At 33.1% G+C, this 72,089-nt stretch overlaps 2 protein-coding genes across 5 annotated transcripts; one reads left to right on the top strand and one right to left on the bottom strand.

Annotated features, from left to right (window-relative positions):
• The first annotated feature begins 11,970 nt into the window (after positions 1-11,970).
• Positions 11,971-44,496, top strand: LOC143246623 (uncharacterized). Of its 4 annotated transcripts, none has more exons than XM_076493657.1 (5): positions 11,971-12,104; positions 26,649-27,291; positions 29,823-30,625; positions 32,312-32,446; positions 34,069-44,496. In XM_076493657.1, the coding sequence occupies exons 2-5, from the start codon at positions 26,893-26,895 to the stop codon at positions 34,415-34,417; spliced, it is 1,686 nt and encodes a 561-aa protein (XP_076349772.1). In that variant the 5' UTR covers positions 11,971-12,104; positions 26,649-26,892; the 3' UTR covers positions 34,418-44,496. The 4 variants fall into 4 exon arrangements, with proteins under 4 accessions (XP_076349772.1, XP_076349776.1, XP_076349774.1 ...); XM_076493661.1 differs by lacking the exon at positions 11,971-12,104 and adding an exon at positions 19,042-19,225; XM_076493659.1 differs by lacking the exon at positions 11,971-12,104 and adding an exon at positions 23,933-25,245.
• A 1,031-nt stretch (positions 44,497-45,527) lies between these two features.
• On the bottom strand, positions 45,528-58,038 carry LOC143246624 (large ribosomal subunit protein P1-like). The gene is made up of 5 exons (XM_076493662.1): positions 57,432-58,038; positions 54,443-54,503; positions 52,988-53,116; positions 46,706-46,765; positions 45,528-45,711 (listed from the first exon to the last, which is right to left on the bottom strand). The coding sequence occupies exons 1-5, from the start codon at positions 57,501-57,503 to the stop codon at positions 45,698-45,700; spliced, it is 336 nt and encodes a 111-aa protein (XP_076349777.1). The 5' UTR covers positions 57,504-58,038; the 3' UTR covers positions 45,528-45,697.
• Positions 58,039-72,089: the final 14,051 nt, after the last annotated feature.

Here is a 72,089-nt window from a genome sequence, read left to right as displayed (position 1 = left end):
CTGAAAGTACTTATATATTGTAAGATAGTAGTTTTGCCAATATGTCAGTAATTTTTCAATGTTTTCTCTTTTATCTTCGGAAATTATTTTCTAAGACACCTTAGACTTCTATAGATTTTGTTGAAAAGGCCTCAGGAAAACTATGCCTAAAGTTTCATGTTCAGTTGGTGTAAATTAAAGGTAACTAATTACAGTTTTCTGACCAAAAAATGTATCGAGAAGAGTACTGTTAGGGTTAAAAAAATTATAACTTAGTGTGTTTTTTTTAAAAACTAAAATTGCTTTAATGTAGAAAATTATGAAACTTTTATGTTCATTTTTGGACATCGTGAAAGATTTCGTGTAGAAAATATAAAATATACTTACAAAAAGTAGTTGATTTAAATTTATAATAAGTTTTTTTTATTAAGATTGAACAGTTTCATTAATTTAAGACAAATTCTTACGAACCTGACAAGTTAGAATATATTTAATAAAACAACATATATCCCCCTTAACTCACACATTATTGGCGAAACAAAACAATAATTTGTTGGAAATATTATTTATACTTGAAAGAATAACCAACAGGATGGATAAATTATTTTATCATACAAAGCGCCCTCCAGTGGACGTATACCTTCAGAACCCGTGGTTGGCAGAGCACCGATGACTGATTGTGCTCAATAACAAACAAGCAAGGTTCCTGCAAAGTTGGCGTTGTTTTATGTTCTGATGAAAACTGAATCTAATAATAACATAAACATTCTGACCGATATTCAAATTAAACAATTTCTATCACTGTTCGTTGGTAATAGAGTAGCCCAAGCGTTGGCGGTAGGTGGTGTTGACTGGCTGCCTTCCCTCTAGTTTTACACTGGTAAATTAAGGACGGCTGGCGCAGATAGCCCTCGTGTAGCTTTGCGTGAAAATCAAACCATTCCTACAAACTGGCACAAGCTTATCCTTATTTAAAAGTGTAAATATGTATATTAGAAGAACGTATTTAATGAGATCTTATACGACTGACTTCTCAAGAAAAGAAATAGAATTTTTTCTAATATAGAACAAATGAACAACTAGTTTTAACCATTTTAATGGAACGATATATATACACACAGTAAATATAATAAAAGCTTTTAAAAATACACTTCAAATGATAAAGAAATAGTATTAGTGTTGATCATTATTTTCATTAATTTAATTAATTTCTATGTTTTATTGAGTTTATATAACATAACAGGATATTTAGAATACACTTAGCTTGAATAACAATCTATAAAAAGATCTACATGCGTGATAAATATTCTCTCTATTGAGTTATCATAATACTAAATATAAATATTTTATTGAAAGTTAATAATCCGAGCCTAATTTATGTCGGATCATTCCAAACCTCTGCTCCGGAACCTGACTGTAAATTTATTTATTTATAATTAAAGGCGGAAGCCCTATTATTAGCTTTAAGACTGCTTTTGTTTGCGATGCTAATTGGTGTTTTACTCAGCCTTTAAAAAGTAGACTGTTAAACTTAATGGTGTTTATACTTGTTATATTCTAAAACTGAAAATTATTCATGCACATGTCAACAGAATTTCGCAACCATTTCTCTGGAAATTAAACACTGATAAAATATATTAAACAACAGAAACTTCAAACATAAAATTTCAAGTCTTTTAAGTTTTAACGAAGTTTGTAATTACAAAAAATATATATTGGGTTGAGGAATAATTCGTGAGCGTTTTTTCAAGTTAAAAAAATATATTCATAAATAAAACGCTTTCGCAAAATATTTCATGTCATTTGTTGGATAATTTTTTGCTCTAATAGATGGTGTGTTTGATTTTCATATGTCTTTAATTTTTGCTTTCATTTTCAGCTCATTAAATGGAATGTCAAGTGGACAAAATCGAGCATTTTCGACACCATCTGCTTTTCGCATTTAATTTCTTGCAATTTCGTTTAAAACAATGCATACTATATACCTAGGTATTACATGAAATAAAGTATCATAATAAATGTTTTGGGTGTAATGTGTTCATGCATTGAAGTATTGTATAGTCTTGCATGTAATGCTTGAATGAAATTCTTTAAAAACGATCACGAATTATTCCTCAACCTAATATATAAAACTAATAAACAAACAAATCATGCGAGAATAGTTCTTGAAAGTAAAACTGTTAGTTTTTTTAAATTAATAAAACGAATAAAGCAAAAAAGTAAATTAACAGAATGATGTGAATGCGACGCGAAGTGAATATTAAAACAATTATTGAAGTAGATGCAAATGATGAAAATACATTTCATATCTCGAGTTGTCTGGGATAAAAAAATGAAATGTTAAAAGCTTTATACTGTAAAAACACTTTGTTGGTAGGAGGTGTTGTTATGGTAGTCTAAATCTACAGAAGAAATAAAACCTATCGCTTTTTTCAAAATGTATGTTACGAGTACAAAATAAGGCCTATCGCTTCTTTTAAAATGTATGTTACGAGTACAAAATAAGGCCTATCGCTTCTTTTAAAATGTATGTTACGAGGGCAAATGCTGTACAGAAAGTAAGGGAAAATCGATAATTCCTAAAAATTGCAAGAGGTGTAACTAATTGCTGTCGGCGTTGGCCATTTGTCAACTCGTGTAGCTTAACAACAAACTAGTTCGAAATATTTTATATTTAGCAATGATTTAATTAATTAAATTTGAGTCTGAATAAATGTTCTGTTATATTATCTCTGCTCATTCTTAGTTAATAGTATAAGTAATTTGTGAATAAATAATTATTGAATAAAATTAACGAACGTAGAGAAGCGCTCACTGAAGTTGAATACTATTGTGAGCTATGTTTATAGTGCTGTAGTTTGCTTAATTTAGATTTTAGCTAAATAGCGCATGACGTTAAGATTAAACAAATTTTCGGCAAGATTAGAATATAAATAATACTTTCCATGCAATATTAAGAAGTTAATTAGAGAGTGAGTTGAAGAATAATTAAGAATATAATAATTTGGATCTGTGTTTTCTATCGCGTTTCTTGAATTACTATGTAGCATAGGCCTACAACAAATTACGACAGTGTGCAATTGTTCAAGAGCTTGTAGAAGCGTTAAAGAAGGAAATAGTCATTTGTTCTAGTAACGTGGACTATAATTGACTATATGATTTAAAAAGACCAGCTAACGAAAGAATAACTTTGCAGCAATGAAAATATTCCAGTTGAGTACAAGAAAGCCGAAAAATAGATAATTATAAAGAATTAAAATAATTAAAAATTAAAAATAATTAATTAAATAATTTAAAATAGATATTTATAAGGACAAAAAAATTGATATAAGAATCCTAAACATTTCTATGTTTGTACTGAAAATCATTTTATGTAAATTAGAATAATCTATAATGTAGTATTTTTTTTATAAAAATGAGAAGCCGAAATTTGTATATATATTTCTTAAATATCTGAAAATTAAATTGTTAACGCTCTGGGTCCATTGCTTTTGCATGCTATGTCTTTCCAATATACCACAAAATGTACTTACCATATTTCCCCTCTGTGATAGACGTAGTTATTTGTAGTTTAATTCTAGTCCTAAAAAACTGTTCACCAAGAATAATTGGTTAACTTTTGATCAGAAGTTATGAATGACGTGTGACTATGGGATTTATATGTAAATCACATGAAATAGTGGAATTAATCAACCCAAAGCACAAGAGAATTAAATATATCCTAATAAAACAAATACTTGTATATTAAAGTTATACGTATGCTTATATATTCCAACTCATAACTTTAAATCAGTAAGTTAAAAACAACAAAAAACATAAAAGACAGACAAATAAAATTAGGGCACAAAACACGTTGCAAGAAGGGTAGTTTGGTTTTGGTTTGTTTTGTTTTGAATTTCGCGCAAAGCTACACGAGGGCTATCTGCGCCAACCGTCCCTAATTTAGCAGTGTAAGACTAGAGGGAAGGCAGCTAGTCATCACCACCCACCGACAACTCTTGGGCTACTCTTTTACCAACGAATAGTGGGATTGACCGTACATTATAACGCCCCCACGGCTGGGAGGGCGAGCATGTTTAGTGTGACGGGGATTCGAATCCGCGACCCTCAGAATGCGAGTCAAGAAACCTAAAGCTCAATTTCTTCAAAGAATATAGTGTAGATAGCTCATCGTGTAGGGGTTCGCGCTAGCCAAGGTTTGATACTGTCGAACGCGGCCTAAATGTACTTTGAGCGAAAGGTAAAATTATCCTAGAAAGATTGTATACGTACTGAAAGGATCAACACAGCGGTGGAGATACGCCATCTATTAGAGTTAACCTATATATTCGCAAGTCGTATATGTAAAATAAACAACTAGTTATGGTAATGACAAATTATTTAACAATGTTTTATGTCGTAAACAATCATTCTCTATCTGTAGGCAGTTGTTGGAATATAATTGCACAGTAATATAAAAATAAAATGATGTTGTTTGCTGTTTTGAATTAAACACAAAGCTACATAATGGGCTATCTATGCTCTGCCCACCACGGGTATCGAAATCCGGTTTTAACGTTTTAAGTCTGCAGATATACCGCTGAGCCACTGAAGGGGGGGGTAAATAAAATGATAACATATTGCTAAATTTCAGCCAGTTAGAGCGTTGAAAATAATTTACTTTCTAAAGTTGGCTTTGATTTGATTGTTGTTATAAACACAAAGCTATATAATGAGCTATCTATTTTTTACTCACCCTCAAATATCTAAATTCGCTTTTTTAGCATCAATGGCCCTCAGACTTACTGCTGACCAAAAAAGATATGCAGTAACATATTTAAGAATTTGAACTACAGCAACCTGTTGAATGTATTTTAGTGTTTTAAACAAGTGAATTTGTTATTATTATGTATTTAAAAAACCCAATACGAATCATTTAGTATCAGTAAAAAATATTATTACAGTTTTTATACACTAATAAAGTTGGCTTTGTAAATACGTCATCTATTAACTTGTTCAGTATTATTTTAAATTTGTTTTAAAAAATATAAATGTTCAATAGATAAATAATCTTAGAGCACCGTTGATAACACAGACATTTAATTTACTTATTTCTTTTCGGTTAACTCTTGTCATGGTATTGAAGGAGTTTAATTTTATCTTTATTTATGTCGCCCCCTAGAGTTATAGCGGCATTTCTGCAGACTTAAAACGCTAGAAACCACATTTTCGATACCCTTGGTAGGCAGAGCACAGATAGCCTATTGTGTAATTTTGTACTTAATAAAAAACAAACAAAATTAATTTGTATCTCGAGTTTATTCTTAAGCCTATTTGACAAAACTGTTAAACTTTATGGCTTAAGCCTAGTTTATTAACTAAGAGCACGAGTACACCTCGTATCTTACATTGTTCATGTTAATATTTAGTCTGAAAAACTTCTCAGTCTATGATGAATTTACATAGAAAGCAATCGAAACTCGTTAGAAATGTTTTCAAAGACTGTTTCAGGTAATAATAACCTATTCAATTTTTATTGGCTTCACCAACGCTTTTACATCTTGTACCAATACAAGGTGAAGAAATGACTATTAAATAGTAATCGGAAGAAAAAAAGAAACAATAGTAACTAGAGCTTGGAGGAAAAGAAACAAAAATAATATAGTAAAGAAATTGAACCGAAGAATTATTTCATTCTATGTTAATTCAACTTGTAGCTTTGTATGCATGTATATTCAGCCAATTCATCCCACAGTCCTGCTAACTTCGGAACTAAACTTAGCAGGTGGACTCGGAATGACCCAAGGACTGTTCTTATCTTCCTGGCGTTGCTCCATAACCAAAGAAGGAAAAACATACCCCTGGAAGTTCACCCAAAATGTTGGAGTTTAAGAGTAGGTTTTCGGGATCGCTGATTCCAAATCTGTCATCAGATTCCGTGTCTCTCTCACTCCTCTACACACAACCTGGTGATACCAAACGTGGCATACTAACTCAGGTGCCACGTGATCATCTTTAAGGTGCCGCCCGAATTTTAGTTTACTAAGTAATTTAAACTTAGAAACACCCTAACTACAGTCTAGGCTTTTCCAGAACTTACATGAATATGCTACTTAAACTTATAAACGATAAAATTTACAGTAAGTTTTAGAAGTGATTCACTGATATTATATATAGTTAACCCTAACAAAAACTGTCGTGTGGTGTCCATGATTTTTTAAGCAATCCGTAAACGTAAAACAGGCCTCGTTTCTTATCGTGCGAATAAGATGCCATATATAGTTAAAAAGATAGCTTCATACAGAGTAGTCGAAAGGGTAGCTTTAAATATATATATATATATACCAAAAGAAAATAAAATGTTTCTCTGCTCTATCATTTCGGATTTTGGTGAGTGTTCTGACATTTCAATAGAGTGTGGACAACCCTTGGTGTTGCCATAAATGTAATTGGGGATAATTGAGGAACTTGTTTGGTAGAGTGGATGCTCAGTGTTTATGGGGACACTTTCTGAATATCGCAGCTGAAAGTGGGTATTTTGTGCAGCTATATACAGAGCAACTACATTATATGTAATACCGTAATTGATCAAAAATGTAAAATGTACACCCATAAGCAAACATTACGCAGGTAGACTTAAAATAAGCGAATCGATAGGACAACAACAACAAAAATCAAGAATAACATTAAATAATCTCACCTCAATTAACTTGTGGCTCAGCAGTACGCCTTCAAAGTGATACCGCTAAAAATCGGGTTTCAATATCTGTGGTGGGCTGAGCACAGATAACTCATTGGATAACTTTGTGCTTAACAATAGCCAAACAACTTAACATATCTTCCATTTACCATAGCCCATTTGTCTTACCTTTCTTCGCGTATGATAATGCATTATCTATTTAAGTCCAGTGATAGACTCTTGATGGCCCAAGTTCTGGTGTTAAAATGTTTTGTAGCAACGTTTGATTTAATTAAGTTGTAGGTTATTCGGTGACACAAATATTCTTGTCAACTCTTCCATTGTTTATGAAATATTTCATTTTGTTTTTAAAAATAGAAAATGTAGACTTATTGAGATTCACGTTTTCAGTAACGTGTGATTTATGGATCCTATGGCTGGTTGTTTTGGTTCTGAATCAGTAATTTAAATGTATATATATATTTATGAAACATACCTTATGCTCAAATTATAGGCAGAGAGGCCTATAATTTAATCTGTGTAGATTTCGCTAGATAGAAGCATATTAATTTTATATTTTTATACAGAATGTCACGTTATTGGAAACATGAAGTTTAATTTAGCAGTACATTATTATTGCCAGTTTAAATGAATTAAACACACACAAAAAACACTTTGATCTCGGATAACGAACATGAAGCTTTCGATATTTATGTGTTTTTTTCTTTTTATTCGTTTTAGTTCGAAGTTAAACACAAAGCTACACAGTAGGTTATCTGTGTTCTGCTCACCATGGGTATCGAATTCCAATTTCTAGCGTTGTAAGTTTGCAGGCACACCACTGTACTGTTTGAGAGTTCCTAATCATTACCCCCAGCCAATGGCTGTATGTCTCTGGACTTATAACACTAGAAATCTGATTTAGATATCCGTGTTGGGCAGTGCGCAGGTTTGCCCTTGTGCAGATTTATGCTTAATATCAAACAACAACAACTTGATCATTTGTTACTACATACAGTGAGTTGGAAAGTAATTGTGGCTTTAATTTGTTTTTAAGTGTAGACAATTATGACCATTTTTGTTAGTTAACGCTATAATACGATGAAATCAGAGTGAGGTCTCGCTTAGTATCGTAAGGTACGAGACTGATATTGCCATAGTTTAACGGAATGACCTAAATTAACATGGAGAAAGAAATTAACAATTAATATCACGCAATATACTATTCACTATTTTTATTTTTTATTTCCAACTTAGAAAAGATCATATATTTCGCTTATAAATATTTAAAACACAGTTAACTTGTAAAACTGGTTTATGCAATAACAGCTTGGCTAATCACTAGGCCACATCTGGCCCATTTAAATTTCGAACTAATTCAAAGTTTATAATTTGAATACTTCCTGAAGAGAAACTATTTCGCTCGAAATAAAAGTACCCATTCGCCTGGTATAATTTATCTTTTTTGTCTATTTGTTTGTTGAATTTCATGCAAAATTACTCGAGGGTTATCTGAGCTAGCCGTCCCAATTTTGAAACGATAAAGGGAAGGCAGCTAGTAAAAACCACCCACCGCCAACTGTTGAGCTACTCTCTATCAAAGAATATTGAGATTTGCTGTTACATTATAACGACCCTAAGACTGAAAAAAAACCACGAAATATCGGGTGAAGAGGTTGGATCTCGCAATATGTAAAAACTAAATCGTGAACCTCAAAAAAAGGCAATATCAAACGCCTCCTTTTAATTTTATTTGAAACAAATAATTTCCTTATTTGTTTGTACCTTTAAATGGAAGAAAATGTATTATTTTTATGTTAACTTCCAACAGTACAGAAGCTTTTATTATGAGGAAACAAGTTTTCATAAAAACTGCTTTTGAATAAATGTTTTATATGGTCATAAATTGCGGGTGTGTTTGTGTGTTTTTCGTATAGCAAAGCCACAAAGGACAATCTGCTCAGCCCACCGAGGGGAATCGAAGCCCTGATTTTAGCGTTGTAAATCCGGAGACATACCGCTGTACTAGCGGGGGGCCGTAAATTGCGACCAATCCTATTAGAATTATATTCTGGTTCATGTTAAAATTCTAAGTTCTGATAACATAAAATCGTAAATAATTTAGATAACATTATGAAGCATAAAAAGAACCTTTCAAGGGGAATTTTGGCTTTAATGAGTCTAAGTTGAATAATTCTGATATTAATTAAACAAAACTTTCCCTGGTAGTATTTTGTGGCGCGAAAAATAAAATTCTGAGATATCCATGATGAGCATAGCACAGACAGCTCCTCTTGTAGCTTTGAGGTTAATTACAAACAATAGAAACATTACAAGCGTTTTCTTTGCAAAACACAAATAAAAAACGAATAACAAAGAATCTTATTACACAACGTTTAGCTTTCAAATGAGTTTATTTATTATTTATAGATGTATTTAAAATGAAGATGAAGGTTTGATGATTTATTGGAGAAGTACAAATAGTTACTTACTGCCAAGTCCACATCTTCAGAATTGTGAAACAGTATCACGTTTTTTTCTTTTATCAGGTATTACCATATATAATTGTACCTCAAACTAATCATCATTACAACTGTGCCTAAGCCATTTCCTCACTCTGTTTAACATTCAGATAAACATGGCGATTTCTTTCGGCCACACTTCATTTGAACACTAAAGCAATAACTTACCAACTACTAAGCGTTGTTTACTTTAATTTGACTTCTAATTCCCTAATTTGGAAAGTTTTCCAAACCATCATATACTTATAATATAACCTTCCCTGCCTGAGGGCAAAAAATTAGGGTCAATATCCGAGGCGGGTAAAGTACAGGAAGGTCATTGCGTAGCTTTATGCTTAACAGCAACCAAATTTTTTCTCCGTTTTTTTTTTACAAAATTCTGAATTCAACGAAGGAAATTATTAATATTTCTATAGATGTCTCTGAAACAATTTTTCTAGTTTTCTATGATGCTTTTTTAAATTCTTTGTTTCCCTCTTTCTAAGCATTCGATAACGTCACCATATCTGAAAAATAACAGTTAATTTATATAGTTTTAAGATTAGCACTTAAAGTACGTTTAGGCCCAGGTTATTATTTCCATAGAATCTACATTCAGTAATGGAATCCTTCTGAAACTTCTGCACTAAGTAATTTTTCACAAGTAAAGTGTGGCGAATGATAGCAAAATGTCATTTTGTGCATTCGGACTTGTTTACTATGGAATATTGTCCATAATCGTCTTGGCATTTCAGTACGCCCTTTTAAAGCAATTTATAGAACAGAAATCAGGGTTCCGTTTTAATCTTTTACATGAAACTGGACTGCTTTTCTTTTCGAATTTTTAAAATTTAGACCTATTACAGTGAGAACTCCACCTGAAACGTTCTTTGTATGTTTTATAAACCGTATGATTTGTTTGTTTTTTTGAATTTTGCACAAAGCTACTCGAGGGCTATCTGTGCTAGCCGTCCCTAATTTAGCACTGTAAGACTAGAGGGAAGGCAGCTAGTCATCACCACCCACCGCCAACTCTTGGGCTACTCTTTTACCAACGAATAGTGGGATTATAACGTCCCCACAGCTGAAAGGGCGAGCATGTTTGGCGCGACGGGGATGCGAACCCGCGACCCTCGGATTACGAGTCGCTCGGCCATGCCGGCCACAATGAACTAATGAAAAGTTTGAATTGGTAAAAAATGGATTGTGATGTGTTAAAACAAGAGAATAATGATGAATATATATATTTATAGTTTTGTAAATGTAAGTAGTAAGGGCTTTTACATTTTTAAATGATATTTTTGTTGTTTATCATTGAGTTAACGATATAAATAGCTGTTTGGACCATAATTTTTTCCAAAATTCGAATTTGGGTTCTAAGATGCTTAAAATACTGAAAAAATCACGAAACGTCTTTAATTTTAATTCTTAGATAGTGTTAGAAATATTTTGGGTGTAATTATTTAGAAACTCCTTGAAACTTTGAATGAATTTTAAGTCAAAAAAACTGACAGGCTTCTGAGAAACATGATTACCAACCTAAATTTTTAAAAAAGATCGGTATTGTTATCTATATAAATAATTGTAAATAACGGGTTTGGTTTCTTATAGTAAAGCCACATTAAGCTATCTGCTGAGCCCACCGATGGGATTTGAACCTCTGATTTCAGCGTTGTAAATCCGCTTGGTATAAATAACAGAGTATATATGTTCCCTACACATTTGCACAATTCTTGATCAATCAGCACTAAATTTGACACAGTAATACACGATGATATGAGAGGAAGTGTTGAATTATTGAAAAGGTCATGTCTTTCTTTTCAGTGTTAGTATCTTTACGTATTTTATTTATGTTGTGTTAAGAAACAAAACAGACGCTCACTTTCTTATCATTTGTCACAATCGAGTTTTTAGTTCACTCGTTCAATGGACTAGTACTGTAGCTCTGATAATATTTTGTTTACAGCAGTGGTGTAGCCATACATGGGCTTTCTGTAATTCCCCTCTTCCCCGAATCTCTGTAAACCCTCTTGCCCTGCCACTGTAGCTCCAGGCTTACCCAAACTTTTCTAACTGGCTACACCAATGCGTTGCATCACGTTAATTAATTTAATGAGCTCTAATATTGCTTGAAAATCACAAACAAAATGAAGGACATCATTCACAGTATATTCAGATTACACCTAATCTAAAACTTTGAGCTATGAAGAAAATATTAAATAGTTGAAATTATCTTTTCTAAAGCGTGAGAAGAATTTCAGGTGAGTTGATCTAAATATTTAAAACTGTCATCGATTTAAATGAAGTGTTTGCCATAGATTCATGCGAATGATGCAGTAATAAGAACGTAAATGTGAACACGAGAATGAGGAATTGATTAGAGTTCTTTTAGAAAATTCAAATGAAGTAGTTTAATGACAAAATTAGTCCCCCTTTCGAGTAATGAGCTTATGTATTCGATTACCAGACTAAGTTGTATATGTGCTACTATTAATCTTTATTTGTTAAAGTATTAGTTGAATAAAGATTTGTATGTGAGCATTTATATTTTAATTAACTTAATCAGTTGCTTCAAGCAGTGGCTTTGCTCTTTAACTTATTTAGAGTATAAAGGAATTGTAGTAATACTATGGACAGTCTAGGTAATTACAGAACAGATGCTGGTGGAAAAATTGATGTTCTTCTGTTGACTGGAAAGATTCATGTGAAAAATGTGCATATTTCGTATAATTTATCTTACAATTGAAAACATTTTTATCAATTTATGATAATTTTGGTGCCAAGAGTTAGCGATGCATGTCTTTTAGCGCCATCAAGCGAGTGGGTGAACAACCTTCTTTCAAACATGACGTAAAAACAAGTTGTTGTGGCAATATGTTAGTATTGTTAATATTGAAAAACTTCAAAGTCCGAAAATTATGTTGACCCCGAGGCTTATTTTTGAGTGAAAATAGGAATAAGACAAGGTCGGTTTATCTTGTTCAAGTAAAATTTGGTAAATTATAGAAGAAGTTCTTGCTGTCTGGAAATATCTCATAATTTGTCTATTGGAAGTGCGCTTAAAATAACTATGGTTATAAAAGTTATATTTAATAACTAAGCGTTATTGTTAATAATGTTATTAATGGTGAAAACCGAAACCTGTTGAGTAGGAAATAGCTTGTTACTGTTTCTTTTGCATGGTAGAACTTTATTATTGTTCATATTATTATGTAGTAGATGCGTCAAGTAATTCTAAATTTCGTAACCCAATTATTTATGAATTAGTTTAAAGTTAGAATAAAAAATTTCGTAGCTTGAGAACCTGTTTTTCACCCTATTCATTGAATTTAGATAAATCATGAGGTTAAATAATTGTATGTTAATATATTAATGATATTATGACCCAATGTCAGTATATATGTACATGTATTAAAATATTAACCTTGGACAGGTGCAAACAGTACAATGTAAGATTACAATATGGTGTGATCACAAACACAGTTAATATGTTTTGGGAAAGAGTTGAAAGACACTGAGTAATCATAGGCCTCTAACTAGTATTAGCGTTACTGAAAAGTGTAATATAAATGATTAATTTACGACATGGTAATTAAAAATTATTCTTACTGTTTTGTGTATATATTATTTACGTTCTTATTTGATGTTTGTATCAACATAAAAGACAGTAAGGTATAGTGACTATATACACAATGATTGTGCACGTAAAATTCTGAAGCCTATTTATGGTAGAAAATCATGATTGCTCATGTGTTTGTAAGTAGCACTCAGTAGAAGTTGTTGTACAACAAGCAATGATATTTTTAAGATCTTTGAATCAAGCATTGAATTCTAACCAATAACCACTGATATTTTTACCTTTAGCAATCTCTTTTGTGTTTTTCTCATGAGATAAAATATTTTTTGAATTATTTTTCTATTACTACATTAATAATAGCACAGAAATATTGTTATTTGTCTTTCTTTATGTAAAGAACCCTGATTGGTGGAGATTGGTATGGTATATTTAACATATTTTTTTGTTTTCTAAGTTAAGATTAGGTTTGGTTATCTTAGGTTTAGAGAAGCTGGATTTGGTTACTTAGGTTTTGGTAGCATGTGTCTTACCTACTTGTAACTGTTTGTATGTCGTGTTTTAAAATGGTCGCTTAATTAAGTTCATACAGTAAAAATTGTAAATTAGTTTCATGATGGTTACTTAGTTATTTTAATTTGAACACATACATAGCAGTCGTGCAGTTATTTTTCAAAATACTATATGCATAGTGACCACATATGTACCCTCTCATAACTTGTTTCCATGATTATACGGACTACAATTGACAGTGTTTATATGTCACTAAGTTGTTCGGCTAGTGAATCTGAAATGTTTAGTATGTCGAATTACAAAACAGTTTATCAAAATTATCTGTTGTTTTCATTTGAAGTTACAACACAGTGGTCGTGTACATTGCCTCAACCAAACGAGGAACCTTCCTTCAAGACTGTCATTGCACAAATACCATTGAGAAAAATAAAAATAAAACTGACCGTTTATTTTTCAGGAAATCTCTGTTCCACTCTTAAACTCCTGTAAAGTGATGGCTTCCATTACTTGCAATGTCAGCTCTGTTGAGTTTTCATATTTATAACAGTTAATCTTGTTATTTCGGAATGCAGCACGAAGAAACCAGATGCCTTTATTCCATTGTTTCCCCATCACACATATGATCTTATATGATCACTTCTTTATTTTTCTTTCCTCAAGAGAAAATAAGAGAACTTGTTCTTGTAAGATAACCTTTCTATCTTAGGAATCATCTTAACACTGTACACAGTATTCAAAGTGAGACCTTACTTGTAATTTGTGTAACTATGTTAGAAATCATCTTAACACTGTACACAGTATTCAAAGTGAGACCTTGTAATTTCTGTAATTATGTTAGAAATCATCTTAACACTGTACACAGTATTCAAAGTGAGACCTTACTTATAATTTGTGTAATTACGTATTTTGATTTGTAATTGATAGGTCTGTAAGTACGTGCTAAAATTCTGTTATCTCTACTACTTGCAACAGAACATGCTTTGGTGGCTTGAGTGACTTATCCACTTCTACAGTAAGAACCATTTCTTTCAGTAGTTGCTTAATACAGAGTATATACAGGGAATACAGAGTACTGAAAACAGGAAGAGTGTCCAGTTAAGTGTTCAGTTTCTGTTAATGTTTGTATGGGTAGAAGGCTATGAGTTGTAACTTATTGTAGATTAGCAGATAAAAGTGATGAAAATAATGATAAACTTGACAACAGGAATAACATTTTAGTTGTTAATGATGTCATAATCCTGATGGAATTGAATTTCTGGGTAATGTTAAGTATTGAACCATGAAGGAGACAGAGACTGTCCAAGATGGCTTTCTTCATCAATTAGACAAGGAACCTATCAGGACAAATGAGACAGAGACTGTTCAAGATGGCTTTCTTCATCAATTAGACAAGGAACCTATCAGGACAAATGAGACAGAGACTGTTCAAGATGGCTTTCTTCATCAATTAGACAAGGAACCTATCAGGACAAATGAGACAGAGACTGTTCAAGATGGCTTTCTTCATCAATTAGACAAGGAACCTATCAGGACAAATGCTATTTTAGACCTGTTGTTAATTTCCCATCTAGAAATGGTTGAGAAGACAAAGGTTAAGTTAGATTTATACGTAGGTGATCATTTCATCACTGAGTTTTGATGTTTTACTTATGTAGGTGATCGTTTCATCACTGAGTTTTGATGTTTTACTTACGTAGGTATTCGTTTCATCATTGAGTTTTGATGTTTTACTTACGTAGGTGATCGTTTCATCACTGAGTTTTGATGTTTTACTTACGTAGGTGATCGTTTCATCACTGAGTTTTGATGTTTTACTTACGTAGGTGATCGTTTCATCACTGAGTTTTGATGTTTTACTTACGTAGGTGATCGTTTCATCACTGAGTTTTGATGTTTTACTTACGTGTAGGTGATCGTTTCATCACTGAGTTTTGATTTTACTTATGTAGGTGATTGTTTCATCACTGAGTTTTGATTTTTACTTATGTAGGTGATTTCATCACTGAGTTTTGATGTTTTACTTACGTAGGTGATCGTTTCATCACTGAGTTTTGATGTTTTACTTACGTAAGTATTTATATAAATACAGTAAGTGAGGATTAAAATATAGTATTATAGTCTATGAGAGATGGTAAAGGAAGACTGATTTCTGATGATTGTAAGATAGATGCAATACTAAAGTTTACTGTTTCTTCAATTTTTAATAATGAAGATTTACAAAATAACTTCCTTCTGAACAGTGTGTAAGGTGAAGAGAGAATGAATTAGATGACCACATTAATTTTGAGTGGGATAATGTTTTTCAAATGGTTTTGAATATAATTAAGATTGAGTATATGAGCCACTTGTTACTATGTTTTGTATATTCTTAAACAGTGGTTTAATCCCAGAAAATTGGAAGGTAGCTAAGGTGACAAGAATTACACAGACAGTTATAAGTTAATTAATTCTACATCACTTGTTGGAAAAGCTTTTGAATGCCTGTTAAAAATGCTTTTCAAAGTCATTTAACAAAGTTTTAAGTTTTATTGAATTAATATCTTAGAGAATTCAGGGCTTTTGTCATTTTTGATGTACATGAATGACAGATGAAGAAATGTCAATATATTTGTTGACTAATGACTTGGGTGTTGCTTTATATTATGATGCTGCATTACCAAAGGATATAGATTATTTGTTGAGTTTGAAAATAAATGTCATTTGTCTTTTGATTATAATTAATGCAGGGAAATACATAGGGAATCAAAATGTAAATCCCAAGTGGAATTTTAATGGGAATAACCTTAACCCTTTTACTGCAGCTGCAACACGCACTTCCCAATGTATGTATGTATGTTTCAGCTGCAGAAAATGAGTTAACAGTGTTATGAACAAAAGGGATCTTGATTCCTTTGTTGATCAGTACCTTCAACCATCCAAACAGTGTGCTATTGCTAGTGGTAGGACAAATAGAATTTTAAGTTTTATTGATAACAATATAGAGTAGAATTGTAAAGATGTTATAATTTCACTGTGTATGTCACTGGCTAAGTCTTGTTTGGAGTATTCAGTTTTGGGCTACTTACCTTCGAAAGGACACTGAATTGTTAGGAACAGTTCTGAAAAGGGCTACTTTGATGATACCTGATGTAACAAGGTTGTCATATGGGGTCAGATTATGATCTGAGATTATTTTTTTAAGAAGAAAAATTAGAAAGGATCTGGTAGGGTAAGATTGGTAAAGGAATTGATATTTTTTCCTACAGTACTCTCTCTCTCCACTCACAAGATTAGCTTTTCTTGTTTTGGGAACTTTTTCTGAACACATACCACAAGCCTTCAATCCTTCCTTTCTTGGAATGCAAAGTTCCAACATGTCTTTTATGTAAATCACTATGCATCACCTCTCCACCAACAGGAGAACACTACTATTACGTGGTGCACATGATTCCTTCTGAGCACCATCGCTAAACCATCACTTATTGTTTGGTAGTGCTGAAGTCTTTCTTTAGACCATTCAGTACCCAAGAAGTGGTCTAACTTTTTTCAACTTCATTCAAATTAACTTCAATTCACATTTCTTTCAGAGCTTTCAATGTACCCATATTTATCACACATTTTTCACTGGTTTCATATGATGCATGAATTTTGAACTCACCATTACCACTTTTGGTACATACTACTCCTCTGTTTCTACACTTTTGGCTACAGGTGTAATCAACCTGTTAGGGAATTTTAGAACCCTTATTTGTACATGTGGAGATGAAACACCACATGGAACATATGTTGTTTCCTGTTTGTATTGTCATTCTTCATGTATTTTTCAAATAATTTTGATTCCTTTCTTCTGAAGTTCACCATGCCTTTTTACACATTCCCGAGGATTATGTTCAACCCTCATCAGTTTCCTTGGAGCTTATATCTCAAGTATGTATTGTGTTTTGGGGCTTTTGTCATCTTGTTTAGTGATGACACTGATATACCTGTTTACCGTAAGCTTCGGATTGGTCTGCTCTTGCAAGTATTTGGGTGGGCTCCATCATTCTGGACAACCAGTTGTGGGTTCAGTTTACTTATTTTTGGAGGGAGCTCCTAAAATTTCCTGTTCATCCGACCTCTGCTCCATTTTCCAGCATTGGCCTTCTTCTTCCTATCTAAGAGTTTTGTAGGAACCGTATGGAGTTTCTGGGGATATCCCCCCCTCTTCCCTTCCATGGTCAGTTGCACTTTATCTTTAACTACAACTGTACACACATGGTTCACTTCTCTTTAAGTCTTTTATGAGCCACAATGTTATATTCTCATGGTTTTGCTATCCCTTTCCATATATTTGCTTCATTCTTGTGGCTCTATTTTTATGACATTTCAAATTTGACATGATTACTGTGTCATTTATGTCTTTGGTGGCCTCTGTCTAATGGAGCTTTGTCTTTCATTGTAAGAGACCAATGTTCTCCAGATGTAGCTCTGAGTTTCATTTCATGATCTTACCCTTTCCAACCCTGTCTGTCATAGTTTCTTGAAGTGTTGCTGTTTGTTATTTTTCATTGTAATATGTGGCTTTTCCTTCTTCCTACCCCTTAAGTGAACTTAGCAGATAGCCCAAAGTGGCTTTGCTGTAAGAAAACATACACACACACATTCCTCCTCCTCAGGATCCCTGGTCATGTTAGTAGCAGTCCTGGTCCTCTGACCTTACCATTATACCTGCTCCATGCATGTTTTGCTGCTGCTACATTGCTCATTGTAGAATAGTATACTTTTTAGGGATCTCTTTTTTTGGTCTTGATTCCACACCATCTGTTTCTGTCAAGTGTTTGTACCCTTGTTTGGCATATTCATACCCTGTGTACTGAACTTTCACATGTACATGAACAGATGGCTTCTTCTTGACATTTCTACATAGGAGTTGGCCAGTCCTAAATGTGACCTCCTTCTCAGAGCTGTGTGAGCAAGATGTTTGATTACTTTGGAGAGGTTTCTCCTTCATCCTCTCCAATACGTTATACATCTTGATGTTTTCTTTAACACCTATGTTGGTTAGGCTTTCCATTCTTCTCTCAGACTCTATTTTCTGAAGCTGGCCATTCAGATTGCCTGTCTGCCCTTTACTAACAAGGTCCTATAACTTTTGAGGTGGAGGTTGCCTCTGCCACCTGTCATGCCCTTTGGCAGGGCTCTTATGCATTTGCTTCAATGGTTCCTTCATGACCAGTAGAACCTCACATGGGAATCGTTGGATGCTTCTGTTCATCTACTTTCCCCTTTGATTTTCGATCTTCCAGGTGTTGGACAACACCCGTATATTGGTGGGAGTCCTACTTCCTCCTCCTTGGCATGACTTAATATATTTATTCCTTCAGAGCTGAGGGGTTTTGGGTCATTTGACTGTGGAGGTTTTTCTTCACATCAGTGTTCTCAGACTACTGAACCTCAGATCTAAACTAAACACCCAAAGATATCCCTTTAATTCACAAACACTCAATCATAAAAATAGGAACAAAGATTCTTAAGTTAACAAACAATAATATTATACTGCTTTTGTCTGCAGTTTGACACTTCAAGGAAGAATGTATAACATATTAAAACTGTGACAACCCTACACTCTTTTGAATGCATATATGTTAAAGGCCATTCTAATTTATGACATAATTAACATAAATAGTGATTTCTTTATCATCAGTTCAAGAATGGGACATTTAACATGCTGTAAAGCTCTAATAACTGAATTACAAATTATAGAATATATGTTGGAATATATTTGAGGAACCTAGATGCAAAATGCATCTGCAGGAAGAATGGGATAGAGAAACAGATGCTATGTGGAAAAATAGAAGAGAGGAAAAGCAGAGGGTGTCAAAGAACTAAATATATCGACAGCCTCAATAACTGTGTCACCAAGAACTCACTGAGCAACATCAAGTTGATAAGGAGGATTGACAACAGAGAAGTGTGGCATGACATGGTCGTCGATGTCTGCCGCAGATTTGACACATGAAGAAGATAAAGATGTAAAATGAGGTATACAACGTTCCCAGTGCTATTGAATTGTGTTCAGTAAAACCAAAATTCTAAAAATTATTATACTATCTCATTGGATGTGGAAGATGCAAGGAGACTGTTTAAGAAGTGCACATGGAATTTTTTTAGCATTTTGTCACATGGAAAATTTTTCTTCAAAAATTTAACACACTTGAGCTAAGAGTTGAAATTACCACTAATAGCAAGGGTACCCAGTTGATGGCTAGAACTGGACAGTTAGTGTGATTTGATAATTAACTGTTGTGCTTGTCAATTGATTAGATTTAACAATTTAATTATTCTCACATGTAGTTTGGATAGTGGAAATATTCAAAAATAATTCTATTAATGGGTCATATGAGAAATCATAAAGGAAACATTCCAGACATATTTGGATAATTGGAATAATCAAAAATAGTAATAATCAGAAACTCTGATTATGAATGGTTGTTATTTTTGCAACACTGATCAATTTAATTATAATCTTGATTAATCAATTATTTTATATGATGTTAATTGATAGTTCTCATAAGTAACTTAAGAGTTAATTATGTAGCTCTTTGGATGACCTTGGGCAGAGTGTTTTCTGAAGCCTTTTGTTTTCCCACTGTTTGTACTTGATGTTCTATTACAAACCATGTTTACCAGTAGAACCATCACCCGACAAACAGCTGTTTGTGTTAGTAGTTATTGATTATAGTATTCATACCTTATTGAAAACAAGATACATGTACCATTGTAAATAACACACTTATCAGCAATAGTGTACTGAGTGTACATTGAACCCACTTTGATCAGAAGTGTCAACCATAACTTGTTTTTTGACCTGGCTCTTTAACAAGGCTTTTCTTAACTTGAATATGACCTTGGAAGGTCGAAACGTTGTTTTCTCCTTATCGATAAAATTGTTAATGCCCATATCAGCCGTTCTGAGATGCATTTTTATTTCAAGTGGGTTTTTCGTCATCAAGAATAATAAGGGTTTTGTACTTTCCACGTTCATCCTGCATAAGGCAGCTTATTTTATCATCTACCTTTTGATACTCGAGACAACAATTATTTAAGTTAACAGTACTTTCCAGCTTACTTGCATCATTTTGGGTCCTTCGTTTAAAATGACCACTTACAGTTATTTGACTAGTATATAAAGGTGGCATTACATGCCCTTTCTGAACACTTGTTTTAGATCTCAGCCTCATGTAACATGTATCACCTTTCCCTGAAGGTTTTTTTTTTTCCTGTGCTGACCTACAGGTGTCACTGATCAAAATGGTTTGTTCTGATTTTGCACAGGATGCTTTATCATTTTCCCTACATCCTCAGATAATTCTTCTTCCTTAAAATACCCATGGCCAAGTGTGTTGAGGCATTCAACTCGTATTCCGAGGGTCGCAGGCTCGAATTCTGGTCACACCAAAAATGCTTGCCCTTTTAGCCATAGAGGCATTATAATGTGATGATTAATCCCACTATTCGTTGGTAAAAGAGTAACCCAAGAGGTGGTGGTGGATGGTGATGACTAGCTGTCTTCCGTCTTGTCTTACACTGCTAGCACAAATACCCCTCGAGTGGCTTTGCATGAAATTCAAAACAAACAAACAAATCATTAAAACACTGGTAGCGAGGTAAGGGAATAAATCATTTTCAGTGATTGATCTGATCATTGTTTCTCACTTTTAAAACTGATCAAATCTGTCATTTCTTGCATTCAGTGATGGATTTGAATGGTTTGTTGCTCACGCTAATTACTTCAGAGATACTATACAATGAATTTATTCATGAGGTTATTCAGTTTCCCAGGATTTAACCTCACTTACATTGATGAGCTTGGGTACAAAACTGATTCAGATCTCTCATTCTTGGCTCTTTTTGAAGTTGAGGAGAATTAGGCGAGTTGCATCTTATCAGATTTGTCACATTTCTATGTCCTTTCTAACCTCATTGAATTGCCCTCTGGAGGACACTGTGCTGGCTGGTATGTGGACCTCACCCAATACTTTTATCTCACATTATTTGTATGATATAGCAGTATTTTCATCTAAGATTTTTTTACTACCCTCTGTAACCTTCTTAACTACTTCTGCAGAAGGGTATTTTCATTGTTTCTCTTGTTTCTTCTCTACCCTGTCAGGGTCCCTCACCTTATTTTATAGGATTCCACTTTGTTGCAAGTGTTGCCCAGCAGGTGTTCTTTTATCAAATCAATTTCACAAAAGCAACCACTAATTCAGTATGCTCAAACTAGTTTGCAGCAGGCTCTATAGCAGTGGTTCCCAACCAGGGTGCAAAATAACATTTAAGTTTTTTTTGTTTATATTAAGGGTACTGTCCTATATATTAAAAAAATACGTTCAATTTTTATTTCTTATTTTTTTTGTTACAGACGTAGCTTTTTACCTTGTTACAGTAAACTATTGTTTCTACCGTCACTGGCACAGACCGAAATCTTAATGTACAACTGTAAACAAACAACACACGAAACATAAACGTGACCTAAATACTCAGCACAACTAATTAGGTTACATTCATGAACACCGTCTTAAAGTGTCATTTATTTATGTTATGTATTCATGTTATCATGACCCAAGAAACTTCCAGAAGTATCCAGAATTAATCGATGACATCATGTGATGTATATTCGAGAATGTTCTAGAAAGTTTCACAGAGTATATAAACCCATGCGTGATGCTATGGTAGTCAGTGCATTGTTGATTCTGTGTTCGTGCAAAAAAACTTCATTTTGCCAAAGAAAAGGAAATGGAATGATGATTATGTGAAGTTTGGTTTCACTTGCATCGAACAACTGAGGATCTGCAAAAACCCCAGTGCATGCTTTGTGACGCTGTCCTTTCAAAAGCAAATTTGAAGTCGTCTAAGCTGCAGGAACACTTCAACAACCGGCATGGTGGAGCAGCTGTTGCAGGCCATGATGTTGAATCGTTGAAAGGTAGAAGGGCCTGCTTTGATTCTTGAGCAGCCCTTCTAAAATTAGGTTTTATATCTGCTGACAAACCATTGCTGATGGCTTCATACCACATGGCGTATAAAGTAGCCAAATCAAAGAAGCCCCATACAGTTGCAGAAGAGGTGATAAAACCATGTGCATAAGAAACGGCAACAATTGTTCTGGGAAAAAAAGCCTTAAACAAGCTTAAATTAGTGCTGTTATCAAATAATGTTATTCAAAACTGAATTGGTGATTTGAGTTCGGACATTTTGGACCAAGTTATCGCAGATATCAGGGCTAGTCCCTTGAAAATCTCTCTCCAATTGGACGAAACAACTGATGTTGCAAATTGCAGTCAACTTATTGCACTACTGAGGTCTGTCCATGATGGTGTCATAATGGAAGATTTCCTGTCCTGTGAAGATCTGAAAACAACCATAAAAAGGAAAGATGACTTCCAGTGTGTGAAGGACTTCTTTGAAAAATATGATTTAGATATCCAAATTATTGGTTCTGTGTGTACTGACGGTGCCCCTGCAATGCTAGAAAATAAATCAGGATTTTTTGCACTGATAACACGAGATTCTGCACTTGCAAGGTACTCACTGTTTTCTTCATCGACATGTTTTGGCATCAAAAACATTGCCTCCAAAGTTGAAAAAGGTCCTTGACACTTCTGTGAAGACCATCAACAGGATTAGGGGTTGTGCTCTGAACCACCACCTCTTCAAGTCGCTTTGTGAAGATTTTGGAAGTGAGCATTCAGTTTTGCTTTTCCACACAGAAGTCCGCTGGCTGTCACATGGGAGAGCTTTAACACGCTCCTTTGAACTGCGAGAAGAAGTCAAAACTTTTCTAAAGGAACGTGACTATGATGTGCCCAGAGAAATAGAATCACAAGAATTCAACCAAATACTTGCCTATTTGAGTGATATTTTCACTCATACGAATAACCTGAGTGTATCTCTTCAAGGGAAAAACATAAACATGTTAAAATGCTGCAAAAAGTTAAATGCTTTCAAAGAAATGTTACATCTTTGGTGTCAACAAGTTAAAAGAGGGAATCTTTCATTACTTGAAGGAATGGTAGGTGAGGATGAGTCCCTAATTCCATGTGTGTATGAAGAAATTGTGGATCATTTGGAAATACTATCAAAGTCATTTGATGGATATTTTGGAGGAAAACTGGAAACTTCTGAATGAATTATGAATCCATACTTCTTCAATTTGGATAATATGTCGGATGATGAAGAACTGAAGGAAGATCTTATTGAACTGCGCACAAACTGAGTTTTTGAAATGCAGTTTGAAAACAAAACTTTAGAACAATATTGGTGTTCGCCAGTAGACATGTTTCCAAGACTTTGTGAAAAAGCACTAACTGCTCATCCCATTCGTGACGACATACTTATGTGAGTTTGGATTTAGTTCTCTTTTGTCAATCAAGACAAAATCTAGAAATTGCTTGGGTGCACAGACAGACTTGTGGATTGCTATCAGCAACAAAGTGCCACACTTTGAAAAACTTGTAAGAAATAAACAGGAACAAAAGAGTCATTAAATTTAAATTGGCTTATGAACATTTGAACATTTCAAATTCAATGAAATTTCATTTCATACATGGATGAAAATTTATTTGTTTGTAGGCCATGTAGGGTTTATGCAACTTTAGGTTTGTTGTAATATTTTTTCTTTTCCAAATGTTTCATTTTTGTTTATATATCATAAAAATTTGTTTTGGCCACCTTCACCTTTATTTGTAAATAAATAATTACTGTGAGGGGTGCGAGAACATATTAAAATTTTTTAGGGCTGCAGGGCATAATAAAAGTTGGGAACCACTGCTCTATAGAAATGAGGTGTTTCATAAAACCACCTAGAGGGTAATTGGGTGGTATTACTGTACTATCCTGTACTGCCACTCGTGGACTATCGCAAGTAAAGCATAAGAGGATTCTGCTCGTTTCTGCCAATCATTGGATTGAATAAACTGGGATTACTTTGTCTATAAAAACTCAAGGAACTTGATTCACCTATTGCACTATTTCTAGAGCACTGTACTTTAGGACTCCCCAGTGTGCATTACAGATTCTATTAGTGGAGTGAGGGTGTCCTTACCACACCCAGTTTCAACTCTGAGGAGGTGGACAAAGGTTCTTCTTACACTGAACTCCTCTACTCATAGAGAAGAGGGAAAAGTTAGGAGCTCTCTTACTCAGGTCCCTGGATGTTGTTTTCAGATGCTGGTAGAAGAGGCACCAGCCTACATGGGAGCCTACTCATAATACTGGTTCAGATTTCATGCTTGGCTGTCTAGTTGGAGGGCACATGGTCCTTCTTTTTGATCAGTGTTTGGTAAATTGTTCATGGAAGATAGTCCATTGTATTTTTGTTATTCTGAACACAGAATGGTCAGATCCTGGGTTCCTGGTTTAGCTCAGTTGTTCCACACCTTCCCCATAATTCCAGGGGTAACTGGGATGTTTCTTGCTCGCATGGCTGGAGAGCGAAAATCAGTGTTCATAATTCCAAACTGAATGAGATTTGTTTCCTTTGAATGAGTAAAGCATACACAATCCCATCATTCCAAAGATGGGATGTGGAGTGTATTCTTTGGGACTTCTTCAGATTGGACAGGAGGTTTGTCTAGTTTGTGTTGCTTGCTTTTCTTTTTGTTATTCCAGTGGCTCAGAATGCATCACTCATAATTACAGGTTGAGATCCACTCATAAATGTGTGTGTATATATACATACATAAAATATTTGTTGTCCAGTTGCTCCAGCCACCAACATGAGAAATAGGGACCATGACCCCTTAATTCCAACCCCGACCAGTGAAATCTTGGCTGTCCTGTTAGGGCATGGCTTATAATGATGATAACTCATAAAATTCCACATATGATACAGGAATTAACTTCAGGATGAAAAGCACGTCTCTTCTGGATATAATGCAATTCTCCCACTAGTGTGCTAATCTTCTGTTAACACACCCATGATCTTTCTATATGGATAATGTCCTCACCAGCCCCTCCACCTTATCAATGTGGGATTCTTGCTATAAGTGAGAGTAGAGGTAAGTATGTTTTAGAAGTTAACATTTTCCTAAATTGAAAATGTATTTCCTCCTCCTCTTCCTCCTAGCTAAAAGAGCTGATGTTACAGATTGAGGTTGGGTCAGTCTCAAAAAAATGTTAACACTATCTTAATGAGATGCTTGTATGTAGTATCAGAGTAGAGTACATTGACATAGGTGGGAAGTACCACAAGACAAATATCACCAAGGGCAATCAAGCATGGTATTAACGGTTGGAGCAAGCAAGAAAAATCGGACCAATGTTTAGATGGGCAAAGGAAGAAACCCTGGCAATTGAGTAATAGGTGTAAGTGTGAGACAAGATGGATGCTATTGGTAATAATATTTTCAATGTAGGAAAATTGTTTAGTATTATGTCTCATAAATCAGTGTTTGGACTTTTGCTCCTTCTATACGTTAATGATATTCAGAGGGGTGTGGTTAGTGAATTAATTAATTTACTAAACTGGATATTTCTAATTGTACTGATATTAATGTACTACAGCATGGTTTGGATCAGTTGGCAAGTTGGAGATATGGCCCGCAAATAATATTTGTATTAAGTGAAAGTTAATGCATCCGGGTCGTCATAGTTTCAGTTACGTGCACCATATAAATGGTAGCCTACTGAATAGCACAGTTGGAGAACAGGGGTTTCGGCAAAGTGATAAGTCAATCAAGCCATATGTTGCTGTTAGTAAAGCTAATATAATATTAGAGTATATTTATAGACATATTGGTCACAAGTGGTAACTATCTCTATACAAATCAATAACTGGGCTTTTCATAAAATATTGTGAGCAGTTTTTAGTTGTGTAATAAAAAATTATTAATCTGTTGAGGGCTACTACACTATTTGAATATTTTTCTTCATGTAGTGAGTGTATATTTACAATGTAGCAAACAAACAAATAATAGTTGTCTTTACATGTAACGTTGTTGTTATTATTCTTAAACGGTTGTTTTTTTGGGAATTAATTTGAATTTTGCTTTGAAAGTTTCAGACATTTTAAATGTATTTTAATAGCTTAGTTAGCTAAAAAAGTTTAATGGTATACCTATACATTTATATTACAAGTAGATTTTTTAAGCTCAACTTCAAACTTCATATAAAATGGATTGAAGTATTTCTAATGCTAATCATGAAGTTTTATTAAATTAGAATACTTACAATATTTATATATAAATCAAGAAGGTTTTTCTGAAATTGACTTAATGGGTAGAAGCGTTATTTTGTGATCTATTTCTCCCCATCTAAGCTAAAGTACATGAACATACAAGATTTCTTTGTATTCGTACAAATTGTTGGTGCAAGTCTTGTGAAATAACTTTATTTTTTTCATTTTGAGTCTTTACAAGTCCTAATACCTGTATGAAGAACTTATCATGTTTTATGAAATTAGGAAGAAAATGGAGCAACATGGATAGCCTGAAAGATCAACAACTGTTGAGGTCCTCATCCAACACACCAACAAGCTTGATTCCTCGTTTACAACGATCTCAGTCTCTTAGGGAAAATGGAGAATGTCCTGTTTTGGTCCCATTAAATGAGGATTTAAAAATATTAAGTTAAATATACCTTTCAGGCGTCATTCCGTCACATCGAGAGTTCCTGTACCCAAAGCTCATCATGGGCGTTATGGCTCCATGGAGCTACAAGTGAGAAGTTGTAGCTCGAGCATTGGAGATCCAAGGAATGGTCATGAATATCCTATCCCATTAACTCCGGATGAAGAAAATAGTTCAGTAAAAAGTTTTGGGAGCTGTGCCACCTTCATGTCTTGTGATGTCATCCCTAGAGCACCTTCAAGCAAGTCCTCATTATATGGAGTCAACTGTACACACCCTCAAAAGAAGTATGTCCTACACTGTCAGAGGAAATACGAGTCTCCCGAAGAATACCTTACACCAACACAAAGAAAAAACAGACAGATTCGCCAGCTCAAGGCTGCATTGGTTAGGGCTACAAGAGCTTGTGAAGTCAAAGATGTCGAAATTGAACGTCTTTACGCAGAGATTGAACGACTACGTAGGACCCAACTGCAGGTCGGTATCAACATACTATTAAGTAAGGTTTTGTTTTTTTAAACTTATGTAGCATAATTTGTACTGTCATGTTCTTTTTAGTGTATTCTCCTCAGATATTCAGTTAAAATTTGATTACATAGTATTAGACTGTTATTAGTCTTTGTCTTGTAATATATATAAAAAGATTTAAATAAGCAGTTTATTCAGCATTTTTTGTGTTCAATCAATCTTACCCTAGTAATATTTACTTCTTGTAACATGTACTAAGTAATATATTAGATTAAGCTACACTTTTTTTTTAGACATTTACGCATCACTATGTTATCTAATCAATAAATCTATTCATATAGTTGATCACATTCATAGATCAATCACGTGGACAGTTGGAATGATCAGAAACACCAGTTTTGATGAGTTGAGTATCCTTGTTAGTCATGGCTGAAGTCACGTAAACTGGATAACCCTAAAATAATAATTAGTAATAACAAGAAAAAATAATAGCAACTTTTTGAAGACTAGTTTCAAACTGTTGGTTATTTTCTTGACATAAATTAATTTAATTATAATGTTTTTAAATAATTATTTTACTTGACACTGGTCATGTAACTGATGCTCATAATTATAATGTTTTTAAATAATTATTTTACTTGACACTGGCCATGTAACTGATGCTCATAAGTAATCTGGGTAATTGTCCAGTTTTTCTTCTTCCTCTTATGTATCATCATCTGTTTGAAAATTTTATCAGTGACGAACCCGATGTTTGAATTAAATTTCAACTTTGTTTTCAAATTAATGTTTGTCCCATTGGGAATTTTAGCCACTATCTTGTGAGTAAAACATCCAAGGATTTTTATTTTCTTTCTATTTTGGAAAACTGACCCGTACCTTACGAGATGAATTCTTATTTTCTTGTAATGAAGTGCTTTTCTCGCGTCTTTTGACAAGTCCTGTTTTTCACTATCTTAGAGTTTTCGACTGTTTATCGTGAACTCTCCTTGACTAATTATCATTTTGTGGCTTTTCTTCTTTGTTGATCTTGTGTGGGTTTACACCCGTATCCCAACTTTATACTCGCTCATTTTGAAAATTCTTATTCTACCTTGTGTGTTTTTCATCATGTTTACATCATATGCTGCGTTTGCTTCATCAGATATTTTGCAGTTCTGCTATTCCACAGACTGTTTGCATTTCAAATTTTGTTATTCATCTAATGGAATCTCTCAAATGTTCTTACCTGTGTACACTTTCCTGTTTAGATGTCTGCTTTAAAAACATGTGGCACTGCTACTTTTAATGAACTTCTTAGGTTACCATGTAGGTAGATTATACATATTAGGCTTACAACAGCAGTACACGTGTACCTTAGAAATTAAATCACTGAGTCAATATCATTGATTACCTCTGAACATTGATTAATTTACCCAAAATAATCATTTAAAATAATTATTTTTGTTTCCAGCTAATTATCAAGCAATCAAAATACTGCCATTATGATTTCTCATTATCCAAGTGTCCTGTATCCAGTTAATTGAATGTAAGTTGCTACGGGGCCCAAAATGTAACTGGTTAACAAATTCCAATAAATATCTAGCCCTAGTACCTGAATGTAATAACTCCTTTTTTTTTTATTTAGTCGAGACTGCCTCATTCTTTTCAGTTTCATAACTCTCTTCCTTTGAGTATTAAGATAATTCATAGTCACATATTTTCTTCATAAAGACCTTAATCCTGGCTATCTTGGGGCTGGGCAGTAACGGAAGCTAATAATTTTTTGTACACCCAGGTGTCTGGCTCGGACTGCGAACATATAGGATGAGTGTGTTGAATAACAGCATATAGAACTTGTGACCCTCAGATTAGAAGTTGAGCATCCTAACCACAAGGCCACGCATGCCAGGTGTTATACAGTTCTTTATGTGTATGTCCACACTTACACACACATACACAGCATCTCATTCATTTTGAAAGCAGTTATTAGCTTTATTTCATTACTTAGGTGGATGATATTAGATGTTGTTACTTAATAAACAAAATGCATTATCTCAGCTGTGACCAGGTCACAAGTACTCTTTGTGATAGGTCATGCTAACAAAGAACACTGAAGTATTAACAAATATCTTTTTTCACCTGAGAAGAAACTTGTAAGCTATAATTATACATACACTGTAAAACTGTGATGTAAAATAACTTTCAAGGTATCCATTTGGAAAATTTGTTAGCAGTTTAATTCTCTTTACATTCTTGTTACAAATGAGTTTACTGTGAACTTTATTTGTCCATTTTCAAGTAATGCACCTTTGTATTACTTTGTATATTCTCAAAACTATACGTCACCTGTTTTATTTAAATTATTTACAAACCACTGTATAGTCATATACGAAATATTTTACACTCTGTCTGTTGTGTACTGCTGGAGCAAAAGAGCATTCTTGGCTACCTGTAATTATAACATTTAATCTAAAGTGGAAGCCTAATTGTTTTCATTTCTTTAGTTTGAATATGTGTTTGAGACCAAGGTTGAACTCTCTGTGATATATGTTTTGCAGAAATCAGTCACAGGATTTGAAAACATCTCTATGCCAACAGAAACTTCAGTTCCTTCTGTCAATGAAGACATCAAGGAAAGTGAGATAGTAATTCAAATAAACTCAAGTAATAGGAAGTCACCCCCTTTTGAAGACAGTGGTGTAATCTCTGTAGGATCCTCATCTCCTCCTGTTATTTCCTCATGTAGCTCTCATCAGACGTCATTTGAGTCTGGTACTGATTGCAATGCTTGTAAATATTCAGGAGATGAAGACAAAATCAAAGTAACGCACGTGCACTTCAATACGGGAAACAAAGAGCCACACCATTCCGTTGCTGGTTCCTCTTTATCGGATTCTTCAAGTGAGATTTCTGATCTCTCTGGACGAAACAGTAACATGGAGAATGAAGTGTTAAGCCATGACGTTTGTTTGACACAAGATATTTGCAAGACGAAGGAAGAACTCGAGAATTCACCTGTGGCAAGTGGTAATGACAACTTGGATGTGCTTCAATGTACAAAAATGTTAAACTCTTCGAACCAAAATACTGAATTGGATAGAAGCCTTCAGGAAGCAGCAGTGCAAAATATGCATTTAAAAATCAGCAAAATGAATCAGAATAACTCGCTTTCCAATGGAACAACTTCACTTTGTTCCCGAAACAGAAATCTGGTCATATTTGAAGAAGACGCGTTTGATGACTATCAGAAAGAGATGGAAGAATTGAAAGCTCAACATTCAGTTGAACGACAAGAATTGAGAGAGAAGTACAATGATCGAATTGAAAATCTTCTACACAATCTGAGTGAGATAAATGCAAGGTGACAAATTTTCTTTATTTTTAGAAAACAATTGTGTGTAATAAAGGAAAATCAGATCTAGTCTTGCATTTTGTGTTTATCTCTGGATAGTATACTCCAAGCTGCATACATCTACACTTTTAATGTATTTAAGCCTATTGTATGTAATTGGACAAAACAAAACTGTGTTATTTAAATTCTTTTTTTTTTAAGAAGAATAGAAGGATTTCATTAAGCCTATAAATACGTGTAGCATTATAATTTTCCAAACATAAAACTCAGTTGTTTGTTTCATTGAAGAGTTATCTACAACTTAGGCTGCATATAATATGTTGTTACAAATATAAATGTTTTTTGTTTTATTTTCACAGCCTGCCCAGATAACCATTTCTCACATGCCTTGTAAGCAGTAATGCATATTTGCTAGAGATGCTACATTTTGAGCATGTGTTTTAATTTCTTGCTTATTCTAAGAGATAAATGAAGTCTGCCTCCAATTTTCATTCATTTTTAATGTCTTTAAACATAATTTTAAAAATTAAAATGATCAAGCAACTATGTCTTGCATTTTTAATATTACTTAGGTGCACATTTAATGTTTGAAAATACAAAACTAGTTATTGCTATGCTATGTTTAATATTCAGAACTACAGCTTGTTTATAGTGAAACTTTCAAGTTCTGAGTTCAAATCGCTGTCTTCAACAGTTAGTACAAATTCTCTATCTTATTACCATCACATATTAAAGGAAAAATTTTAGGTAAACACTTAATGAAAGATTGTGACATTTTGCTTACCAAAAGTCTTGTAATGTCAACTAAAGGCTTAAAAATATTTGATGAAAATAAACAACACATGATAAAGTTATAGTATGGAAACTCTAAAGGTCAGTTTGGGGTCACGTGATTGACTGGATCAACTAAGTGTGCAGAAAGGGAGTTAAGAGAATTTTCATAAGGAGGTGTTTTAAAATTTATTTTATGAAATCGGTGTGTTCCAGTCCTCTTTAAGCACATAACTTGTTATCAGTACTTGACCGTAAACAACCAGTGTGGCTTTAAGTTCATGGTGTATTTCTAATTCTGTGTTATAAAATCAAACTACCATCTTTACATACTCTCAGAGAGTAAATGTTTCAGAACATATCACATTTTATGAAAGCTGTTGTAGAAGGCCCTAACTAATGAACACTGGCTGAAAATGGATTTTTGAAAACATTTTTAAACTCAACAAATGCTAAGGCAGTCTTGTTTTAATTGATTTTACAGATTCTCAAACATTTTTACAATGTTTATTTGCTGGCCACTATCGCAAACACTAGACAAATGCATTACAAAGGGTTACTTCGACTACGGTATTGCAAAAGTCTAGGTGCACATTATTTATGGTGATGAGGCAAATTTGACTTTTGTTCTATAGAAGCATTTTATGTTTGGGAAATGATAGTACCTTTCTAAACTATGAAACAACAAAGTTATTTTGTTATAAAATTAGGTAATTTCATTTTTTATGTCAGTTCTGCTGTGGGTGATAAACCGATGTAACAATTTGTAAACAATGTTTCTGTTTATCTTTATTGTTCCTCTGTTGTGAGTGTTGTCACCATAATATATTGTGGTCAGGTAATTAGTGGGTTAGTTTATCATCACCAAACCAAATGCAACTTTTTGGAACACAGACATGAATTTACTTCATTTTATGCTTACAGGTACCTAGAGTTACGACCAGCCTATGAAAAAGCCCTCGATCGGATCAGATACTTTGAGAGTCAGGTAGTTGAACTGAAGAAAGAAATGGCAGCTCAAGAAGAGTGGCACAGCCAGATGTACCTTAAAATGTACAGGTCTGTGTTCAGTAGACGTACATCAAAATGTACAGGTCTGTGTTCAGTAGACGTACATCAAAATGTACAGGTCTGTGTTCAGTAGACGTACATCAAAATGTACTGGTCTGTGTTCAGTAAACGTACATATTGACTAAAAACAAAGATATTCAACTAATGACATTTTAAAGCTATAATCTAATTTTTTGATTAAATTACATATAATCTACATCCCCAAATTCGAAAACCCTTTCAAACTGCATCATTTAGTAGTAGTTCATTCAAATCTCGCAACAGTTTATAATAATTTCATCAATCATGAGAACTCTGTGTATCATCATAAAATTTTCATTTGTTAAGTTAATCATTAGTAGTATTAATAATGGTACAGAACTGCATGAAAGCATGTTATCTAATATTTTTATTTTATGTTTTGTGCATTGAATTTCTACAATTATTTGGTAAAATTCTGTTTGTGTTCACTTATAACTCGAATATTGCTGAACCAGTTGTTACTAAACCTGAAATATATATTTAGGTCTCTCTGTAGAGTAACATAAGGAGAAAGGAGCTAGACACTTGGACCTCCTCTATGTCTCTCCCCAGGAAACCTGTCACTCCTACATATTTTAAAATAACAAACTTATTACTTATGTTTAACTCTATTTGTTTTTCCTCTCTCATCACAACAATTATATAACCACATTTCACAGAATTTGGTATGACTTAATAAATACTATCTAATTTAGGTTTAAAAAATTAATATAACTTGAAGCAATTTTTCTATGATTTTTACTTTATGAATTTTTCACACCATATTCTGTGACATCATGACATACTATGATACAGGCAAAAAATTCATTCAGTTCTCTGCATTTTATGTAAGACCTAATAATACAATTTGTTTATTGCTTGCTCTCTAATGTGCCCGGTATGGCCGAGTGCGTAAGGCGTGCAACTCGTAATCTGAGGGTCGCGGGTTCCCATCTACGTCGCACTAAACATGCTTGCCCTCCCAGCCGTTAGGGCGTTATAATGTGATGGCCAATCCCACTATTCGTTGGTAAAAGAGTAGCCCAAGAGTTGGCAGTGGGTGGTGATCACTAGCTGCCTTCCCTCTAGTCTTACACTGCAAAATTAGGGACAGCTAAGGTTTCTCCTCCTAGTTGGGGGTTGTGCAGTAGGCTAACAATCTGCTCACTTAAAAAACCAGCCTATTAATGAATCCGCAAGTGATTGCGGCCATATGTTCCTTCATGGAATCGAGAGGCATAATAAAAATAATATAATAATTGCTCTCTAATAATTGACCAAATTAAGTACTTCTAAAGGGTTGTAATAATGAAATTTCAAGTTGAGAAAGAAAATAATTTGAAGAACAGGACATGGCTTACAGTATTCTTAGTAAGTTGTGACTAATCAACAAATACAAACATATGCTTTGTATTTGGCAGAAAACTTGTGAAACTTGGCAGTGTGTTATTTACAAATGAAACTCCATGGATCTGTGCAGAGTGAACTCTTACTTATTAGTGGTAGGAAGTAGATCTAGTTATTTTCAACCTTTACTCGTGAACTTGAGTTATATGAGAAACCACACAAGAGCAGCTTTTAGTTCAGAATATTTTGTACTTAATTTTTAGAAAAGGACAAGAGGCAGCGAAGTTTGAGCATGCAGATGAAGTGTTGGAATTTGCCCAGCGAGCACCTAAGAGAGTCTCGGTACCTGAACTGCTACAGCAGCTCCGTCAAACCAAACAAGAATTAGAGCAAACCAAAGAATTATACAGATGTGAACTCTATCGTCGGGCTACCACGGGGTCTCCTCATCACCAGGCTGAGTACACGTTAAAGTTCTTGAAGGATGCTGTTTACTATTTTCTTATAGATAAGGATAACAAAAATCATCTTCGTGCTATTGAAAGTATCCTAGGATTTTCAGAAAAAGAGAAGGAAACAGTTGCTAAAGTACTGAAACATAGGAGGATATGACCTGTTTTCATTGGTTTAATTCTATTCATTTTATGTAGCATATAAAGTAGCCTTCCACTTCTACACCCTATCTTATCACAGTGGATAAAGGTTAGCCAGATAAAATTAAAAGTGCTGATTTTTATTGACCCGTTTTTGCATGTCTAAATTAAGAGCCCTGGGTTGTTATTTATCTGTGAACAAAAAACTGTATCAGCTACCCATAAATAAAATGAGAAATAACCAACATAACTAAAGAAACAATCAAATAGTCATTAGTATTTGAAATATATTGAGCAAGAAATGCCACATTATGATGCAGGGAAAGAGATTGTTTTAATTTGTGTATATTACATAACACCTAGTAATACAATTTGCTTTCTCTGTAATAGTATACCAAACTAAATACTTCTAGAAGGCTGTTTTGAAACCACACACACGCAGCGTAAATGTTTTTAAACTCATCTTTGTTATAGACTGTTTTGATATTTTATTTTATATTGTTTATCTTTTTTCATATTTTAAATATGTGTCTCTTTTTTTATCTAATAAAACCATTATCACTTCGGTTCCACTGTTTTGAGTTAGGGTGTTGACTTGGAGATTTTTCAACACGTTTCTAGTTTTTTCTTCGCTTTAATATTTGATGTTTTCGATGTTCATGATATTCACTGTGAATATAGGTATCTACCAAATATTTAGCATTATGTTTAATGTGTATAAACAGGCTTCCAGTAAACGTTTATAATAGGCTGAGTGCTTAAGTAAACTTTTTCTTGTATGAGTACAGTGTTATGTGTGCATACTAGTGTCAACCTTCTGTTTCTGTGTAAACAATATTTTGGAAGTGTGCATAAACTATACAAACATTCACAAACACAAAATGCTAAAGTTTGTTTTTCTTAAAGAAACTGCTTTAAAAACTGACCTTTGTTTTTCAAATTAAAATAATATGTTTTTTTCTCATTCAGTTATGTTGTTGAACAACTGAAAAAAAAACAACAACACACGGATAGAAATTACAGTTTTCTCTAGATGTTGTGATTTAGATTCGAGTTAAGAATTATATCATGGTGAGAAATAAGAAACTGATAGCGTAAATGTTATGCAAGAAATCTCTGTTTTCGTGCACGCTATCTTTATTTGAAATAGAACTGAAATTGCTTCACTGCCCCCCAAAAAAAAACATTCCATAGTCATAATTAAGTTTCTTAACCATTATGTCCCAAATATCGGTAATGACTACAATATATACATACAGTGTGGAATAAAGTAATAAGTTGTGCAGTTGTACCATCCATATAATCATATACAAGGGTGTTCAGGAAGAAGTGAGACTTAGATTCATGACCCATACCATTGCTTTCATAGTTTAGTGGGTTTTATACAGTTTTAATAAAACGTGAGTATAATATTGCATATCAAACTATGTATATCTGCTCCGAGAGTGTGGTATATTTGGGACAGTTATACACACACATATGGGAAAGGAATATATAGCCAAACTTCTTAGAATATATGTGATGAGTATCACCATGTTTTGGAAGAATGCTGTTTAATTCTATTAGTACGACCACTTCAGGGCTAGAATCTACTCATGTCCACTTTATTGAGAAAAACTTCCTTCTGTCTACCTCTTGTGTTTATTAACTTTGTAAAAAATTATATTATTAGAAACTATGCTAGCTTATACTTATATTTGAAATCAAAAACGTTCTTTTTTGTATGTCTATAGTTTAGATATTGGAATACTTCTATTCTGCTTTCTTAACTATGGATACTGGAATAATAGTGACCTAATGTTATTATTTATCTGTAATAGATGTTGTACTTTGCTTTCCTTTTTTCACATCAAATATTTCAAAAGAAAAAAATATTCACATTAATATTTTCATGTGAAAGATCTCAACATGTGAGTATATTGTGATATCAGAGTAGTTGGAATATGTATTTGTTACGTAACTCAACAAGGTTGTGAAAAATTCATGTGTAAAATCAGTATTTGATTATGCTGTTAACATCAGAATAGCTTGAATTTGTAATAGTTGCTTGACTCTGTAAGGTTGTGAAAAAAAAAATATATATATTCATGTAAAATTACAAAGTTTAATTATATTTGTGACACTAGAATAGCTAGAATCTGAAGTCATTGCTTGACTCAAGTTGTGAAAAAACAAAATGCATATGGAAAGTCACAAACAATGATTGTTTGCTGTATCGAAATCTCTTATTGTTAGCTAGCTCAGTAAGGTTGTGCAAAATGTAAAGTACAGTAAATGTTAATCTATTAACGATTCCTAGTTATTCCTAAACTTAATGTTTTGGTGCTTAAAACAAAATGTTAATCAGTTTCATTTTTGTTGCTGCTAAGAAGATTGTAATTGCAGCTTTAATGTTTTATTTTTGCAAAAGTGTGTTGAATTCTAAAAGTAGTTTCAGCTATGGATTTCATTGTATTATATATCAAACAAAAAAGAACAAATATTTTTTATTCAACGGCTTGCTTTTTTCAGTATTAAACATGTTACTTTTGTAACAATGTTATTTTAGAACAAAGTATACAAGTTCCTTTCCCTTAACTTACATGCAGATACTGGTGAACATTTATAGTATGTGTTTTGCAGTAAGTGAAAAAAAACTGAATCATTTTATTGAATAACATAGCACTAACTGAGGATTGTGTTTTATTTAGATGAGAAAAATGGACAGTTTACCATGTATTTGTACTTTGTTTTTCATCATTTGTGTATGTTTGGTCATGTAAGTATACACAGTTTTATTGGAAATACTTTAAAACAGTGACAGAGCGTCAACAGTGCATAGTAGTACAGCTGTACCAAGAATTTTAAAACTTGCGTGGTGTGCACTACAGTATTTTTTGTGCCTGAAACTGTTCCCATTGACCCATTGCAATCATCAAAGTTCTTTTTTGTATTCTTGGACTTGTCATTGGATCAAGTAGCATTTGTTCTTTTTTCTAAATTTTGGCCAATGGGAAGCTTGTTATGATTTTTAAATCTTCCTCAGGTGCTGACTTGATAAACAGCTGCTACAAGACACAGTGTGGTGAGAAATTTATATTTGTAACTCATATAATCTGTTGTTAAAAGGTTAAGTTTTAAAATGTTTGACTTTTTAAAGCTTCACTTTAATTACAAACCTTTGTATTTTGTGATATTTATAATTAAAGAACATTTTATGAATTTACAGCAGATGTTTGTTTGACAGGCTTTTATGGGTTTAAAATATCCTGAACTATTTTACTTCATGTCAATACAAGCTCATTATTGCAATGATTATTTGAGTTTTATGAGATGTGCACAGTTAAACTGCTTAGCCAAGTGGTGCATCAAAATGTAACTTTTTATGTGAAATGTGCTTCTCTACAAAACCTAACATTATTTTAACGTTAAGAAGATAATTCTTTGATTCCTAAGGTTTGTTGATTTATATATTTATTCTGAAAAGTTTAGAGCTATGTTTTATGTTTCTTTTTAATTCTAAGTGTATGTAGTGTACTTTATGTATGCACATGATTTACAGTTTACACCAAGTTGTTTTTGAAATATTTCTTACTGTTGCTTAATGGCTGTTGAGTCAGTAACAAATTGACTTTATTTTAGATACATGTTTAATCTTTTGTGCATGTAAGTTAAAGTTTGTACGTACATAACCATAGAATTTGTATATCCTTTCTTCACTTTGTATAATTCCATTTTTTTCAGATATTATTTAAGTTTTAATGATACTTGTAGTAAAATATACTATGCTAATTATTTTAAGAAACTTGAAATTTTTCCATCATATTGAACTGACAAATTAATATTGTTTAGAAAAACTTGATAGTAATTCTTCAGTTTTCTGTAATATAAGAAGACAGAAATAGGTTCTGATGGTGTAATAGTGTGGTGGAGATATAGCCAAATGCCATGTAATTGTGTACTAAAACATTATTTTGGTACAGAAAATTCGCACTCATAATTTGTACTCAAACCATTTCGTATTATAAGGATATCAGCTGTTAAATTGTCTAAAAGCATTAACTGTTGTGTAATTGTAGCTTTAAAAATATGTATGTATTATCTTAACAATCAAGTAAACAGTCATAAAGCTGTTTCTACCTGAACAATTAGTATAACTAACAGATGAGCTGAACACACAAATAGAAAATATGCTGTGAAAGCTAAGACCAGTAGTGATAATGAACACTTTTAAAAGCCTTCAGGGCATTCATGGGCTTTTAAAATGTGACACAAATATTGTATATGGATAGAACAATCAGTTAAGCCTTACTTGTATAAGTCAAATCTCAAGGATATGAACATAAGTAACGTATTTTTGTTGTTTACTGTTGTTGCTATTTATGTAGGTTGGGGGTATATGGAACAGGATTAATTGACTCATAGAATTAAAGATAAGCTATAAGATTGTTCACTTGCATAACCCTTTAGAATCAGCTTAGCTATTTAGTTTGTAGTAATATATATTAGTTACTAAGAGTTTAGAACAAACTCTTAAACTGCTGTTTGTTAGACGTGAGTAGTTATAAATATTGAAACCTTTTTTATCTTGAGCATAAAGAAATTTTGTCAGAAGTTCAAGGCACAGGGATATTGATTTTGTATTGCTGAAAATAAAAAACATGATTACATCTTCTTTTATTATGTGCACATGTTGTTGACTGGACAACAGTCTTTTAACTTTTTAAACAACTATTAACCATTATCATTTTGAATTTCAGTGCCAGGTTTACACAGAAATCCTTGACCTGTAAACCTTTAATAAAGTTAAAATAACTCTTGGTAACTTTTTGTTTATCAACAGGAATGGTTTGCTAAAAGTACGTCCATCAAAATTAGACATATTTTCTTTAGTCAAAGTTTGGAAAGCCTAAAAAATGCAATTAGAAAGGTGTCATGTACTTAGTTATTTTACCATACATGCATAAAGTAAGTCTTTCAAGTGAAGTTTATTGTAATAACTTATAAATTTCTACCAGTAGTGACTAGTTATTGTAATATAGCACATTAGAAGAGCTTTATAGTGTGTATCCGTGCTGAGTGCTCTGCACATTGGGAAAATATCAATTTGTGAGACCAAAACTGTAGTGGTTAGTGATAGTGACCTTTGCAGTGAGAAAAGGAGATAATACTGGCAGTGGATAGAATTACTCCATGATATTTAAGGGGCCATTATAAATTTAACTGTAATGGAAAGAGGCTCAAAATTATTATTGTTTTGTGCATTGTGATAAATTAATCTATGTGTACATGCAAGTCAATTATATATATATATATATATATATATATATATATATATATAAAATATAGAATAAGTTAGTAAAGTTAAAGTAACATAGATGATCACTACAAGTATACTGAGATACATTTCAGCTATTTCATTGTACTATATGCAATTATTTTAATAGTAATAAAGGTTTTAAGGTAATATGTTAATTGAGAACAGAATCCTATACAAAACAATTTGCTATTTTTACCTGACTGTGTTAAAGATCAGTGACAGGGATGAAAAATCAAATATGATAAGAATATAGATAAGTATAGTAAAAGCATTTTTGTAGTTAATTAGTTACGTGCACAAAGAAATGTAGAATACAACATTTTGTGACCACCAAGAATACTTGTTATCGATATTACGTGCAGGAGAAGGATGTATTATAAGACATAAATCAAAATATTTTGAAGATTTATACAATTTTACAGATCAAACACAAGATTTAGTGTTAGTAAAATAAAATGTAAAAGCATTGCATTTATTAAAAATAACATGTTAAGGTTAAAGCAGTACAGACGTAAAACAGCTCGTTCGGAGTATCAGGAACACAGCGTGCTTGTACGTAACATTTTCTATGTCTGTAAATTATGTAAATTCAAAGCCTAAACATTTACTTTGCCTTTCATATAGCTTTTGTTAGTCTGATTTGTTAAACCTCCCAAAATGCCCAGTATTGGCATGTGCAGTGTGTTGTTGATGTGTTGTCAATGTGTTTATAAAAGGTAACTGATTACACATGATTAAAAAGAACACTTAGAGATTGTTAGCTTACATAACAAACATTCAGATGGCTTATTGTAGTTGTTTTCTTGGATTTCTGACTGTTAATAAAAAGCTTTGTGAAGGGACTAGTAAAATATTTTGAAAATTAACAACCTATATATGGTTATTGATCATCGAAGGATATTCTTTGAACTGCAAAGACATATGTGTATTGTTTTGTTTCTTAGTTGTTATTATCTTTAAATATGAACACCTGTACCACTGGTTCTGAACTTACCCTTTTCATTTATGTAAGTGTGAAATAATTATATAAGCAAACATGTTCATATGCATCCAGTTTGACTTGATGAATAAATAAATGAACATAAAACCTGAACAAAGTGAGCTATCACCTGTTACCATGAAAAGGGTAGGAGATACGAAGTAAGTCTTGACATCAATTGATCTTTTCAAGAATTAGTAAAAATGATCTCTTAAAAAAAATGTACTTCAGGCATTGCAACACTGAAGTATATTAAAAGAGATCGGACAAAATAATAGAAACAAATGCCTATTGAATTATATGTCTGCCATGCCTGATGTAAGTGGACTGTTGGTAATTTGACCATAATTATCCATTACAGTTCACTTATTGTTTAGAACATACAGATGTAAACATAGTCTTTCTGTTTATCCACACCATAGTTTGTTCAACAAGTGATTGATATTCGAGGCAAGTGTATGATATCTTAAATTCTGTGCCAGCATGGGTGTTTAGATTTTGTCATCTGTAGCTAGTTGTCCTCTATAAAACGTGCTTACAGACAGTACTGGTACGTGAATTAGTACAGTGTGTAATTTTATAAAGATACCAGTCATTCTGATTTTTAAACCCAGATTGTGTCATTATTGTTATACCCTTTCATTATTACTTTTTACACCTTCATGTGTGTCATAACAATATGGTAAATTTGTTATGGGAGTGAAATTAAATAGTGACACCTAATAAGATCATGGCCACTTAAGTACTTGTACTTCTACAACTGTACTCAGTCCAGACGCAGATGTTTTCAGAAGTTACAGGCAGCTATATTAATTTCATTAGAAAGGTGGTGAAGTAAAAGCCATCTAGCTGAGAGCATGTGTCTAAGGAAAAAAACACAAGGTTGCTGGTGGTGGTGGAGAAATTCTTTATGGGAGGGGACATCATCACAATAAAGAAAATTGAAAAGCACTTGATAAACAAGAAACTACAGATAGGTTCTTTACACAAATGATACACAGTTAGATGAAAGTGAAACTATGAAAAATAAATGGGAGCCACAATGATTACAGCCAGTATCTTGATACACAACTCTTGCTAAGTGTATGATTGTTATAGAAAGTTAAGTCGCTGTGCTTACTGGCTGTGCATTAAATCATCTGAAGTTACGGAAAACAGTACATTTTATATGATTTACTCTGTGGTTATCAGTATCACCCTTGGTAAGATAGCAACTACAGAAGTTAAATCATTCCAGTTTCTCTGTTTCTTTTTTGTCATGTTGGCATCTCCATTTGACATCATTTATGGTTGCAATATCTTCCTTTGTAGGCCATTGATATTAACAAGAAATGCACATTTCTGAATAGAAATCACACTTTTCTAAATATAAGTGCAATGAATTAGTTGGTATAAGTTTAGATTGCTTAATGTGAATGAAAGTTAGTTGAGGTTTATAAGTTGTTAAACTCTTTTTCTGTAGATAGCAAAAGTTAAACAAAACTAAGTTAAATTAAGAAAAACAAAATAAAAATTTTAATGACCATACTAGGACACACAAAACTGTATGGGAGTTTGTCAAAAGAGTTTCTATGGTGGATCAGTTGAACAGAACTTTTCCCAGAATTGCATGTTCTCATTTGAGCAAAAGATTATGAAAATTATCACTTTAAAATTTCTTCATTGAGTGCATCATAAATTAAACTTTTTTCATTCTGAATAGCAACAATCTCTGTGTCTTGTATCCTGTGCATGTCTGTTGTTCATTCTACTTAAGATTTGTCAAATTTGTAATGGATATGATTAATAGTTATTCTGGTTAATTCATATAAATATAATTTCCTTACAGAATTTTCTGCACCAACTGAAAAAATGAATTTATTGTGATAGTCAGTGCACTAGAAGTTTCAGTTTAGGCTAAATACTATTACCAAGTCATCTGTTTTTGGTTTGGGTAATTCAAATGCATCTCTGCCTGAGAACAAAAATCCCTTCCAAATTGTGGGCGAGAAAATTTGGATTTGAAGTACAGATGTCAGGAAAATAACTGTTAGTTGTTCCATAATTAAAACCAGAAAAAAATTGCTAACATTCAAGATTTCCAGAAAAGCATCCTTTATTAAGCACAGTAGCAACAGAAATAGTACCTTGTTGGTTTCTGTGATTGTTATATATTTTTTTTTGGTGGGGGGAGACAAGGTTCTTCTACAGTTAGCATGAAACACAATAATTTGGGAAAGGGTAATTTGTGAGTTACCTAATCTGTAATGTTCAGATTGAAACATGAGGTTCAGCTGTTTCTTGTAATGCTTTGTAAAGAACAGTTCCTTGTGTTGTCATCTCTTACATACACACACAAACTGTTTATGGATATCTATTATGGAAGTATATCCCAGCTGGGCCTTTACTGTCAAACCACTTGGAGTCGTTAGGATTTGTTTTGTTGGCTTGCCATCAGAAACTGCATTTCAGTGGGAAGAAGCAATCGTTTTAGTTACATACATCACTTACTGAAAAAGTTATTTGAATTGAAAAACTACATAGAAGGTCATTTATAGGGATATTACTAATTGCTAGTTGTAATGGGCAAATGTTTTTATTTCTTGCCCAAATCTGTATATCATCAAATTATATTTTTGAGAATTAGCAACTTGATAGATTTACGATCATTAAACAGACACAAATATACATCTTCAAATGGCTATTGTTACATTAAGAGAAAGGTGGTTTTAAAAGTTATAATTCCTTTCCACTATATACATATATCCATATTGTTTTCATTTACTGATTTGGAGGGTGTGTGTGCTGTGATATAGGTGTCTGAATTGTCGTAGCAGGTGTACAATATACCAAATCTTTAAAATTTGTCCTTATGAAGTAGACACTTCATTAGCTATAAATCCACGATTTATTTACGTTTTTACTTTACATCAATCTGTTAATATTTTTGTGCGTTCAGTTACTTTAGTTTTGAAATGCACTCAGTAAAGATGAATTGAACTCATTGCCTGATTTCTGGAATTACTATGATCTCTTTGTTTGATTAATCAGTATTGTGATTCAGAAATAAAACTTCCTGTTTTAAAAGTGGTTTCATTTTATTAATATGTTGATTATGATGTACATTTTATTTTCTCTGGAACCAAAGACCTACATTACAATATTGTTATTGTTCTATTGGAAATCAACTTGTGGGAACAGGTAAGTGAAAGCTTTTAGTTGAGCACAAGTTTTATTTAAAACATTTTAATTGATTTTAAATAAAAGGATTGTATATTCTTGAACAAGATATTTTGATAATTGCTTACAACTTTTGCGAGGCAATTGTCACAGTACCTATGGAACAGCTTTCACACCAAGTTTGTATGGAAGACCACAAATGTATTATTTTCATAAGTTATTTCCTATATATGATCTACGTAATATGAAATTTTCTAAACGTCACTCAATAACATATAATTGGAGTATTTTATTTCCTATAGAATCACTTTGCTACAGATAAAGTTCTTTTCTTTTGTGATACACTCAAAGCTATTCAGACAAAAATAATTATATTGCAACGAATCCAAGTGCTTGCCTGTAATACGTTTAGAGTAAGTTCTGGTATTTCTCTTCAAAGTTTTCTGCATGTTTATACAGTAACTATATATTTCTGTATGTGTCCACTGATATGATATTTAACCATATAAAATGGTCATAATTTTATCTAGGTGCTTTATTATTGTTACCTAACTGTATGTTCTCTTGTACAGGTGTTCTTCAATCAAATGCTCTTTAAACTTTTAACAGTATAAACTGTAGTAGCTTGAAATTGTTTATGCAATAAAGAGACTCCATCATATTCTATTGATGTTCCAGTTTTATTTTCAAAGATACACAGACATGCTTTTATAAACAACAACACAGAGATTGAGTTACATTATATTGAAATGCAGTTGATGTCTTGCCACCTTGCAAATAGTTCAACAGTGTAGTTTCCTTTTCAAAGTGCTCTATTGTGTCTAAAGCACACCCCTCCTTCCTGCTGCTTTCCATAATTCATCTAACAGATGAAAATGATTGTGTCCTAGTGGCCATTTCAACAATTTAATTACAAAGAAATCCATAGGCCCTTTGGCAACTTGTGGTATTTTTCACATAGCAACCAAAGAATTTAGTGGGTAATCTTAAATCATGGATTGATTGAATGTCTTGGAAACGACTGTGGTGCGTGTGACTTATGTTACATTCCAGTCGGCAATCTTCCTTAATTATGTTGTGTACTGTCGCCTTGGATAGCTTCTGCTTATGACTAGTTGTGTTTGTGAATTCTCACCTGTTACAAACTCTGCACTTTATCACAGTTAGGGTATGACTTGTTGCAAATCTTTTTTGAAATGTCCTGGTGCCTCATGATGATCCATATTTCACTGCTTTCCAAGGTTAAGTTCAAGGAATGTGTTCATGGAAATTCTAATCCATTCTCTTAATACATTATGTTCTGAGTACGAGTATTTTATGACAAAAAGGAGTGTTATGTATCTTTCCCAAAAGCAAGCAGTTTCCAGTATGATGACTACCTCTGAAACACTAAACACTGCTAAAACGTAGTTCTGATATATTTCCACTATGACTTACTGGTTCACATATTCAAAATTGTTTTCATATAACGTGCTCAGTACTTTGTACCTTAAAGTGTTCATTAACAAACGATACATGTATTGACTGTGGAATAACACATTTAATTAGAAATTGTATGGAGAAAAAAAATGAATCCCCTTCATTTCCTTATATTATCAATAATCAGTTGAACCACAAAATTTAATAATTTCCAATGAGAAATAACTTATAAAAAACAACAACAAACAAACAGAAAAACATGAAACAAAGAACTATAAATGTTTACCATTTTATTTCATATCAGCCATAGAAATAACATTCCTATATGTTACACATCTTTCTCTTGACTAGAAACTACAATTAAAAGATAGCATAATCCAAAAAGTTATTTTTAAAATAATCAATCTGAATTTTCTGTGAATATTCCTCAGACTTGGAGACTCCTAGTCAAAGAGGCCTAAAAGAAAAGTTAAATATTTTGATATAATTGTCAATGTTAATAGGTCATAGGGTTGCTTTAAAAAATCTTTTTAACACTTTTAATCATTTATTTGACTCGAGAAAAACTGTCACTGCAGTATTGTTTCGTTTATGCCATGATATACTGACAGTTGTGTATCTAAGATTTTAATTTTAGAAACAAAATCTCAAAATCAATATATACAAGATCACAGAAGTTTATGGTATAATATTTAAATTAATAAAATAAAAATTTGCTATTTTAAATTCTTAGGTTCTATAATGATTATGCAATGACTAAACAGATAATGCAAGTTATAGCCAATGGGATGCCATTCAGACATCATAAGCTGTTCTACTAAAGAAAGTTCAAAGAACTCAAAATATAAAATAACTGTTACACCATTATCTGTGCAGAAGTGTTTAAAAGCTCTATACTGGCTAGTGACGAAAGAAAAACATTTTACACTGTTCAAGCACAACAGTGGAACCTCTGATTTTAACTTAGGGAACTTTGTACGTAATTACAGACACAAATTAATGTTTCATCAAAATTTGTATCAAAACACAATGAAAGGCTTTACACAATTTTTAGTTGAAAGTTCGTGTTCATTAAAAGTATTAAATATAAATTTTACATTGACCGACAAGGTGTATGAAAACCTAACTCACCAAATCCCGTATCTTATGTAAACTTAACTCACCAAATCCCATATCTTATGAAAACCTAACTCACCAAATCCCATATCTTATGAAAACCTAACTCACCAAATCCCATATCTTATGAAAACCTAACTCACCAAATCCCATATCTTATGAAAACTTAACTCACCAAATCCCATATCTTATGAAAACTTAACTCACCAAATCCCATATCTTATGAAAACCTAACTCACCAAATCCCATATCTTATGAAAACCTAACTCACCAAATCCCATATCTTATGAAAACTTAACTCACCAAATCCCATATCTTATGAAAACCTAACTCACCAAATCCCATATCTTCATCAGATTCCTCAGACTCTTCCTTAACGTCCTCCTTTTTAGCTTCTGAAATAAATAAATAAATTTATGAAAGATGTTTGTGCACAAACGAGGTTTCAGTTTTGTTAAAATACATTCTTAATTTTGAAGTGTCCTTAAACACTTAAATAAGTGTTTATAACAAAACACTTTTGTTGCATGTGATGTTTTATTATTAGATATGCATTACTGTTTAATGAAAGTGTTATAACTTAGGTAGTTTTAAGTATAGTACAAGTGTTAAATCTAGTTAGTTTTATAGTGATACTTTGTGTAGTTCAACTGTTGTAAATTGGCACTTGTAGTATCGTATGTTACTAGAAACTTAGGTTTCTTGTGTTAACTGAGTGTTTATAACATATCTTAAATTGTGGAATGTTCTAGGCCTCTGTTGGACTATTAACTGCATTCAAAATGTAGTCTGAGATGGCTAATTGAATAGTTCTATCTAGACTGTATGACTAAGTTTGGCCATAAAAAGCATATAACAGCAATCGTTAAAGTGAAAGAATTACAGATTGTTTTATCACAGAACAGAGAAAAAATAATTTTTCTTGCCACTCATATTATGAAATAACTATACTAACCTGTGTAGACTTCGAAAAATAGAATAATTACTTGAAGCTCTGAATACAACTGTGATAACTAACAAGGTAATGCACATTTGTTCATATTTTTTACATGTTTTAATATATTACTTTTAAAATAAGGGTATTTTGTGCCATTTGTTTGTTGTCAAAATTTATCACCAAGTCATAGATACTTACTGTGAGGAATCCAACCCATACACAAAAACCTTACATCTAATAACCTACATGAATAAGTGATATTAGAAGTATACATAAATAACTAACAAATAAGCCTAACTGCAGTGATGGTGAAAATACTGTAGAGGTCATAACCTCACAGTATAACCATGTTCAATAACTGACATGTGGATAGTACTGGGTGAGCAAGTTGGGCTTAAAGATTTTGTTAAACAACAAGAACTTAGGGGAAAATGACACAGTGAAAAATGGAAGAAACAATAAGAGTGCAAACTGAAAGTGAATAAAGTGAGAGAAGCACAACTACGGTGCAAACTAAAAGAGGCTAAAGTGAGAGAAGTACAACTACAGTGCAAACTGAAAGAGAATAAAGTGAGAGAAGCACAACTACAGTGCAAACTGAAAGAGGCTAAAGTGAGAGAAGCACAACTATGGTGCAAACTAAAAGAGGCTAAAGTGAGAGAAGTACAACTACAGTGCAAACTGAAAGAGAATAATGTGAGAGAAGCACAACTACAGTGCAAACTGAAAGAGAATAAAGTGAGAGAAGCACAACTACGGTGCAAACTAAAAGAGGCTAAAGTGAGAGAAGTACAACTACAGTGCAAACTGAAAGAGAATAATGTGAGAGAAGTACAACTACAGTGCAAACTGAAAGAGAATAAAGTGAGAGAAGCACAACTACAGTGCAAACTGAAAGAGAATAAAGTGAGAGAAGCACAACTACAGTGCAAACTGAAAGAGAATAAAGTGAGAGAAGCACAACTACAGTGCAAACTGAAAGAGAAAGTGAGAAGCACAACTACGGTGCAAACTGAAAGAGAAAGTGAGAGAAGCACAAATATGGTGCAAACTGAAAGAGAATAAAGTGAGAGAAGCACAACTACAGTGCAAACTGAAAGAGAATAAAGTGAGAGAAGCACAACTACAGTGCAAACTGAAAGAGAAAGTGAGAGAAGCACAACTACGGTGCAAACTGAAAGAGAAAGTGAGAGAAGCACAACTACGGTGCAAACTGAAAGAGAAAGTGAGAGAAGCACAACTACGGTGCAAACTGAAAGAGAAAGTGAGAGAAGCACAACTACGGTGCAAACTGAAAGAGAAAGTGAGAGAAGCACAACTACGGTGCAAACTGAAAGAGAAAGTGAGAGAAGCACAACTCTGGTTACAAACTGAAAGAGAAAGTGAGAGAAGCACAAATCTGGTTACAAACTAAAAGAGAAAGTGAGAGAAGCACAACTACGGTGCAAACTGAAAGAGAAAGTGAGAGAAGCACAACTACGGTGCAAACTGAAAGAGAAAGTGAGAGAAGCACAACTACGGTGCAAACTGAAAGAGAAAGTGAGAGAAGCACAAATACGGTGCAAACTAAAAGAGAAAGTGAGAGAAGCACAAATCTGTTACAAACTGAAAGAGAATAAAGTGAGAGAAGCACAACTACAGTGCAAACTGAAAGAGAATAAAGTGAGAGAAGCACAACTACAGTGCAAACTGAAAGAGAATAAAGTGAGAGAAGCACAACTACAGTGCAAACTGAAAGAGAAAGTGAGAGAAGCACAACTACGGTGCAAACTGAAAGAGAAAGTGAGAGAAGCACAACCACGGTTAAAACTGAAAGAGAAAGTGAGAGAAGCACAACACGGTTACAAACTGAAAGAGAAAGTGAGAGAAGCACAAATCTGATTACAAACTAAAAGAGGCTAAAGTGAGAGAAGCACAACTACGGTGCAAACTGAAAGAGAAAGTGAGAGAAGCACAACTACGGTGCAAACTAAAAGAGGCTAAAGTGAGAGAAGCACAACCACGGTTCAAACTGAAAGAGACTAAAGTGAGAGAAGCACAACTACGGTGCAAACTGAAAGAGAATAAAGTGAGAGAAGCACAACTACGGTGCAAACTGAAAGAGACTAAAGTGAGAGAAGTACAACTACGGTGCAAACTGAAAGAGAAAGTGAGAGAAGCACAACTACGGTGCAAACTGAAAGAGAAAGTGAGAGAAGCACAACTACGGTGCAAACTGAAAGAGAAAGTGAGAGAAGCACAACTACAGTGCAAACTGAAAGAGAAAGTGAGAGAAGCACAAATACGGTGCAAACTAAAAGAGGCTAAAGTGAGAGAAGCACAACTACGGTGCAAACTGAAAGAGAAAGTGAGAGAAGCACAACTACGGTGCAAACTAAAAGAGGCTAAAGTGAGAGAAGCACAACTACAGTGCAAACTGAAAGAGACTAAAGTGAGAGAAGCACAACTACAGTGCAAACTGAAAGAGAATAAAGTGAGAGAAGCACAAATACGGTGCAAACTGAAAGAGAATAAAGTGAGAGAAGCACAACTACAGTGCAAACTGAAAGAGAATAAAGTGAGAGAAGTACAACTACAGTGCAAACTGAAAGAGAAAGTGAGAGAAGCACAACTACAGTGCAAACTGAAAGAGAATAAAGTGAGAGAAGTACAACTACAGTGCAAACTGAAAGAGACTAAAGTGAGAGAAGTACAACTACAGTGCAAACTGAAAGAGACTAAAGTGAGAGACTGGAAATAGAGAAAGTAAAAGTACAAGCTGGGATCATGAAGCTAATCCAACAGAAAGACACAAGACCAAAGAATTATAATGGTGTAAGGGCCAGCCGTATAAATCTAACGAACAGAAAGACGACAGATTTTTTTCTTTCCTGAAGAGATATGAAAGATTCACCCAACTGGGACAAATGTGACTGAGCAATCTGTCTCAGCTCATTTCTCACAAGAAAAAGACTTATAATTGCATGTGGGCATGACATCAGAAGATGCCAAAAAGTGGCCTTGCTAAAATGCTACTAATGCACTGCAGATTTTCACTAGAAGTTTATAGAAGCCAAACCTGGTGATGGATATACCAGTTCAGTTTGTTGCAAGTCCGTTGTGATACTTATCAAGGTGAACTGACATGGCAAAGTATGAAAACAGTTTTGAAGGATGCCAGATCTACTAATGCATGAACAGTTTATGATCCGGTGTTCCACTGTACTTAAAAGAGAGAGCACCAAAATATGTTGACAAGATGGTGAAACTTGCAGAACAACATGTGGAAGTCCATGGAGGGAGTATAACTGTTAAGTTCTAGAATAACCAGCCTAAGTCAAAACCACACATGGCTGAGCAGAAGCAGGATGCCACTAAAGGTGGCAAGAAGTCAACAGATAAATGGAGGAAGTGCGATGCTAGTTATATAATGAGGTAACGTTACGAGCAAGTGCAAATCCGTCACCAACGAGCGACTGCAGAAAGTTAAACATGAAACAGCTGGAATTACCGACAAAGATTCTTCTGTCAAGAAACAAGAAAACAGTGGCTGTCATCATGAGTGCTACTGCCAGATAGAAACAGAAAAGAGAAACATGCCAGGCTCACCACAAGAAGGAAGTGTTATAACAATGATCAAACAGTACATGATCAAAGGTCAGCTCAAGTTAACAAACAAGTCAACAATGCCACCAGTGACTGTAAAATGTGAAGTACACCAAGAGGCAAAGAAGTGAATGTCTTAAGAGAAACAGTCTAGTATTTGATAACAGTGAGGTACATCGATGTGTGCTGACTAATGGGACAGTGAGAAAGTGTGCCCATAGCAAGAATAAACAGGGACACCCAACTTTTTTTGTTCAAGTTATACCGATTAGTATCGCATAAATCCTGACTAATAATCCATATTATATGTAGGTTTTCAATTCTGTGTTATATACTGCAATATTTTAAAAATCCTGATTTTCCCCTAGTGTGAGAAATGTGGCATTTTTTCTCTAACTTATTTACCATCCCTACAAAAAATACACAATTTTAGGTAAATAGCTCATTATAATATTGTCATCTCTCAGAAAAAGCAAATCTATCATAGTCAATGATTATTTGGTTGTAGACCATCAGACAGAAAATCATACCCTTGTTACTAAACCCACCTATCCTTTCTTTCATGATTTGTCAGTTGATTTCTCTTACATTTAATACTATATTATTTATAACTAATAGAAAGGCAAGGTTTTTATCTATCAAATGATGTATCAAGAAAATCATTTCTACAGAAAACACTTGGATGAGCTTGTAATGGCATCTAATATTCTATATTATCTGGTGCATTATTTAACTAAATAAAAATTAGTTAGTGCACTACCACCATTAGTTTAAAACGTAGGCTACACCTCGTATAAATTTAAAAGTAGAGAAGATTACATAAAGTCTTACAGAAAAACTTCTGATGTTTGAGTATTTCACTCGTAAGTGTACAAATGATGTCTCGATTTTTAAGTTTGCAATATTACAAAATATACGTTAGTATTTTTTCACTGACTATATTGTATGTAAATAAGAAAAAATGACAAAGATTCTGTCAAGAAAACAAAATTCTTGACTATGCATCACAAACTATGCCAGGATACATCATGAATGTCTTCATTTTAACCTACAACATAGAATATAAAATAACTGTTTAGAGATTTATTCTTAAAACACTATAAAATAGTCTATTCAATTACAATACTTTTACTCTTATGTCAAGTTTAAATGAATCATGGAACTTAAAATAATTATTTTACTCCTGTGATTGCACAGTAAGTGAATGTGAGCTACATAAATGTGAAATACTAGACCAATATAAACAATGTTTAAATATTTTAACTACAAATACATGAATAATTTAAATGAAACCTCCATTAACTGACTTCTATATCATGTACAGTAAATATATGAATATATGTATTTAATATTAAATTCCAGTTCTGTCCCACAGCCACAATTCTACTGTTGGACTGTTCACTTAACACTTGTTGAACCAAACATCTTACATAGCTTTGTAAATAATTTAGTTTCAATACCTGGGTGTTAAGTTTTCAATTCCACAGCACAATGATGTCTGTCAGTTTTCTTTTTGTTAAACAAAATGTCCTACACGTGCATACTTGAAATTGTGGACTTCACACTTTTATACCTGTGTATTTAAGATTCAAGTATGTGTACTGAAAGGTAAACATCATTAAACCTTATTCATTGCTTTTCTGGTTAATCTACAGGATGTCCCAAAAGTTAGTTGATGAAAGTGATAATAGTTTACAGGTTTTTAGACAACGACAACAAATATTGACTAGCACATGAAGATGATCGACTGAACGTCTTCAGTAATAACATAATGTTGAGAGCAAATATTTTGAAACGTTCCATAAATGTGTGTATACATTCAGCCTACTTTTCAGGCTGTAAAGAATTCTTTTTTTGTTTTCTGAATTGTAATTTTCTGTTAAATGAAATTTTATCAACATTTCATTCAAAACACAGAAAATGCTAATAAAGATAACAAAATCATTCTACACCTAATTATATACACTTAACATCACAAATATTTTTTTCAATCCAGCACTGTTCTTTCCATCAGTAGATTAACACACTTACACACACACACACACACACACACACCCTCCCTTCCAAAGGAACATACTAACTCTTTGAAACATACCTTCTTTTGGAGCTTCTTCGGTTACAGTTGCCGATACGCTAGCTACAGGACCGCCTTCTCCAACTCCAGACCCAACATTCATGATCAACTGCTTCAGGTCTATCCCTTCAAGAGCTTTGGCAAATAAACCTGAGTGGAAAAAAAAAAAGCCACATCTGACAATTCTGATAAACAGATTACCGAACGTAAAATTAGTAAAAAGTGTAACTTGTATTTGCCAATTTATTTTAGAGTAGAACAATAATTTAAAAATCTTCATAAACAAAAGCTATGAAATTTTGCTAAATGGAATAACAGAAAAATATAACTGTAATAGTGAAAAACATGTTAACACAAACATAGCGAATACATGTACAGTAACCAAATAAAGCTTCTCATAAGTTTTGATAAATAAATTCTATGGTATTAAACATAGGATAATTATATTTATTCACAAGGTTGCATTTACAGAACTGTAAAATGTTCCATTTGTTGCTATCATCCACACATTTCTTTCCACTGCAGTCAGTAACCATATAATAATAAAACTGACACTAACAAAAACCACTATTCGGTGAAAGATAACTTAGCAGGCAAAGAGAACACATTTCTCTTAGGTCATAATATCACGTACACCTGACTGGAATCTACTTAGACGTATCAAATACAAGATTTAAAACTTTATTTACCCTCTCTAATAGAGTGCCACCATGATGATGAGAAAAACCCACTTGTGGAGAAAAATGTATGTAAAAATGGCTGGTATGGGTAGAGAAAACTATGCAGAGGAGCAAACAATACAAAGGAATACCTTTATACCTATATTAATATATAATCAACATCTAAGCATACCCTCTACATTCCTACACTCAATTATACAACTGCCTTCAAACATGTGGTCAGCTAATGGTCAGTTAACTCTTTCTTTCTTTGTGAACCTGACGATGACCAAAATGTTGTTTGCTCCTCTACATAGTTTACTCCACCCATACCAGCTGTTTTTATGTATATATAGAGTACTACCAACATTTTAACAAAATAAATATAGAAAATTAAAGACCAAAAACCCATTATTACTTTAACTTTTATTGTACATTTCTCAACGTGCCGAGTTCTTCATTTTCACACAGAATACTAATATTCATCCCAGTAATTCAGCTCTTCTTGTCCCAGAAAATATTTCTATAAACAACCGATAAAACTGAATATAGTTTACTATATTGCCTAAAGCAAAGAAAGGTCTGAAAAGAGAACAACCCATTTGAAAATATCTAAAGTACTGTAGTATTCTAATGATTCACCTATTTGAAAGTCTCTTTCTGAGCTGTGTAGTCAAGTATGAAATCTGATACCAAATTTGTTGCATTATGCATGTAATGCTATCAAATTTTGGCAGTGGTATATATGCATGTACATTTATATTATGCACTACTTGGGTAACATGAAGCCACTAAATAACATTTATATAATTCTTACCTGGCCAGTACGGTTCAACCGACACATTTGCAGCTTTCAAAATTGTCTGTATTTTTTCGGCCTAAGAGTAAAAAATATCCAAATATTTATCCAAAACACTGATATCTGCAACATAACTGTCAAACTTCACTATCTTTGATAGTTTATTAATGTTCTGTACAAATAAAATATTTGTTTAAAACTATTAAATCATGTGTTTCTTCAACAGTAACAATATATGCATCAAATATTTTATCAAAAAGTTCTTGTATTTTGTCAATTTTATAAATTTTTCACAGTCTTCTTAGAGCCGACACACAAAGTACGTTTAAACGTATTTGGACAAATTATAATAATGTAGTGCTGTATAAAGATTATATATTTATTTACATGCTTTTGATGACAAGAAACCTATTTGAAATAAAAATGTAATCACAGAATGGCTGGTATGGGTATTTAACACTTTTATTGATAAACAGAGAACAATGTTTTGACCTTCCTAGGTCATCTTCAGGTTAACAGAACCCGACATAACATGCAGTAATATTTTTATATGTTCACTACCACTCAATGCGTTAACACAGTTTATGCCGAATTTGGCAAAAAACATGTAGAATGAGTTTTTAAAAATAGGCACATAACAAAATTTTGATATTTAGATTAAGAACCCTAACAATTTGTAGTACACATTAATTCCTTATTAGAACATTTTAACAAAATGATGTGTTAGTTCATTTCTAATCCACCAGTGATATAAAAGTTACAAAGAAAGGTAAGGTTAAACGTTACAGAAGACTTTTCTGTATTTCTAAACTAAAGCATGTACAATTGTCTCTAGAAGTTACCTATAAAATAAAATAAAAACAGCATTAATTTGAATTTATTCAATGGAGGCAGGAAACAGATAATATAGTGTATCCCAGGTAATATTTGGAATGAAATGTTTTATCTATTCCTATGTTCACTGAAGATTTATTTTTACTTTTACCATGCTACAAGTATTTCAGAATAAGTGTGGTCTGGGTGAACAAGTTTATATTGGTGCTTTCAAAATCATCAGTTGTCCATAAAATTCATAGTTTCAACATTCTGGTGCAAATGTTCATCTCAAGTTTCTTAAACTTGCATACTATTACACAGAATAACTGTCAAAATCAAATCAAATGAATGTGAAGGGCTGTATTTGAGTTATCTATCCAACAGAAGTTTAACCAATTCAAGATGCAATGCTACAACCAAAATATTCTTGTTAAAACTATATTTATATTTGAGCATTGAAAGCTTAAAACACATGACTCGTAATATTTAAGTCTAACTTTTCATACCACTGCTCAAAGTGATCATCCAAACAGTTTTTCCTTGATTTTAATGTAATAATTTTCCTATACTAAAAATTTATTTCCTATAAGTAATTATCTTCTCTCACATAAATAGCTATTTTCATTCAGTGTTGCCACCTATATGGAAAAATGTTTTCACATGTGTCACAGCCCTTTTATCTCCCCTCAACTGGTTTTGACTGATTTCAGTGCATCTCTCATGCAAATTAACGAGACAACCTTCTACCAAAAAGAGCATGACACACCCCCATGATCCCTCGTGACTCTCTTTTATTTAATTCTGCCAAACTATCACTTCAAGTTTTAGCAGCTGGAAGCTAAGTTGCTGTAACAACACAAGATAAAACTTAATAAAAGAAAGAATTATCCATTGAAAGTCTCAAAGCACAAATTACTACAACATCATATCAAATGAATAATGACTCTTTGTAGATAAATCTTAGGTAAAGATTCCACAGGTAATGCTTGAGAGAGGCCTACACAGATTGCCAAGTGTGATGATCTTCCAACTAGTTTGGTGTCTCAACCAGAGTGCCATGGCACACAAGGGTACTGCAAAATATTATATCCATAACACTATCCCTTGACTATGCCATTATTAACCAGGCTATAAAATGAAATGGGTGGTATGGTAATCCTAGACTAGGGGTTTCTTCAGCAAAATACAAATTGAGAAAACTGAACTAAGTTATCAGTTATAACCTTGAACAGTTTAACAGCCACACTAAATAACCTTGAGATTGTTTATTAACACATAATAATCCATAAACACTGGGCAAATGACATTTACATGCTCACTGGCAAATACAAGAGGCTCTAGTTGATTGCCACCTATATGATACTGCCTATATATATGAACTAAAAAAAATTTAACTCAAACATTCAATACTTAAGTATTTATATTACAGTTCTGCACACATTGGCTTGACATTGTAAATCACAAATGAATAAATAACTTGTACATCCGATATCACAATATCATGTGAATATTAAGTTACATCATATAACGTTTCAGAACATGAAACCTGCTGGTCCATCTTGTAAACTAAAGTAAAACTCTTAACTAAATTTTAAAAAGTCTTAAAGCCAGCCATTATCACCCACATACTTAAAGGTTTTTCTTAAATTTTAGTGCTTTCACAACAACCAAAAGGCAACAGCCCTGTTAAAACGATAAAAATGTCTCAGCTGAAAATGACTCCCACCCTTTCCTGCAACCCTATTTGTGTCACCTAATCCACTTATTCTCACTGTTAACAGTGAAAAAAAAATTCAACACTACCAGTTCCATTTACAGTTTGAAACACCTCAATCAGATCACCCCTAACTCTTCTTTTAATTTTAGATTTCATATTTACAAAAAAACAAACAAAAAAACTTTCATTTCTGAAAATGTAAATAAATCCTTGATTTTCAATTATGAAAACAATAAAAAGCACTTCTGTTCCTCAATCATTTAAAATACTTAAACTGGATAAAATATTTAAAGCCTGTACCATAAAAATTATGTATATATAACTCACTGATTAAATAACTGTATAACATTTCAAATATCTCTAAAAACTGTGATCGAAGATTGTTACTCAGTAAAATTTAAAAATGTTCAATTTAACTTAGGATTTTAAAAAGCAAGAACTTAAAGCTGAAACAGAAGAACAAATCAACCTTACTGTAATGGCTACATCATCATCATAAAGTATTAATGCACTGTAAACGCAAGCAAGCTCGTCTTCGCTGGCCATTGGAAATTATCTGAACTTCGATAAAATATAACGTCGTACTTTTCGGACGTTAACGTAGTATTTGATATCAAGATAGACAAATTTCGCCTTCCTCCCTCTTTAATTTAGCGACATCTATGAATATTATTCTTATGTGCTATGTACGGGAACGCTTTCAAATTTACAAATATATCACTACATTCTTCTGGTCCAAAATACAGCTAATAAAGTTCCAGAATATCCAAATATTATTGTACTTAAAAATACCGTACTCTTTAGTGTTGACGCCAATATTTATTTAAATTGCCCATTGCATAAAAGCGAATGAAAAACAGTAAGAGACGCCGAAATAGGCCTAGTTTAATGGGTTTTGTACACGCAGTTATTTGACTATCTTGCATTCTTATATCAATATAATATTTCTGATAAACGAAATACGTATAATAGACTATATTAAACTTAAAGGGCCTCAAATATCTAAATTAAACGAATAAAATGATCTGTGGAGACTACAGTAAAGTACTATTAGTAGCAGAAAAAAACGACCAAGCCATCTGCTTTAATGTTTGAAATACGAAAAAGGAAAATTAATTCAATATTAATAAGTGTTGTAAATATGCCGTAAATAAATATTTGATACATATGTAATTATTAGTTGAATCATATTTTACAGAGATATCTATTATTCATGAATACATATTAAAACTTCACCTTTTGCGATATGATACAGTTTTGTTAATTTATATATGTATATTGTATATAGATATACATACGTGTTGTCACTATACACACACAATATGTTACTCATCAAATTATCGACAAGACTTGGCATTTTCAAATTTTGTGTATCGCTGAAATTCGTTTCATATATGATAATTTTTTTTGTGTAATAGCAAAATTGCAGTAATTATTTTTCTTCGTAATTTAACGTGTAAGTAATAAAGACATGACTAATGAAATGGTACTCAATGGATTATGCAAAAGTACACAGCAGATAGACCGATGTGGTTTTGCTGTAAGATAACACACACACACACATGTAAGAATAAGCATTTCAAATACCAGTATGTACGTCTTATTTAGTATACACACGTTGTAACTTCGTGGAAAAGTCTTTTAAGTGTTCTCAATATAAGAACTTAACATTTCCAAAAAAGTTGATAGACCAAATACTTTTAATAACAACGTTACTACTAATTAGAACCTGGTATTAATTACTTGATGGTTAGATTGCTCGACTCGCAATATGCGGTTCGCGGGTTCGAATCCTTGTCGCCGAACATGTTCACCTAGTCTCGCTCTTTCATCCATAATGGCGTTATAATGTGAAGGCCAATATCACTATTCGTTAGTAAAAGAGTAGTGGGTGGTCTTAACTAACTTCTCTCCTTCTAGTCTTTACAGAACCAACCAGATTATTTAAAACATATGATGGTAGTTTTTATCTCTAAAACGCTGTTAATAGCTTCTTTTATAGCAACGCCACAGAATTTAGACTAACAGTTTCTTGTCATTACTTCCACGCAATTGGAGCAGCCATTACCAATGCTAATTTCTTAAGCTAATATCATGCGACGCTGAGCTCTTTAATTCAGGTAATTTTATAAAAAATAGTAAATTTATACTGAAAAGTTGTCAATTGATAATTAATAATAACCTTCCATCCGCATTATTCTTTTGAAAGCTTGAGCTAGAAAGTGCTAATCTAATTAGCTTGGCCTAACTTGTACAACACAATCTACACTTCCTTTAACCTTATAGTTTTGTTGTCCTAAATCAGACCCGAATGACAGAAACTTTTTTTAAAAATGTTTAATTTTGCTTTTAGGTGAAGTTGTAATATAACTGTTACAACAAAACTCAAGTCACTTTTTGCATAGGCGTGTGCAAAAATTTTGGTCAAAAATAAGGGATTTTTGTTGAATAACTTTGCACACTTGTTTTATATTTACACAAACTAAGACTTGTAACTGTAGGTTAAAAGGGCTCTATCGGTATGAAAGAGGCCTATAAATTTTTAAAATGTTTTTTTATCAAATAAAGTGTCCATACTTTGGGTGCGAGGAAAAAAATAGGAGTACACTTGATCAAATTTGGAAATATTATATCTCAGGTATTTTTAACGGATTGTCTTGAAAGTTGGTGTGTGGCGTAAAGGTCCAGTAGCGCACATCCACTGAAAATATGTGATGCTTTGATTTACCACAGTTCGAAATACAGCAAGTGGAAAATCGTTAAACTATTACTCAAATTAATAACACACGGTGTGTCCTGATGTAAGTTGTGTTGGCCGTACGACACACTACCGTATGTCTTGATGTATACAGTTTTGGAAGGTTAATTTACACGTTTATTATGTAGATATCTGCATATATCTATAGTACTCTGTTGCATATACGTATATGTTTCGATGTATATGTAGAGTTTACTTTTAACATATGTTTTAAATTTCTGTTAAAAATAGCAACAACAAAGTTTTATTTTATTCACTGTGCCCTTACTAGTACAGCGGTATGTCTCCCGATTTACAACGCTAAAATCAAGGGTTCGATTTCTCTCGGTGGGCTCAGCAGATAGCCCGATGTGGCTTTGCTATAAGAAACCACACATTTTATTTACTGTCATAATGTTAATTATTATTAGGTATTCCCTCCTAAAACAGATAGGTATCTCCAAGATAATCAGTTATTTTATAATAATTTTATCTCATTATAAGTTATATTGCTTTATGTTATTTATTTTGCTGTTGTTTTAAAATGACTTACTATTGTTTAGTAAGGATAAAAGTGTGACTTTTAGTTTTAATATTTAAAGGGTTGTTTTCTCACGCATTTGTGTTTGTTTCTAGAACAGTATATGCACTTGTTTGTAGGTTGTTTTTGTTTTATGTGTTTTACTTAGTTCACTTAATTGTTAAGAGTTATTTTCGTAAGTTTTCTCTGTTAAGGGGTAGTTTTGTTAGTGCTACTAGGACTACTGTTAGTTATCCCCTTCTAAAGAAGATATTTACCCCTTTGTTAAAGGGTACAATTCATTTTGAATGTTTCATTTTTTAAAATTAAGCAAGAATACACTTCCTTCGTATGTATTATGTATTATTTTTCTCCAAACTAATTGGTGAAATCCACTAAAATAAAATATTTTGATTATGATTTGCTAATGATTTATATTAAAACAACAATTTCTGTCAAAGTAACGAGTTTGCTTACTAGATGACGCCACCATAGGTACGTTCCTTTTTTGTTTCTTTGTTATGGAGTACAAAACTACTCAATGTCTTATCTGTACTATGCTCGCTGCGAGTACCGAACCAAATTTTCAGCGTAATAAGCCCAGAGATTTACCACTAAGCCAATAAAAGCTTTTTTTCCACTAACAGTCTGTGTGGTTTGATAGCAGTGCCATTTACAGAACGTGATGGATTGTGTAAGCCTAGTTCGTTCGAACATTTAAGTATTTGCTATTTTATAATTAAAAGCTTATTGACAATCAAATGAATTAAACATAAGTGCATCTTTTGTATAATGTTAAGTTACGGTATCAACCGCCAATTCTTCGGTTGTTTTAATTGAATACTAGGGTTTGATCATCGCTTTTATAAGACACTCCCAGATTCAAAATATACAGCATGGTTATGCGGTAACGGGCCTTGGATTCACAACCGACACAATAATCATTAAATCACGTTATGCCTGTTTTGTATAATTCTACACCTACAACCGAAACAAAAACGACAAGCACGATTCACACAAGTGTTATGTGGTCACTATTTTCACCAAACGTAGAATTTCCACATTAAGGGATAAACCTCGTCTTAGGTTTACCAAGACCAGTTGAGTTAAAATAGAAAGATTACATAATTAAAAGATGTGACAAAACCTTGTGTTTAATTATGATTAAACATTCAGTATGTGCTTTAAATATATTTAATAAGAGATACTTCGTAAGTTCATAAAGTGTGCAGAAATTAGAAAAAAGTAGGTTCGAAAACAGAGAATTTAACACTCATCTGCTGCTGTATAACTTACTAGATTCATTGATTATAAAATAAGTATACAATTTTTAGAATTAAAACTATAAGTAAACGGTTTTATTTCAAACCGTTTTAAAGTAGCTTATTAAAAAAATATTTCGAGACAAGTTTGGCAATATTTGACAACTGGGAAAAGTAATACGTTTTTCCATAATGACTAAGTATATTAAGTTCCGGAGATTGTATGTCTAGAATGTGAAAAGTACAACGGTTTTTTTTTATATACTGTATTGGTAAAATAATTTCTAAGCTTCAGATAAATTTCTAAATATTAAGTAGAATTAAATGGGAGTTTCTGAAGTTTTTTACCTGAATTATGAATGGATAATATTTTAACAGCTTTATTATGGTTATTTATAGTGAACAGATTACGTATGTTGCAACTTGTACCCTGGGATCTTTTTAGTTGATTCAGCGTTTTTTTTTTGTTTCAGTTTGTTTTTGTTTCATTTGTTTTTGTTTCAGTTTGTTTTTGTTTCAATTTGATTTTGTTTCAGTTTGTTTTTATTTCATTTGTTTTTGTTTCAGTTTGTTTTTGTTTCGGTTTGTTTTTGTTTCATTTGTTTTTGTTTCATTTGTTTTGTTTCATTTGTTTTGTTTCAGTTTGTTTTTGTTTCAATTTATTTTTGTTTCATTTGTTTTTGTTTCGGTTTGTTTTTGTTTCATTTGTTTTTGTTTCAGTTTATTTTTGTTTCATTTGTTTTTGTTTCAGTTTGTTTTTGTTTCAGTTTATTTTTGTTTCATTTGTTTTTGTTACAGTTTGTTTTTGTGTCAGTTTGTTCTTGTTTCATTTGTTTTTGTTTCAGTTTGTTTTTGTTTCAGTTTATTTTTGTTTCATTTGTTTTTGTTACAGTTTGTTTTTGTGTCAGTTTGTTTTTGTTTCAGTTTGTTTTTGTTTCGGTTTGTTTTTGTTTCTGTTAGTTTTAGTTTGTTTTTGTTTTTGTTTCAGTTTGTTTTTGTTTCACTTGTTTTTGTTTCAGTTTGTTTTTTTGTTTCAGTTTGTTTTTATTTCATTTGTTTTTGTTTCACTTGTTTTTGTTTCAGTTTGTTTTTGTTTCAGTTTGTTTTTATTTCATTTGTTTTTGTTTCAGTTTGTTTTTGTTTCATTTGTTTTTGTTTCACTTGTTTTTGTTTCATTTGCTTTGTTTCATTTGTTTTTGTTTCAGTTTGTTTTTGTGTCAGTTTGTTTTTGTTTCATTTGTTTTTGTTTCAGTTTGTTTTTGTTTCATTTGTTTTTGTTTCACTTGTTTTTGTTTCAATTTGTTTTTGTTTCAGTTTGTTTTTGTTTCATTTGTTTTTGTTTCTGTTTGTTTGAGTTTTAGTTTGTTTTTGTTTCATTTGTTTTTGTTTCAATTTGTTTTTGTTTCAGTTTGTTTTGTTTCTGTTTGTTTGAGTTTTAGTTTGTTTTTGTTTCTGTTTGTTTGAGTTTTAGTTTGTTTTTGTTTCAGTTTGTTTTTGTTTCATTTACTTTTGTTTCAGTTTGTTTTTGTTTCATTTACTTTCGTTTCAGTTTGTTTTTGTTTCATTTGTTTTTGTTTCTGTTTGTTTTTGTTTTAGTTTGTTTTTGTTTTTGTTTCAGTTTGTTTTTGTTTCATTTACTTTTGTTTCAGTTTGATTTTGTTTCATTTGTTTTTGTTTCACTTGTTTTTGTTTCAGTTTGTTTTTGTTTCAATTTGTTTTTGTTTCAGTTTGTTTTTGTGTCAGTTTGTTTTTGTTTCGGTTTGTTTTTGTTTCAGTTTATTTTTGTTTCATTTGTTTTTGTTTCATTTGTTTTTGTTTCAGTTTGTTTTTGTTTCAGTTTATTTTGGTTTCATTTGTTTTTGTTTCAGTTTGTTTTTGTTTTATTTGTTTTTGTTTCAGTTTGTTTTTGAGTTAAAATATTGAAGAAAATATTAATATTTAGGGTTAAGCAAAATAAAATAAATAGAAAAGTAAGGAATTTGTTATAAACAACAAACCTAAACCTACAACTAACGTAAGGATTTTGTTAAAAACAACAAACCTAAACCTACAACTAACGTGAGTTTGTTATAACCAAAACAAGCAGAAACAAAAATAAAAAATAATAAAATTGGTCCACTGTTTACTTTTAGTTTTTTAGTTTTTGCTTTTGTTTCGGTTTGTTTTTGGTTGTAATGAACTATATATATATATATATATATAGATAAAAGATATATATATATATACATACATACTTACCATCCAAATTCAACCTTATTTCAAATTTGTTTTTTCGCTGCACGAGTAGCAGCGACTTTTATTTTAAAATATTATTATCATTTCAAAAAAATCAAAAATACAAACGAACAGAATTTAAACCCAATTATTTTCAACAACAATAAAAATTCTGACACTTTTATCCTTATTTATTTATATTTTAATACTGTTGTTACGAAATTGTTATTGTTATTATTATTATTAAACATTTAATTTCTAACAATTTGTTGCATCAAGCGACAGATGGCAGCATATGCTCCTAAGTTTTTTATGGCTTAAGGGCTATAAAGTAATAATGTTATATATGTAAAAAACGGCTGTTATGGAGAGAGAAACCACAATGCAGAGGAGCGAACAACGTTCCGACCTTCTTCGGTCATCGTCAGATTCACAAAGAAAGAAAGAGGTAACTGACCGATAGCTGACCAATTGTTTGAAGGCGGTTGTGTAATTGAGTGTAGGAATGTAGAGGGCGTGCTTAGATATTGAATTATATTTATTAATATATAATCCAACATCTCAGCACGCTCCTCTACGTAGTGCTTTCTCTATCCATGCAAACCGTTTTTTACATATATAATTTTCTCTACAAGTGGGTTTTCTAGTCATCACGGATTAATAATGTTATAGGCCAAAAATTGGCCAAAAATCTTTTGATAAAAACTAAGCAAACATTCACAGATCAACATTGTATGGCAAATCAGGTTATCTGCTGTGCCCACCGAGGGGAATCGATCCACCTGGTTTTAGCGTCGTAATTCTGTAGAGTTACCACTGCTCCAGCGGGGGACACAAACGGCTTCATTTTTTATTATTATTTTCTATAACTTAGAAACATTTTTTTGGTCTGGGCGTGGTTTCGTTTCGATAACGGTTCGGCTAGGCCACATGGTTAAGGCGCTCGACTCGTAATCCGAGGGGCGGGGGGTTCAAATCCCTGTTGCACCAAATATGCTTGCCCTTTCGGCTGTAGGTGCGTTATAATGTGATGGTCAATCCCACTATTCATTGGCAAAAAAGTAGCCCAAGAGTTGGCGGTGGGTGATAATGACAAGGCTGCCTTCTCTCTTGTCTTACATTGCTAAATTATGGACAGCTCGCGCAGTTAGTCTTCGTGTAGGTTTGCGCGAAAGTCAACAAAACAAACAAATATAACCTATAAAAATAGCATGTATATATATATATATACATAGTAAAAAGGTCAACAAGTCCAAAATGCTGTGTTTTTAAAATTTTTACTATTAATATAGGTAGATAGAAACTTTCCATAGGTTATTACTAGAACGTCTAAAACTCTTGCAAGCACGCACACACGCACACACGCACACATATATATCAAGTAGTTCTTTCGACGTAGTAACATTTATAACAAAATTATGTTATTAGATTCCATAATTATTATACATATATATATATATGATTTTGATTTTTATACATTGCATAAAATAGTAACACTTTTCCTTCCCAAATATTTCACATTTTCATGTTACTCTTTTAGCCAATTAAAAATACTTGTCCAAAAACTAACTTCAAATACAACTGTACCACTGTTCCATATTGTAAGAATAATCCATGCTGTTATATTTGGGTTTTAATACACACTGTGGACTGAGCACAGATTCCAAGTCGTGTAGTTTTTGTGGTGAACAACAAAGAAACAAAACAAACAGACCTTTCTTTGACAATAGTCTTGGTCTCGTCGTCAGGGCGAAAAGAGGACAAGAAGGCTTGCTATGGACAGGTGGTTAGGTTGGTTGGTTTGGCGTTTTATGGCGCAACGCAACTAGGCTATACGAGGGCTGTTCAAAAAATACGCGGACTGACGTCATAAAACAAAATGTACTTTATTTAGAAGTTACAGGTCTGGGACCCCTTCAATGTACTCTCCTCCCCAACGCACACACTTATCCCAACGGTGTTTCCACTTGTTGAAACAGTCCTGGTACGCTTCTTTTGTAATGTCCTCCAGCTCCTTCGTCGCATTTGCCTTAATCTCGGGAATCGTCTCAAATCTTCTTCTTTTTCAAGGGTCTTTTGAGTTTGGGGAACAAGAAAAAATCGTAAGGAGCAAGGTCAGGTGAGTAGAGGGGTGGGGAAAAACAGTGATCGAGTGTTTGGCCAAAAACTCACGGGTTCTGAAGGCTGAATTTCGCAGCAACGCGGTGCATTTTCAATTTTTCGGTCAAAATCTCGTAACAAGATTCAACTGATATCCCATACTCTTCAGCAAGCTCCCTGACAGTCAGATGTCGATTTTTTTGCACCAGGGTGTTGATTTTGTCGACGTGGAAGGACGTCCAGGACGCTCATCATCTTCAATGGACTGTCGACCATCCTTAAAACGTTCATGCCACTTGAAACATGCCGTACGATTCATAGCAACATCACCGTAAACCGTGTTAAGCATAGCAAAAGTTTCAGTCGCAGATTTTCCAAGTTTAACACAAAATTTCACAGCAAGTCGTTGCTCCTTCAGGTCATTCATTCTGAAATCCGCCAAACGAAAAAATCGCACTTCACCTAAAACTGCGTAGCTAATACACAAATGAAGATATCTACAATCGGGAAATGGCGTCGTAATCAGCTGATCTGTGCGAACCTAGCGACACCAAGCGGATTCCCCTGGAACCAACTGGAGCCGCGCAATTCAAACAGTCCGCGTATTTTTTTAACAGCCCTCGTATGTGCTTGGTGGTTAGGGCGCTCGTCTCACAATCTGAGGGTCGAGGGTTCGAATTCTCACCACACCAAACATGTTCGTCCTTTCACACGCGGCGCGTCATAATGTGACGGTCAATCCCACTATTCATTGGTAAAAGAGTAGCCCAAAAGTTGGCGGTGGGTGATAATGACTAGCTGCCTTCCCTCTAATTTTACACTGCTAAATTAGGAACGGATAGCGCAAAATTGAAAAACAAAACAAACAAACAACATGGTCACACTGAAAGACGAAATCTATACCTTGTGGAATATTTAGAATTCGAAATTATTTTAAAATGTGGATCAAAGATTAATATAAGTCAAAAGATTAATATTTATATTATAATAATTATAATTAATTATAATTAATAATTATAATAATTATATTATAATAATTAATATAAAATATAAATTTATATAAATAAATATAAAACATTAATATTTATAATAATTATAATTAATTATAATTAATATTTATAATACTTATTAATTAATTAATTTATAATAATTAATAATTATAATAATTATAATTAATTATAATTAATACTTATAATACTTATATTATAGTAATTATAATAAATTATAATTAATAATTATAATAATTATATTACACATTACTTCTCATTTAGCTTTGGCTTTATGAGTTTTTAGTAAACAGTTTTGTAATATTATATCCTCATTTGATCGTATCATGAATCGTGTTAGAAACAAACCTAAGCCTCCTACATTATTATTTTAAGACTACAATATAAGCTTAAAAATATTAAAATTGAATTTGTATTTAATAATTGTAGATCTAGAAACTTACAAATCTGGATTTATTTGGAGAAAGTTTTGCTCTACGGTTACAAAATAGGCAATTATTAACGACGACACATTTACAATTACCAAAGAAAATGAAACAGATATTTTAGGGTTTCGGCAAAGTTAGTAACTTTTAAAATGTCACTGAAATTGTTTTATATATCATGTATTATAAAACTTTACAAATCACCTGAATAATGCATTGTTAAGGATATAACCATTCAATTCAGAAAACATTTGTATAATTCAGTAGTTCCCTATTGTGGGTCGGAAGTAAAGATGAAAATTTAACCCTAAAAATTAGGGTTTTATACTTACGGTAGGAACAGCGATACTTCATGCGATAGGTTTGCGTTTAACACACACATACACACATAAAACTAATGTTAGAGTTAACATTATCGAAAAGATTTTGTTTGTTTTGAAATTCGCGCAAAGCTAAACGAGAGCTAATCATCACCACCCACCGCCAACTCTTGGGCTACTCTTTTACCAACGAATAGTGGGATTGATCGTCACATTATAACGCGCCAGGAGTGAAAGGACGAACATATTTGGTGTGACGGGAATTCAAACCTTCGACCCTTGGATTACGAGTGGAGTGCCTTAACCACCTGGCCATGCCGGGTCTTACAGGTTATATATTAAAATTATGTTTTGCAGTTTTGTACATGTATTGAAACGAAGTGTTATTGTTGTTTTCGTGGGTATTGATATGGTTATAATTTATTGTCACTTGAGTTTTTTTAACCATCTTAATTTTGGTTCTTTTTCTTTCTGTTTTTCCATTCTTTGAATGAGCTTTAATAACATTTTTCTTTAAGTTTTGGGTTTTTAACATTTTGTGATACATGTGTACATGTTCTCTGTATGACATATTTTATTTTTACACGACTTATTTATTCGTATTCCATAAAGACGAGTTATTTATACGACCCTTTTCCATGAAGTAACCAAGATGCGACTGTGACACGGTTCAGGTTTTCATAAGAAATCTGGGTTATGGGTGTGTTAGTGATTAAATGTCAATATTTATGAACGTGAATAAGTCCCAGTACACGGCTTTTCTGCGAGACAAGCTCTCATCTGTCTTGTCACAGGTATTCTCTATCGTTGTTTTAGTTAAATTGTTTAAAACTCTGTAAGCTGGACGACGAATTCATTATTCGCGCATTAAATAAAAAAGGTCTATAAATAGGCCATGTCTTTCAAATATATTGTTGTTTTGTAATCAGTTATATTGCAGAATAAGTGCTATTTATTTACTTCTTACAAACAACATTGGTGCAATTATTAATTAAGTGTTTATTTTTACAGAGCAAAGTCACATTGAATTATCTGCTATAAGCACATGGGGAATTTGGACCCTGGATTTTAGGGTTGTAAGTCCGTAGATTTACCTCTGTCTAACTAGAGGAGTATTATTAAGTGTTAAAAAATATTTACCATGTTTTAAATAAGTTTCATCATTATCTCGAATTCAATGGTTGAAGATATATCTTCTATACCATAACTGAAGTTAACAGTCACTTCTCTTTAACCAAAAATGTAATAACTCACTAATCTTTACGGCCCAGCATGGCCAGGTGGGTTAAGGCGTTCAATTCGTAATCTAAGGGTCGCCCTTTCAGCTGTGGGGACGTTATAATGTGACGGTTACTCCTACTATTCGTTAGTAAAAGAGTAGCCCAAGAGTTGGCGGTGGATGGTGATGACTAGCTGCCTTCCCTCTAGTCTTACACTGCTAACTTAGGGACGGCTAGCGCAGATAGCCCTCGAGTAGTTTTGCGCGAAATTAAAACAAACAAATAAACGCTAATATTTATATTTTAGTTACCTTTATAGCATACTTTATCTCTGGTTTTCTTCACAGAAAAACTACACAACTGCAACGGCCCAAACTACAAAACTTCTATTCAGTAAAACCTATCCCATGTCTTGAGGAGCACATAGGAACCAATGTGTAGCTTCAGGTTTCATTGGTATATGCGAATAAGAATGGTGGCACGTTAACACTCCTACGAAAAGTGATGCTTAATAGACCCCAGAGCAACTTGAAAGGTTATTAATATTAGGCTAATAATTTTGTATTTAAATGAAATTGCCATTTAAATCCATAAATGAATGGATTAACGAGATTCCCACTGTCCCTATCTACTATCTAGCGAAACCACAGCCAGGGGAACGGGCTTGGAGAAATCAGGACTAGAAACGTCTTTTCGTAGGAGTGTTAACATACCAGCCTCTCGTGATGACGAGAAACCCACTTGAAGTAAAAATGTATCTCAGAACGGTTGGTATGGGTATTAACACTTTTACTAATAAAGCAGAGAACAACGTTTCGACTTTCCTAGATCGTCTTCAAGTTTACAAAAATGTTAAAATGGTAAAACAAATAATGTTAACCTGAAGATGACTTAAAAAAGTCGAAAATTGTCCTCTGCTTTATTAGTAAAAGTGTTAATACCTTTTCCAGTCTTTCTACCCCATACTGGTACCCAACTAGTTAAAGTAAAACATTTAGGGTAAACTATCTTACTCAAGGACTTAACTATATGGAGCAAACCACCCTCGAATTTTCGACTACGAAACTAAATCACACTTTTATCTACTTTACCACATGCTTCGACTACGAAACTAAATCACACTTTTATCTACTTTACCACATGCTTCGACTACGAAACTAAATCACACTTTTATCTACTTTACCACATGCTTCGACTACGAAACTAAATCACACTTTTATCTACTTTACCACATGCTTCGACTACGAAACTAAATCACACTTTTATCTACTTTACCACATGCTTCGACTACGAAACTAAATCACACTTTTATCTACTTTACCACATGTTTCGACTACGAAACTAAATCACACTTTTATCTACTTTACCACATGCTTCGACTACGAAACTAAATCACACTTTTATCTACTTTACCACATGCTTCGACTACGAAACTAAATCACACTTTTATCTACTTTACCACATGCTTCGACTACGAAACTACCTCTGACCGACCTGTATTTACAGTCACTTTAAAATGAAATATAACGTACTTTGTCCCCTATCCGATGTCTTGGCTTAGCACAAGATTTGTTTGGTTTGTTATGAATTTCACGCGAAATCATCGAGAGCTATCTGCGCGAACCGTCCGTAATTTAGTAGTGAAAGACGAAAGAGAAGGCAGCTAGTCCTCACTACCCACCGCCAATTCTTTTACCAACGAAAAGTTGGATTGACCGGAACATTCTAACGCTCACACGGCTGTAAAGGCGAGCATGTTTGGTGTTACGCGGATTTAAACCCACGACCCTCAGATTACCAGTCGAACGCCTTAACTCACCTGGCCATGCCGGGCCTCCACTGGGGGAGACTTTAAGATACACTAAACCAAATTATTACACGAATTATTATAACATCTGATGATATTTGAAAAAATATATTTCAATGACAATTATTGAAATTAATTAATCTTAACAGTCACTAGCTTTTATTTTATTTACACAAATTTTAAAAATTTTCATTCTCGTTTCGTGTTTGGTTGCGGTAAAATTTCCAGGAACAAAAAACACTAAGTTAGAAGTGTCTGAGGCATTTTATGTGTTTGTGTGTTTTCTTATAGTTTGTTTGTTTTTTGAATTTCACGCAAAGCTACTCCAGGGCTATCTGCGCTAGCCGTCCCTAATTTTGCAGCGTAAGACTAGAGGGAAGGCAGCTAGTCATCACCACCCACCGCCAACTCTTGAGCTACTCTTTTACCAACGAATAGTGGGATTGACTGTCACATTATAACCCCCCCCCCCACGGCTGACAGGGCGAGCATGTTTGGCGCGACGGATATGCGAACCCACGACCCTCAGATTGCGAGTTGCACGCCTGAACCCGCCACATCGGGCTATGTGCTGAGCACACCGAGGGGAATCGAGCCACTGATTTTAACGTTGGAAATCCCTAGATGTAACGCTACACTAGAAGGGGGCTGGGGCATTTTAATTGGAGTTTTTAATACCCGTATCAATCGTCTTTAGGGTACGTTTTTTAATCCTAGTGGGTTTCTCGTCATCTTGAATTAGAAAGGTTTTGTTTGTTTGTTGTTTCTAAAGCCAAGCGAATCGAGACCCATATTTTAGTGTTTCAAGCACGTGAACTCACTGTTATCCTAACAAGGAACTTGAACGTATATGAACAGACATATAATAACTACACAATTTAACTTCAATCTTCAATCTCAAGAAGTTTGGTATCGATACTTCAAACAAAACTGAAATCCACCGAAGGGAATCGAACCCTTTATCTCAGCGACGTAAATCTATAGACTTATCGCCTTACCAGCCGCATTAGATTGAGCACAAATATTTATTTATTTTAGGGCAAGGCCACACTGAGTTAATTCTGTGTTTAGAGTGGAGAATCGATCCCCGGATATTACTATTGTAAGTTCGTAAACTTACCGCTATCCCACCGGATAGCATATTGTAAACAGGCAAGTACTGTATTTTAGCTATCTAACACAGTACAGATAGCTTCAGCTTGCCGGTAAGAAAGAACGTAATTAAAGCTACAGCAGCGCCACCAAGTGACAGTAAATATATGTATTAGAGATATTGAAATTTCCGATTGCATGAGATTTCCGGATACGAAGGTGTTGAATAATAAAGCTCTTATTTACATAATTTGTGTATTCATACCACACAAATACAACCCTAGAGAACTGAGTAATAGATTTATGTTTGGTTAAAGCTCTCAAACTTGCTCCAGAGTTACAGTTGGGGGACATTGAGTAATAAAATATTTAAATAAAATGATCCATGTATCGTATTAATTTGCATCAAAACTGTATTTAAAGAAGAA

This window comes from Tachypleus tridentatus, chromosome 3, assembly GCF_004210375.1.
Source record: "Tachypleus tridentatus isolate NWPU-2018 chromosome 3, ASM421037v1, whole genome shotgun sequence".
Classification (NCBI taxonomy): domain Eukaryota; kingdom Metazoa; phylum Arthropoda; class Merostomata; order Xiphosura; family Limulidae; genus Tachypleus; species Tachypleus tridentatus.
This window is presented reverse-complemented; position numbering and strand designations above follow the sequence as displayed.

Coding starts and splice junctions, on each gene's coding strand:
- LOC143246623 (XM_076493657.1), top strand. CDS start 26,893: ATGGAGCTACAAGTGAGAAGTTGTAGCTCGAGCATTGGAGATCCAAGG. Junction 30,626..32,311: donor CTGAGTGAGATAAATGCAAG/GTGACAAATTTT, acceptor TTATGCTTACAG/GTACCTAGAGTTACGACCAG. Junction 32,447..34,068: donor ATGTACCTTAAAATGTACAG/GTCTGTGTTCAG, acceptor CTTAATTTTTAG/AAAAGGACAAGAGGCAGCGA.
- LOC143246624 (XM_076493662.1), bottom strand. CDS start 57,503: ATGGCCAGCGAAGACGAGCTTGCTTGCGTTTACAGTGCATTAATACTT. Junction 53,117..54,442: donor GGTTGAACCGTACTGGCCAG/GTAAGAATTATA, acceptor TTTTCCACTCAG/GTTTATTTGCCAAAGCTCTT. Junction 46,766..52,987: donor CGAAGAAGCTCCAAAAGAAG/GTATGTTTCAAA, acceptor TATTTATTTCAG/AAGCTAAAAAGGAGGACGTT.